Source organism: Pseudophryne corroboree, chromosome 7, assembly GCF_028390025.1.
Source record: "Pseudophryne corroboree isolate aPseCor3 chromosome 7, aPseCor3.hap2, whole genome shotgun sequence".
Classification (NCBI taxonomy): Eukaryota; Metazoa; Chordata; class Amphibia; order Anura; family Myobatrachidae; genus Pseudophryne; species Pseudophryne corroboree.
The window spans coordinates 221,762,734-221,834,822 of NC_086450.1; positions in this window are offsets into that span (position 1 = coordinate 221,762,734).

Genomic DNA, 72,089 nt, shown 5'->3' on the forward strand with positions numbered 1-72,089 from the left:
GTATTAGAGTTTAACCTTAAGACACCGGTCAATCTTAAGGAGAGGATACCGTGGGTACTAAAAACAAAGAATATAAAAATTTAGCATTGTGAATGATTGCAATGTTAAAAATGCAAAAGTTTTCTGTAGCATTAAGAAAAATGCGCAAAACTGCGGCTTTAGAAGCCAAACAGAAATGTAAAGAAGAATCAGGTTCACGTCTTCGTAAGGCGTGCCTGACCATTAATGCAAAAATGCATTCATTATTTAAGTCCCTTAAACAGAAAAATAAACAGAAAAAGTTTGGGGCAGAAGCAAAAAGCCTGGCAGATTGTAAGCAAACTGTCATGACCTCTCAGGAGGAGATAAAAGAAAGTACAAGGGAGAACATTGTAGATGTAGGTGAGACTCAGGACAGCATTGTCCATGTGCAGCACACAGAGTCTGCTATGGTCACACAGACCACCAGCAGAACAGCCTCTTTGGTAAAGGAAGAAAGTAGCAATGTGCAGGATGTGTCTATCATCAGACAGCACATTAATGTAAAGGAGGTAGCAGCAATAGGAGATGTCCCCTATACTGTGTCTAGTAAGGGGGAAGATCAGTGTAATTCAGATTATGAGTATTCTGCTGAATACACTCTCAGAGTTCCCAATGTAAATGAAGAATTTGTTATGCCTTTAGGCAAAGGTGAATTGTCAGCAGACTTAAACACTGATAGCAGCAGTACAGTGCACACAGGGGTGGGGAAGTTCCCCATGGTGAAAACTCCCATGGCAACCAGAGTTGCAAACTTTGAAATGTATTCACCTGGAAACACGTTTAAAGGGAAAATCCATGAAATTAATTCAGGAATGCATGTTTACAAACAAAGTTCCCAAACTTTTGTAACCCCGACACAACACTCAGAGAAATCTAGTGATGGTGCAAATGTTTGCATGCTCTCAGAGAGACCACATGCAGAGTGTCATTCTGCAACCCACACACCAATTAACAATGACAAAAAGGATCACCAGGATGAAAATGTTTTTATGCCCTGGTGCCATAACCATTTTATTACAGGTGTGGAAAGACAGAAAGCCCTGGGACCTGCAATACATATTTGGCAAAGTCTAACAAGTTTCTCTCCCCACAAAAGTAGTTTTTTTCAGAAGCTCCAAGTTTCTTCCAGACTAAGGAGCCACAGCAAGCAGCAAACGCTATGGTTGGGGACAGCCTGGGCCCAGGCTGCATCACAAGGGAGTATGGTCACAAGTGAATACGGTAGTATCATTCCTTTACTTGTTAGATCCAATGTAGCCATTGTTTGCTTTGAAGTTCAAACAGCCACAGTTTCCAAATTAAACCTGCATCATATCTGCAGCGACAATTGTGCTGTCATTGACACACAATGTGACAGGAAAGATTGGCACAGGCCAGAAACAATTGTTTGTTTGTTCCAGAAACAATTGTTTGTTTGTTCTTCAATCTTTAAAGACACATTTGTAAATTCTGTACCTGATAACATGCAGCAGATAGGACAGAATGCATAGCAAGCTATGTTAAATCACTGTATAAATATCTGTGATAGTCATTGTATGTCTTTTTGTTTGATTCATAGTAATCCTGGCAACCTGTATACAGAATGGTGCAAGACTCCAAAAAGACTCCAATTTACAAGAGAAAAGGTCTTCATTAACCCTTTCATCGCTGCTATCCAGCAAAATCTACATAGCATCCCTAAAGACTGATATATGGACAAATCCTCAAGGAGTTTTCCAGTTTCACAAGAAAGGGGAAGGTTTTCATTAACCCTTTCATCACAAGTAATCATTACTTACTACATGTACACTCCCACAACAGTGTACAGCACATCTCATCACTGTGATTATACAGAACTGTCTCATCCCTTCATATACCTTAATCACATATATGTAAACATTTGTCTGAGATATATTTTATATCATTGTATTATATACCTTGTAAATATTTGATTTTTTTTATATTACACAATAGATACTACCTATGCTTCCTTCGTAAAAGCTTCAAAAGTAATTAAATATCTAAAACAGGATGGTATACCACGTTTTAACAAATTGGGACAAGATTATTAAGTGGGATGAATAATTCTCTTAATAAAGACTGTAACAAGTCAAAGGGAATTATTTGTAGCGTAACAGGGTCAACTGTATATGCACATGGCTGCATATAAAATAATATTGGATGGAATTAGAAATATTTAAAGCCATTCCTAAATGATATTTAATATCTGTTTGAAGCAAAGTTATATTCATTTATTGTATTGATAGGCTGTTGCTATAGACATGTCAAATCATTTTATATAGCATTATTAGTTCAAATATAGGTAGGATAGGAAACGCCTTTATATGGGTTAAACTGGTATAGGGTTATTTAAGATTGAGATGTATAAATAGGTTCAAGGTAGAATAAGGAGACTTAAGACTGCATGGTAATTTATTCAGTGAGGAAATACAGAACAGAGTAGGTGTACTACTCACAGCCATTTGTGGTACTATTGCCCGAAGACAATTAAGACCTACTATTAACAAGCAAGGAAAGAAAGAAAGAAAGAAAGAAAGAAAGAAAGAAAGAGAGAAAAAAAGACTGTTTCATATATGCCTGTTCTATTCAAAATCACAACCTGTTTGTGCAAAAGCAATATGGACACTTGTCACAACTGAGGCATTGGAAAAACATTTAAAGGACGCACAAGGCTAAAGACCATTACTGAGGGTCGTCACAAGTACTGAATGTTCAAGACACAGCACTCGACGTACACAGCCCTCTGCCTCAAACAGCGAAATGGCAAGCAAAGGAGCAGCTGCTATGAAGAATTCTACTTCAACTGCCTCCATGATGCAAACGTAATACGTCTCCAATGGCAAGCAAACCACGCAGATGACATTACTCTCCCAGTAAATTGCTACAGCCAAGAACAGCAAAAATGTCCAAACGTACTGATCCAGATACAGAAAAAAAGGTCTACAATTGGGCTATGGTATTTCAAATGTCTGTAGAAATTAGTTTTCCTCATGAATACTGAATAAAAACCTCAGTCTTGTCTGCTTTAGTTAAAAAGTAAAATAAGGTTAGGTAAGCTAAGAGTTTTTTTTTTTAGATTTTTAAAATCATAATGGTTATTATTATTACACTTATGGTATATATTATGGTTACAACAAAAGTTATGTTTTGAAGAAATTTTGAAATGTATTTGGAAGCAATTACGCTAGTTTAATGTGTGGCCAATCAAAATAATTTCTCATGGCCACAAGGGGGCGACTGTTGACATATAGGTAATTGTCCGCACTCAATATAATATTAGGGCAATGGATGTTGTCTGAATCAAAATATAATTCATTATAAATAGGCGATGTAACCATAATGAACAGTATACTGGATATATATAGTAAGGAATAGATATGAAATAAGTTTGAATGTATGAGGTAATGTGTATGCTTTTGTGTGTATAGGCATAGTAGGGAATAATGTAATGCAATGTCTGCATACAGATATATGTCTGTAGCAAATGAATAATTTGATTCTGATAGATAAAATCAGCAAGCCACTTGGTTTAGGTCACTTCAAAGGCACACAGGTAATGGCATGCGCAAGGAAGTGCCTAAGACTACAATCAGGAATCTGCATATCCTGAGCAATGTATGTTATTCGGCCTTCTGCTTTGAGACAATGACTCCTAGGATCAATTGAATTAACGAAGTCTCAAATGTTGATGAACACTAGCAGTATTTACACTCCAAAATAACCAAAGGAAAACCTTGATAGACAAACAAATATCAGACGCTATGACTCCAGAATTCACCCCCTGCTCGTCACTGTTGAACAAATTATCTGATATGTTTTACAACACCTTTGAATATGTAAATTGGGATTGTTAAAGTTGGGATATAAGACAGGGTTTGGAGCAGTCTTTAGTTAGGGCAGAGGGAAAGAGACAAGGAAAGGATCCTAAGACATCAGAAGAAGGTAGCTATGCATTTAACCCTCAATAATTCTTGCAAGTGTACAGTATGTGTGTTAATTGTTTAAGTTTGTAATATTGTTTGTGTTTGTTTAATATGTACTGCAGTCAATAATAATTATAGGATTTATTATCATTGTGTTTTTCATATCTTGTATTTTGTATACCTAGAATAAAGTGTTATTGAAATAGAGCTATTATTCCATGGTTCAAACTCATTTTTTGGAATCTCTAAATCATACAAATCTGCATATATTATATAAGGCTCTGCAAAGTTGGACAATATATTTATACCCCTAAGGTATAGAGCATTGATATATCAAATGAGCCAGAAGGATACATCCCTGCATAAAGTATATTTACCATGTGCACAGATGTATTGCTTGGACAGTAATTGTTTTCAGTAGCTATATTCATACCCACATAGTCAATGAGCCAGGATTATATATCTCTGTAAAGTATAATTACACTTTACCTTGACATATCTCTTGGACAAGTAGATATATAATTCCTAAACCCAAATGAGCCAATCACATGCATATGTATAGGAATGTTCATATAATGTACATTGCTGTGTGATTGGACTAGTGCTAATCTCTGCCCCTTTAGCTATGAGCCAACCTAATTTGTAAGCCTATTATAATATATGTGCAGATGTAAGATACATAAAGCATAAATCAATATATGATATAATAAATATATATTATATAAGATTCCACACATCAATAATTGGCACCCCAGATGGGACCATGGAATAATTTGGTATCTATTTTAAACTAACATAATATCTATTAGGAAGCAGCACCAATGGCTATAAGCCTGCTGGCAAAGTACAAGATCACAGTGGAATAGGTTACAAATGAGAATAAAGAATTTAAAGGCCTAGAATAGAAAATGTGCACAGTGGAAATGAGTATTTCCAAATGAATGTACCAGGTATTAGAGTTTAACCTTAAGACACCGGTCAATCTTAAGGAGAGGATACCGTGGGTACTAAAAACAAAGAATATAAAAATTTAGCATTGTGAATGATTGCAATGTTAAAAATGCAAAAGTTTTCTGTAGCATTAAGAAAAATGCGCAAAACTGCGGCTTTAGAAGCCAAACAGAAATGTAAAGAAGAATCAGGTTCACGTCTTCGTAAGGCGTGCCTGACCATTAATGCAAAAATGCATTCATTATTTAAGTCCCTTAAACAGAAAAATAAACAGAAAAAGTTTGGGGCAGAAGCAAAAAGCCTGGCAGATTGTAAGCAAACTGTCATGACCTCTCAGGAGGAGATAAAAGAAAGTACAAGGGAGAACATTGTAGATGTAGGTGAGACTCAGGACAGCATTGTCCATGTGCAGCACACAGAGTCTGCTATGGTCACACAGACCACCAGCAGAACAGCCTCTTTGGTAAAGGAAGAAAGTAGCAATGTGCAGGATGTGTCTATCATCAGACAGCACATTAATGTAAAGGAGGTAGCAGCAATAGGAGATGTCCCCTATACTGTGTCTAGTAAGGGGGAAGATCAGTGTAATTCAGATTATGAGTATTCTGCTGAATACACTCTCAGAGTTCCCAATGTAAATGAAGAATTTGTTATGCCTTTAGGCAAAGGTGAATTGTCAGCAGACTTAAACACTGATAGCAGCAGTACAGTGCACACAGGGGTGGGGAAGTTCCCCATGGTGAAAACTCCCATGGCAACCAGAGTTGCAAACTTTGAAATGTATTCACCTGGAAACACGTTTAAAGGGAAAATCCATGAAATTAATTCAGGAATGCATGTTTACAAACAAAGTTCCCAAACTTTTGTAACCCCGACACAACACTCAGAGAAATCTAGTGATGGTGCAAATGTTTGCATGCTCTCAGAGAGACCACATGCAGAGTGTCATTCTGCAACCCACACACCAATTAACAATGACAAAAAGGATCACCAGGATGAAAATGTTTTTATGCCCTGGTGCCATAACCATTTTATTACAGGTGTGGAAAGACAGAAAGCCCTGGGACCTGCAATACATATTTGGCAAAGTCTAACAAGTTTCTCTCCCCACAAAAGTAGTTTTTTTCAGAAGCTCCAAGTTTCTTCCAGACTAAGGAGCCACAGCAAGCAGCAAACGCTATGGTTGGGGACAGCCTGGGCCCAGGCTGCATCACAAGGGAGTATGGTCACAAGTGAATACGGTAGTATCATTCCTTTACTTGTTAGATCCAATGTAGCCATTGTTTGCTTTGAAGTTCAAACAGCCACAGTTTCCAAATTAAACCTGCATCATATCTGCAGCGACAATTGTGCTGTCATTGACACACAATGTGACAGGAAAGATTGGCACAGGCCAGAAACAATTGTTTGTTTGTTCCAGAAACAATTGTTTGTTTGTTCTTCAATCTTTAAAGACACATTTGTAAATTCTGTACCTGATAACATGCAGCAGATAGGACAGAATGCATAGCAAGCTATGTTAAATCACTGTATAAATATCTGTGATAGTCATTGTATGTCTTTTTGTTTGATTCATAGTAATCCTGGCAACCTGTATACAGAATGGTGCAAGACTCCAAAAAGACTCCAATTTACAAGAGAAAAGGTCTTCATTAACCCTTTCATCGCTGCTATCCAGCAAAATCTACATAGCATCCCTAAAGACTGATATATGGACAAATCCTCAAGGAGTTTTCCAGTTTCACAAGAAAGGGGAAGGTTTTCATTAACCCTTTCATCACAAGTAATCATTACTTACTACATGTACACTCCCACAACAGTGTACAGCACATCTCATCACTGTGATTATACAGAACTGTCTCATCCCTTCATATACCTTAATCACATATATGTAAACATTTGTCTGAGATATATTTTATATCATTGTATTATATACCTTGTAAATATTTGATTTTTTTTATATTACACAATAGATACTACCTATGCTTCCTTCGTAAAAGCTTCAAAAGTAATTAAATATCTAAAACAGGATGGTATACCACGTTTTAACAAATTGGGACAAGATTATTAAGTGGGATGAATAATTCTCTTAATAAAGACTGTAACAAGTCAAAGGGAATTATTTGTAGCGTAACAGGGTCAACTGTATATGCACATGGCTGCATATAAAATAATATTGGATGGAATTAGAAATATTTAAAGCCATTCCTAAATGATATTTAATATCTGTTTGAAGCAAAGTTATATTCATTTATTGTATTGATAGGCTGTTGCTATAGACATGTCAAATCATTTTATATAGCATTATTAGTTCAAATATAGGTAGGATAGGAAACGCCTTTATATGGGTTAAACTGGTATAGGGTTATTTAAGATTGAGATGTATAAATAGGTTCAAGGTAGAATAAGGAGACTTAAGACTGCATGGTAATTTATTCAGTGAGGAAATACAGAACAGAGTAGGTGTACTACTCACAGCCATTTGTGGTACTATTGCCCGAAGACAATTAAGACCTACTATTAACAAGCAAGGAAAGAAAGAAAGAAAGAAAGAAAGAAAGAAAGAAAGAAAGAAAGAAAGAAAGAGAAAAAAAAGACTGTTTCATATATGCCTGTTCTATTCAAAATCACAACCTGTTTGTGCAAAAGCAATATGGACACTTGTCACAACTGAGGCATTGGAAAAACATTTAAAGGACGCACAAGGCTAAAGACCATTACTGAGGGTCGTCACAAGTACTGAATGTTCAAGACACAGCACTCGACGTACACAGCCCTCTGCCTCAAACAGCGAAATGGCAAGCAAAGGAGCAGCTGCTATGAAGAATTCTACTTCAACTGCCTCCATGATGCAAACGTAATACGTCTCCAATGGCAAGCAAACCACGCAGATGACATTACTCTCCCAGTAAATTGCTACAGCCAAGAACAGCAAAAATGTCCAAACGTACTGATCCAGATACAGAAAAAAAGGTCTACAATTGGGCTATGGTATTTCAAATGTCTGTAGAAATTAGTTTTCCTCATGAATACTGAATAAAAACCTCAGTCTTGTCTGCTTTAGTTAAAAAGTAAAATAAGGTTAGGTAAGCTAAGAGTTTTTTTTTTTAGATTTTTAAAATCATAATGGTTATTATTATTACACTTATGGTATATATTATGGTTACAACAAAAGTTATGTTTTGAAGAAATTTTGAAATGTATTTGGAAGCAATTACGCTAGTTTAATGTGTGGCCAATCAAAATAATTTCTCATGGCCACAAGGGGGCGACTGTTGACATATAGGTAATTGTCCGCACTCAATATAATATTAGGGCAATGGATGTTGTCTGAATCAAAATATAATTCATTATAAATAGGCGATGTAACCATAATGAACAGTATACTGGATATATATAGTAAGGAATAGATATGAAATAAGTTTGAATGTATGAGGTAATGTGTATGCTTTTGTGTGTATAGGCATAGTAGGGAATAATGTAATGCAATGTCTGCATACAGATATATGTCTGTAGCAAATTAATAATTTGATTCTGATAGATAAAATCAGCAAGCCACTTGGTTTAGGTCACTTCAAAGGCACACAGGTAATGGCATGCGCAAGGAAGTGCCTAAGACTACAATCAGGAATCTGCATATCCTGAGCAATGTATGTTATTCGGCCTTCTGCTTTGAGACAATGACTCCTAGGATCAATTGAATTAACGAAGTCTCAAATGTTGATGAACACTAGCAGTATTTACACTCCAAAATAACCAAAGGAAAACCTTGATAGACAAACAAATATCAGACGCTATGACTCCAGAATTCACCCCCTGCTCGTCACTGTTGAACAAATTATCTGATATGTTTTACAACACCTTTGAATATGTAAATTGGGATTGTTAAAGTTGGGATATAAGACAGGGTTTGGAGCAGTCTTTAGTTAGGGCAGAGGGAAAGAGACAAGGAAAGGATCCTAAGACATCAGAAGAAGGTAGCTATGCATTTAACCCTCAATAATTCTTGCAAGTGTACAGTATGTGTGTTAATTGTTTAAGTTTGTAATATTGTTTGTGTTTGTTTAATATGTACTGCAGTCAATAATAATTATAGGATTTATTATCATTGTGTTTTTCATATCTTGTATTTTGTATACCTAGAATAAAGTGTTATTGAAATAGAGCTATTATTCCATGGTTCAAACTCATTTTTTGGAATCTCTAAATCATACAAATCTGCATATATTATATAAGGCATACAGATTGGTAAATGCTCAATTAGCTTAGTGATATCATTCAGGTGCTCGAAAGGAAGGGGTATTTCTGAGCAAGAAAAAAAAGCAATTGTTTCCCCAGCACACTGAATGGATAACAGTAACCAGATATAAATCCCACATGATAATAGAATTCAGAGATCTTCGTTACACATATTTGCGCAAATGTGTGGTTAAGCCGTACTGGGTGTTTTGGGGTGCCACACCCTGCACCTAGATATAGCGCTAGGGACCCCAAATATACAGAGAGGCCTTGATGCGGCTTTGGGGCTTAACCACACATTTGCGCAAATATGTGTAACGAAGATCTCTGACTTCTATTATCATGTGGGATTTATATCTGGTTACTGTTATCCATTCAGTGTGCTGGGGAAACAATTGCTTTTTTTTTCTTGCTATATTATATAAGGCTCTGCAAAGTTGGACAATATATTTATACCCCTAAGGTATAGAGCATTGATATATCAAATGAGCCAGAAGGATACATCCCTGCATAAAGTATATTTACCATGTGCACAGATGTATTGCTTGGACAGTAATTGTTTTCAGTAGCTATATTCATACCCACATAGTCAATGAGCCAGGATTATATATCTCTGTAAAGTATAATTACACTTTACCTTGACATATCTCTTGGACAAGTAGATATATAATTCCTAAACCCAAATGAGCCAATCACATGCATATGTATAGGAATGTTCATATAATGTACATTGCTGTGTGATTGGACTAGTGCTAATCTCTGCCCCTTTAGCTATGAGCCAACCTAATTTGTAAGCCTATTATAATATATTTGCAGATGTAAGATACATAAAGCATAAATCAATATATGATATAATAAATATATATTATATAAGATTCCACACTTCAATACTGGCTATTGCATCTGCTAGAAGAGTGTCGGATTTGGGTGCCTTGTCTTGTAGTTCCCCATATCTGATTTTTCACCGTGAACGGGCGGTTCTTAGGACTCGTCCCGGATATTTACCTAAGGTGGTTTCTTCGGTCCACCTTAATCAGGAGATTGTGGTTCCAGCTTTTGTCTCTCCTGATTTGTCTCCCAAAGAGCGGTCTTTGGATGTGGTACGGGCTCTCCGTATCTATGTGAAGAGAACTGCTTCTATTCGAAAGTCTGATTCTCTCTTTGTTTTGTTTGGATTTCCCAAACGTGGCTGGCCTGCTCACAAGCAGACCCTGGCCAGGTGGATTAGAATGGTGATTGCGCATGCTTATGTGAAGGCTGGTCTGTCAGCTCCTGTTCATATTACGGCCCATTCTACTCGGTCTGTTGGACCTTCTTGGGCGGCCCAACGTGGTGCGACCCTTGATTAATTGTGCAAGGCGGCTATGTGGTTCTCCGGGAACACGTTCATAAGGTTCTATGCCTTCGATACTGCCGCTTCCCAGGATGCTTCCTTTGGACGTCGGGTTCTTGTGCCCGCTACAGTGCATCCCCTCCCATAAGGAACTGCTTTATGACATCCCCATTGTCCAGACTTGTGGAGTCCAGTGTACCCCGCAGCAGAAAATGAGTTTTATGGTAAGAAATTACCCTTGTTAAAACCCTTTCTGTGAGGTACACTGGGCTCCACAAGGTGCCCACCCTGACGCACTTAGCTTCTTTGGGTTGATATGGCATTAGCCGCTGACACTTCTCTTGTCGTGAGTGTGTGGTGTATGTGGCTACTAACCGTTGTCATCACTTTTCCTGCTACTGCATTGGGCTGGTTAACTAAACTGAGCTCCTGTGCTGGGAGGCAGGGTGATATAGGAGGCGGCACTGTGCATTCTGGGAACAGTCAAAGCTTTGAGCCTGTTGGTGCCTTGGATCAAGATCCTTCTCTACACCCCATTGTTCAGACTTGTGGAGCCCAGTGTACCTCGCAGAAAGAGTTTTAACAAGGGTAAGTTCTTACCATAAAACTCGTTTTCCTGCTATCACCAGTCTTCCCCAGGTCCTGGGTGATCCAGATAACATGCCAATGTCTATGTGTAGGGACAAGGAAATGAGTACTTGTATTGTTGAGACAGCTCATGTTGATTTGCAGGTAAGGTGGGACCAAGATGGAATGCAAATGTTTATGTGTCGGGACAGTGAATCCAGGTGTTGAGGAAAATGCTCAAATTGATTTGCAGGTACCGAGGGGCCCTGAAAACATGCAAATGTCTATGTGTAAAGAAGGGGCAATGATTCTTTGTATTGATGAAAATGCTCATGTTGTGTTGCAGGTACCCCAGGATAATGCACCCAGTCAGTATGATAATGGGGATGATATATTGTCTTGTACCTGTGTTACCAGTAATTCTTATGATGCATGTAACAATGTAGTAAATAATGTGTCTGTCAGGGGTGCTGCCAGCATGTTAGGTACCAGGGTAGTGTCAGTGAAGGGGGCTGTGTCGACTACCGAGGAGAATGGAGAAACACACATTGCTGTTCTTCCCCCTCTGACCCCCCTCCCTGCACTCTTGTTGCATGCACATGCAGACACCCAGCAGGGATTCCCATACACTGAGGCTTCAGTGGAAAGCTTACCTCTCCAGGCTGAACAGAGGGCTAGCCCCAATACAACACAAGGGAAGGAAGGGATTGTTTGGGAAAAGTATCTAGGTGTATTTTCCCCGGTATGTATTAATGATTACATTTCTCCCCATTATGGTACCACTAGACCCCCCAAGTTACAGACACCTGGGAATGATGTGGGCACACTGTATACAGATGTGCCTGATGTGATGTGTTCCCTAGCTATAGGTACCCAGCAGAAGGCAATGCAGAAGGGCTGCACATTTTTCCTTGGAGGAATCAGCAGTGGTCCCTTAGTGGTCACAGGGGACCGAAGCATGGAATGGCTATGGAGAGGAGGAATCTATCAGAGTGGGCCATGGACAGATAGGACCTTAAAACCCCAGAGGGCCCATCAACCCTCACTTGTGGCTGAGCCAGTAGAGGAAAGTGGTGAAGCCTGCAATAATTTACACAGTAAGCAACCTGTCCCAGATACCATACCAGGGCCAGTTGCTGTGCGGCAGATGGTAGTACCCCGAACTTCTCGGGAGGGTCTGCTCTGGGATCGCATATTTGAAGTGGGGCAGAAGGCCCTAGCCTTGATTCAGTTGAGGCAGAACAAATGGCGCTTGACTGAAGGAAGGGCAGCAAGGGACATTGCGTACATCTTGTGACACGGCTGAAAGCCTACCAGGACAGGGACACATGCGTGCCAGCAGTTTGCAGCCTCCCAGAACAGGAACAGGAACCCATTACAGGGCCCAACAGCAGCTGCTCCCTCAGATGGGACCCTGGTAGATGCCTTAGGTGTACAAAAGATTGGGGCTACTGAAATAATCCCTGAGGGAGAGGGTCGGCTCAGAGCCCAGGAGATGCTGTGTGAGGATATGACTGTAAGGCTGAATGAGCATGTCTTAGGTGACCCTGCAAGGAAGAAAGGTGTGGCAAGGGTTAATCAATCACTGTTTGAATTCCCATCCCCTGAGCTGGCAGCCCAGGAGAGAGCTGACCCCATTTCTCAAAGTGTGGTGTCAGATTATGCCCTTTCTTCTGATGTCAGTTCCAGGGAACTAGGAATTTATCAAATTTGTTCCCAGGTGCCAGTTATGGAAGAGATAAAAATTAGTCCTGTGGAGACTGGACACTGTGACAAAGGCACTAAATATATTGTGACTCAGGCAATGACCACTGAGACAGTGACATAGGGGACACAGGTTAAGAAGCAGGGTGTTCCCCACACAACACATGTACTTTCCCCAGGGGGAAGACAAGGGAACACACCCCTAGTAACATGTCATGCAGACAAACTGCACCATCAAGCGGTGGCTGCTGTGATAGGTGGAGCCTCAGCTTATGCTCATTATAGTGTGGAGTTGGGTGAGTCCCCAGTGTTTGATGCCCACCCCCTGCCTGGGATGGATGACATATGGGCTCCACCTGTCACGGCAGGATGAGGGACAGCATGTAGTAAATGGCATGGGAGACTCTGGCATGTAAACCTATTGCTCCCATGCCTATTTTTAGGGGGGAGGTGTCATGATCCAGGCTATTTCAAGTAGGAATAGGCTTGTTAATATCAATGTATGTGATATCAAGATATCTGATTGCTGTTTCAATGTATTTTGCATTGAGAAACATGTCTGTGGATGGAACCTGGGGTGAGAGTTAATTGCCTTGTAAAGTTTACTCAGACACATCAGGGGTCCAGAAATAGTAAACAATTCAAAGGTTGTGCTATGTGGAAAGGTGACAAGCTTCAATGCTCTTCCTTAGCTTATCTGTATATTGTGGCAATTTACATTATAAAGCAACAGCATTTCAGAGGCCAGGGTCAGGCCTGGCTTGGGTCATTTCAAACAAGTTGTTACTTTACCAACAGGGGGTATATCCTTATGGGTTAGCAAATATGTTTTGGCTACAAAAGGTGATAAATGTCCCTTTAGCCAGTTGTATATACTGTCCCAGTATAATGGATAAGCCTGCTTCATTCCTTCAAACAAAATGAGAGGGGTAATTAAATAATCCCTGCTCATGTGACCAAGAGTGCCGGTACCAGCCTTATAAGCATCAAACAAGCAATTGAAAGATAAGGCCATCCACCCCTGTTAGTATGGTTAAGAGACCCCACAGTATGAGCTAAGACTCCATTCACTCTGGCTTTGGAAGGGTTAAACAAACTCTCCAGAGGGAGAGGGGCCTGTGAGTGCAGCCTGGGTTTTAAACATGCGGAACACAGGCTGGAAGGTGTTCATTCTGCATGAGGCTATTGAAGGATACAGATGTTCCAATAAGTCAATCAAGGATATGCCTCAATCCGCCATTCCAACTTCAGGTGAAGCTGAGTTATTCCTAATTTTTTATTTTATTTGAAATTGTATTTACGTGTGTGAATATTTACAACTATTATATTCTTGTAACTTTCTTTTTTCTGTAACACTAAGCTTTAAAGTTTATACTTGGATTAAAAATTCTTAATTTTAGTTCTGTTATCTGTGTTCTCTAAACCCAAAACCTCGACCGAGGTCTGGTTACCTACCTTTTTACATATTAATAACTTTGTGTGCGGGGTGAGAGCAGAAGCTCGCCCTGGGCGTGGTCCATCAAAGTCGCTTAGCCTGGAAGATGCAGCAACTGGTACTTCTGCTGGTGGCAGTTTACCGCGTGGATTTACCACACGCTGAGGTAATTAGTAAAGGTGTCACGGGGCAGCGATCTCAGATTGACGTACCTGGAGAATCGCAGCGCGCAGAATTGTGACACCTGGCATGACCACATCTGCTAGGACACGATGGACACCAGGGGTACCACCGGAAACCCCACTGCCAGTTTCAGCATATCCAACCACAGGCCCACTGTCACCAGTACAAATGAAGCATGCGGTACAGGACACATTATACACTATTTACATGATTGCTTTAAATAAATACACACCAACTGAGGATACTCTTAGTGGAGTGCCACATATGTCTTACTTACTGTAACACTTAGCACTTGGAGTGTGGGGGGCATAAACTCCCCAGCTTAAAGGAAGAGACCTTTAAAAAACCTCATGTATTTGAATAAGCTTTGTATGGATATTGCGTTCCTACAGGAAATGTATCTTCTCCAACTGGAGATTGATATTGACTTATCGGCTTCTCTGATTTCCTGTTATATTAATACATGTACAAAGAGTGTTATGGTGAGGAAAAAAATGTAAACTTTTTCCAATGAGAAACCTTGGTTAAATGGGGAGGTTCGTGCCCTGCTTAAAGCTAGGGATAGAGCTTTCAAGGTTGGAGATCAGACCGCTTTGAGATTTGCTAGGGCCCAACTTAGTTTAGGCATTAAAAAAACAAAAATTATCTATTCAAAAAATATTGAAGATCTTAGGAGCCTGAATAAGAATCCAAGGAGTTTGTGGCAGCTGATATATGAAGTGACTGGGTGCAAAGTTAAAAAGAATGATTATGGAGAGGTTAGTAAGGTACTGGCAGAGGATTTAAATTTGTTTTACTTTAGATTTGAAGAGAGTAATAGATTACCCCAGCTACCGCAGATTCCCAGTGACGGGGAAACCCCCCTGTTGCTCAAAGAAGGCGCTGTGGCAAATTGTTTGCATCAGGTAAATCCGGGCAAGTCATCAGAACCTGATGGCATTCAATGGAGGGTCCTCCATGGTTGTGCAGAGCAATTGAGTGGGATACTAACAGTCTTTTTTAACTTGTCACTTATGCACTGGGTAGTGCCAAGGAGTTTTAAGCTGACAAGTATTGTCCCAGTCCCTCAGAAAGGGTTAGCTAAATGTTTTAATGATTACCGGCCTGTAGCATTAACATCTCTCATAATGAAATGCTTTGAGAGACTGGTATTGAGCCATATTAAATCCTTCTTCACTGCTGGGTTCGATCCGTTCCAATTTGCTTACAGACGGAACCGGTGTACTGATGATGCGATTATTATATTGTTGCACTCTATTTTGTCTCATTTGGAAGAGAGGAATGCCTATGCAAAGATATTATTTGTTGATTTTAGTTTGGCCTTTAACACAGTGATTCCAGTGTCTTTGATGAACAAATTATCTGTGTTAGGCCTTGACAGTTTTATTTGTAACTGGATTTTAGAATTTTTGACAAATCGTCCTCAGACGGTCAAAATGGGTAGTGTTAGGTCCGGGGAGGTGCTGATAAACACAGGTGTACCCCAGGGCTGTGTTCTTAGCCCTTTCCTATACTCGTTGTTCACTTATGATTGTGTGTCAGCAGATGCATCTGTCAAAATGATTAAATTTGCAGATGATATTGCTGTAGTAGGTTTAATTATTGAAGATGATGAGTCAGCTTATAGGACGGAAGTTGCGAAGTTAGTTGATTGGAGTAATGAAAATCATTTATTTTTAAATAGCGGGAAGACTAAAGAACTGATTGTGGCTTTTAGGAGAGTACAGCTGCAGAAATCGCCAGTGTTTGTTGGTGATCAGGCAGTAGAAATGGTTGCTTCATTCCGTTTCTTGGGCATTCAGATTTTGTCATGCCTGACATGGTCAGCGCACCTGCAACTGATAGTAAAAAAAGCTCAACAACGACTTTTTTTCCTGCGATGTTTAAGGGCAGCAGGTGTTGGCGTGCAGACCATGTTAAATTTTTATAGGTGCTCGATAGAGAGCATCCTGAGTTACGGTATTGAGACATGGTATGGTGGTTGTACTTTAAAAGATCGGTGTGCATTAGAGAGAATTAGGAAAACTACTAGTAAAATCATTGGTATGCCACTGCCCAGCTTTGACGAGTTGTATAGGTGCAGGGTTTTAAGAAAAGCTAGGAGTATTTTATCGGAAAGTGAGTATCCCTTCAGTGAGTTCTTTGTCAAACTTCCATCCCGAAAGAAGTTTTGTGCTTTATTAGCACGAACCAGTCGTTTTAGGATCAGTTTAATTCCATCTGCAGTACGGATGCTAAATGTATGATCGTATTATTTTTATGTTTTGTATGTTATGATTGTGTCACCTGCCAGAGGCGTCACCGGGTGTGGTGACACCCGGTGCGCGCCCCTGATCTCCTGCCGCGATCATGGCGAGAAAGGGGCATGGCCTTGTAATTAGGGGGCGTGGCTTCGCAGGGATCCCGAAATCATCACTCTGGGGGCGTGCCCAGCATCTCCGGAGATGCTGGGCTTCCCCCAGAGCCAGTCTCCGTCCGCTGTCGGCTCCTCTTCTGTGACAGGAGCCGGGTGCTGTAGGAGACTTTCTCACTGCAGCACCTGGTTCCTGTCAGTGCGGAGGAGCTGACATTTGGTGTCACCCTCCTCCAGGCGTCACACCCGGGTGCGGGCCGCACCCCCCGCACCCGCCTTGTGACGCCACTGTCCCTGCTACTTGATGCTATGTACTATTGTAATTTCGTCTGTCAATTTGCTTTGGCTGATGACAATAAACTGAACTTGAACTTGAGATTGCCAAACTGAACACACTCGTTGGTCAGTTTTCACCTCTGCCGCATACACTTCTAAGGCCCGTGGTGCGGTTGGTTATCCTGATTAAGCAATCATTATCCCACATTACTTATTCTGTACTTGCAGACCCCCAGGGTTGGTATGTTATAGTTGATGTTTCGATCGAAGGCTCTTGTTTATTACTATGCAATTTGTATGCTCCTAACGCACACCCCAAAGCATTTTTCCTAGTTGTTTTACACAAGTTGTATGGTCATGCAGACTCGTTTATCATACTGGGTGGGGATTTCAATGTTGTGTCGTCACCAACTTTAGATAGAAATGTTCTCTAATGGCAAGGAGGCCAATCCCCAAAAATTAGTATCCCCTATCATACCATCAACAGTACCTTTTTTTTTGGTCTGTACCGATTTTTTGGCTCTCCAAACTTCCATTGAAAGTATAGGAAAAGGGGCGTGACCATGCCCCTTTACCTGTGGCCATGCCTCCTTTTCTAATTTGTACTGATTTTTATGTGTAAAATGTTGGAGGGTATGTCATATGCCCTATTTGTCTCGTCAATTAAAGGTGGTGGATGTGTGGAGGGCATGCTATCCCCTTGAATGGGATTATACATGTCTGTCTGCAGCCCATGGCACACTCTCCCACATTGATTACCTGCTGTTTTCCGAGCATATGTTTCCGAAGGTTGTAGATGCTAAGATAGAGGCTATCAGCATTTCTGACCATGCTTTGTGCTGGATAAAATTATCGGTACATACTGACAAGGGTCCCATACGGCAGTGGCATTTCCCAGCACATCTGGAGAACTCCCTGAAATTTCTCAACATGCTGGAAGCAGCATGGTTGGATTATAAACACAGTAATTCCTGCTTTGAGACTGAGAGGCCATTGCTGTTCTGGCAGGCTTCCAAACCTGTAATACGGGGTGGGGGTAATTCTTTCATATTGTGCCCACAGGGATTAGACCTTAGGTGGTTCCTATCTGGAAGCACATGATAACCTGTCAGCTTCTTTTCAACAGTTTAAAGCAGCCCCTAACCCAGTGAACAGAGCAGACTATAATCATAAAAAGGCTGTTTTTGATAATGTTCTGCCCCTTCTGGAAGCTAAACATACTTCTTACAAAAATACCACTTTTTATAGATATGGTAACAAACCAGGCAAGTTAATGTCTTTCTTATTAAAAGGGTGCCACCCTCCTTCAGTGATTAAATCTCTACGTACTGTAACTGGTAATAGGGTTAGGTATAATGCTCCGATTACTGAGATTTTGAGTTCCTTTTACTCACGGTTATATTCCCAGCCCATGTCATTCTGTCCAACAAGGAGGCTTTCTGGTCTCGTCTCACACTGCCCCAGATGTCTGATACTCAGGCATCTTCCTTAATGGCCCCTATCCCTAAGGAGGAAATTGAAAAGGTGGTTAACGATTTGAAAACCGGCAAAGCCGCGGGGCAAGACGGCCTATCCAATGATTATTATAAAATATTATTGCCCCATGTTTGTGAACCTTTACAGGTTCTCTATAACTCTGTACTTTCGGGTCAGTCCTTACTCAGTAATTTTAATTCGGCAATTCTTAGGGTCCTTCCAAAGCCAGGCCTGGATTAAGAACTCCAGGAGTCATATAGACCCATTTCATTGTTCAACACAGACTATAAAATCCTTACCAAGATTATAGCTGACAGGTTGAAGCTTAATTTGCCCTCTATAGTCCACCCAGATAAGTTGGGGTTCATTTGGGGTCGCCAGTCGTTAATATCAGAAAAGTACTAACAGTGATGCAATGGTTGAAATTCTCAACATGCCCCGGTACTAACGTTGTCCTTTCACTTGACCCCGAAAAGGCATTCAATATGGTTACTTGGGACCACTTATTTGCAACTTTACATACATTTGGGGCCCCAACAGCCTTTGTAGACATGTTATCTCGTTTGTATACGGAACAGGCTACTCAGGTACTAGGTAACAGGTATATTTCTTCCCCATTTTATAGTCAAAGAGGAACTCACCAGGGTGGCCCCTTGTCCCCTTTGCTTTTCGCTTTGGCCTTGGAACCCCTGGTGATAGCTCTTCATGACACATCCTCTTTTACAGGAATTTCTGTGAGTAAGTTGGAAGTCAAATTGGCATTATTTGCTGATGATGTGACGTTATTTATTTCTGATCCCTGAAATTCTATAGCGTCTATTGTGTCTATCATTAATTATTTTGGTTCTTTCGCTGGCTATAAGGTGATCTTCACCAAATCAGAACTTATTCCTATCACTGGGGTTGTGTCACCTTTTAAAGCTCACCCAATATTAGCTCAATTTGCTTTAGCTCAAAAGGCTCTTAAGTACTTGGACATTTAAATACCTGTATCATTAGAGATGATATATAGTGGTAATGTTAAACCAGTTCTGGCAGCTCGCCATGGTCTTCTGACTGCTGGGTTCATCTGCCGTTATCATTACTGGGTAGGGCTACTGTCCTTAAATGTATAGCCTTCCCAAAACTTTCTTAGATATTACAAATGTTGCGACTACGCCCTACCAAATAGGATAGACTGTACTGTATGTGAACTCTATGTTTTCAAGATTTTTGTGGGGAGGGAATAAACCAAGAGTTTCATATGCTAAACTCCAGCTGCGGAAATTGGAGGGGGGGCTGGGAATCCCTGAACTAGAGGCATTTAGCAGGGCTGTCTTATTCAGGCATGTCACAGATTGGCTCTATGAGCGCTCTTGTTTTACAAATTATGCATTGGAAGAGGAATTATTTGCCCCTCTTTCCCCCAGTACACTTCTCCACGCCCCAAACCTTAAACTATCGGCTCTACTTAGATCAAATATTTTGTTTTCAGACACTTATGCCACCTGACAGTACACAAATTCCAAACTACACAGGAATCCGAGTTCTTCCAGATTCACTAGATTTTGGGGTAACCCTTGCTTTATTCCTAATTTAGAAAACACGACTTTCAAAAGGTGGAAGGAGATTGGCATTTCCTCTATCAGAGATGTATATGACCCCGGTTGGACTCATTTGATGACCTTTGAGGAATTGAAAGGTAAATTTGGCCTGCCTACTTCCAATTTATATGTACCAAAATGTTTTGCATTTTATTAGTACAATGGTTCCCTCTATGTCCTCAAAGGACATTCCTGATCCAATACACACTCTCCTCACTCTCACTTGTACCTCAATTTACTTATTTTTATGCTCATCTTACAGTATTGCAGAAGGAGAAATTGTGGAAATGCTCTTTCTCCAAATGGAAGGAAGATATCCCGGGTTTCCCGCATCAGGCCACGATCATGAAACCATGCCAGGTAACGTTTAAGTACTTGCATTCGATTCAACTGCAAGAAGTATATTTTAAAGTTTTGCACAGAGCATATATTGCTTTGGCCCAGAGTGCATATGTTCCTGGACGGTACTAGTGAATGCTCAAAATGTCATATATTACACGCATCTTTCTTTCATTGCTTTTGGACATGTGGTAAAATTGATAAATTCTGGAATAAAGTTATAGACTATGTTGACCAGATTTTCTCTTTAAGGCTAACAAAAGATCCAATTGCTTGCCTCTGCTCATGCTTCTCGGGTTGGTTTCTGGGCCCAGACAAAAGACGAGTTAACCCCGTTCTCACGGTCATTCATACTGTGGCAAAAAAGGTAATATTGAATCATTGGATGAAAAAATCGCCCCCTTCGTTAGGTGAACTATAAAACTTACTCTTACGCATTTTTTATTTTGAGCGCCAAGCCACTCTACCGGACATAGAACGGGGTGTAGCTCGTTTTTACATGAAATGGGAACTCTATATTAACAGTCTTGACCCCAAAACGCAGGCACATATTGAGAAGCTTTTTGAAAACACCTCCTGGATCTTATACAAATGTCTTGATTCTCTTTGAATGGTTTAATGTGACGAGGCTATAACTTTCTCTTTATTCTGCACATACTGTATGGTGTCAGTGAGCTTGTAGTGTATACCTTCGTGTTAAGAGAGTGAATTGTCTTGTCTCCCACCCCCCCTTTCGCCCTCCTTGTTGTGTGTCCCCTTTGATATATGTCTGTTGATCTTATTGGTAGCATATTGTTATTTCTTGTTTTCTATGATGCTGTATTCTGCATCCCGCATCATGAATAATGATTTATTCTAGGAAAATAGATATAAAACAGCGCTAATAGCTGGATATGGTATATACTAAATGAACATTTATTTATACATATGAGTAAAATTCCCAAAAAAGTTGCAATATCACAACAATATAATAAAAGAAGAAATTAGGGCAAGCACAGCACAATTAAAGCGGATACTACCACTTGCAGGAGACTGCATTCTAGTTGCATATAATGCCCATGGAGAGAATGCCACAGTCCTGGGGATACACACAACAGTGTGATCTATTGTCCACTGGTAGAGATGACAGAAGACTCTTTTTAGGCTTGATTACAGACCAGATGATAGTCCTATTGAAAGCTCCGGTCTTTAGCAAGCTGTATGTCACAATGTGCTCCCCTTTTATTGTTTTGCGGGGAGCCCACTGTGACATACAGTTTGCTAAAGACCATAGCTTTCAAAAGGACTATGATTTTTTCAAAACATCGGAACATCGGACATGACAATTGGAACATCGCGACCATCTGAAACATTGTGACTATCGCGGCTTTAATTTTGAAATCCGGGACAGCCTCCAGGTACACAAAGGGGATTTAGGGGGGTTGGGTTAATTTACACTTCCCCAGTGGCTGCTATTGTCTGCAGCCGCTGAAAGGGGGGAAGGGAGTCCTGCCATGCTGACCAAACAGCAGTGAGTAGCAGTATGGCAATCAGTAGGGGAGAGTGCAGGGATGCAGAGGGACTGAGAGCAGCAGCGGAGGGAAGTCTCCCTTTCGACGTGATGTGTGGGCACACCGGTCGAATCTCATGTCTCAAGATAGTATGTGCTGCACTTAATATTTATCGAATCACAGTGCGATCGCATGTGTTTTTAAAAACACATGCTATATATCGCACTGCGATGTGTGATGGGCACCCGCCGGTAGCGGCCAGAGGCCGCTCCCACTCGGCGGTGACGTGCCCATCACATGATTAACTTGTGATCTATCGTATGATCGCATGGTAATCACTTTGGCAGTTCAGGTGCTATTTCATCGCACCTGAATTGCCGGTGCGATGCCCCGCGATGTTGCGTCGCGGGGCATCGCACAAGTGTATGGGCACCATAACACTGTTTATCTGACTATTCGCATCCTGTGTAGCCAGGTCAGATAAGACACTTGCTGGTATGGTAGCATCTGATGCGACCATGCCTGGCAAGTGGTTAAGGACTGTGGACCTGATTTTGATTTGGAAGTAAAGCAAAACAAGAAACTAACTTTGCATCAGAAAAAAACAATGTTGCAATGCAAAGGGAACAAATACATTTATGTTTTTTCTGCTTTTACATGTAGATAACAAATGTTAACTTTATTTTTACACTACAATTTAGATTTCAGTTTGGACACACCTCTCCCAAATCTAAATCTCTCTGCACATTTTATTATATATCTGAACATGTTGAAGTTCATCGCAAGTAAAGATTAAACATCACTGACTGCAGATTGCTGAAAATCCAGACGCAATATATGTCTCAGCAAATTCTATGCAGCATCCCTGACTGTACTAATTAACACATCAGTAAAAGTCACACAAGTACTGAATGCTGACATGTCCACAAATGGGCCATTAATCTCTCTGTGTGGGCAGATGTCATATGATTCCCTTCATCCTGTTTTTAATGCTAATACTGTATGCGCTAGATCTTCTCAGATTAGACAGTTTCTAAGTAGAAGAGATATGATGAGATCAATGTTTCCATATGCAGTATATAATAAAACAAAATATTAGAAATACATGGACATACTTTTTGATTTTGTTCTCCTCACATAATTTAAAACCATATACATAATATCTGACTGATGAGGTTCTCTCAGATTAACACCTGTTACTGCTGAGGTACATATTGCAATATTTATTGGGATTAACTGTCCACAAGCATTGTGATCTTGCTGTTGAATTGCATTGATGGCTGAGCAACAGAATCACTGTAATGTGTGGCCCTATCGGACAATTTGGGCCTGATTCAAATGTGGTTGGATTTACCATTGCTGCTGCTTCATTAGTGGTGCTTGCGTATGGTAATGCAGCAGGAGGCGTCTGATAGAAGTAGATGCCTCCTGCATGCATGTGCGATCTAGTACTGTATCTTGCGAGTGACTCGTACAGTCACGCAGGCTGGCCACTGCAGCTCCTTCTAAGAGGATTGGAAATCTCCTTCAGAAGATGGAGACACTGGCCTTGGCACTCCCATAAAACTGAGGTGACACGCCTCTATTTTGTGAAACAGCTGTCATCGCCGCCCCCCCAAATGGCTGCAGACTGTCAATCACTTGACATCTGCAGCCGCACTGCGTCTAACAACACAGGATTCATACTGCACATGAGCATTAAGTACCAAACATCCGTACTCTGTCTCAGTGCCCTCACTTGTGTCAGGACCTGAATCAAGCCCTAAGAATGGCTGTCCGGGCAAATTACTTGACCTACTGTGGCATCAGTGGGGCCACTCAGGTTTTTAGCAGTCACCTTCCTAGAATAATTACCTTTTTATTAGACAATCAACATTGGGCATCACAGTTATTAAGGGGCTTTATGAGTAGAGATATAGCTGTAGGGCCTTATTCAGCAATGATTTGTAGTTGTGCATGCAAAAATTATTCAGAAACCTTTTAGCTGCACAAAGAATGTATATACAAAGATGCTGTTGCGATATGGCAGATGATATAAAAAATAGGATGGCATAGTGATGGGTGCTTCTCGGCGGTGATTGGGAGGTGGCTAGAAGTTAAAGCGAAAAGAGTAAGTCTCATGGGCGTGTCATGGCAGTGTCACAGGCATGTCAATGGAAGTGACTGTGTTCCCAAATGCACAGCCACAGCCACAGAGGTCATCTTGAGATGGAGAAACTGCACCTGCCATAGGGCTGGTGCAAGTGTCGATGGTACACACAATACTGCACCAATGGGGCATCTTAAGAATTATCTGTATTATTAAAGATGGCAGAGACACTGACGATGGCTGCACATGCAGATGCAGGCTTCTACACTGGGAGAAGGCTGATACTAGCATTTATATATTATGTCAGTTTCTATAACAGACACAAGAGCAGACATCTAGCCTTGAATCGGGCCCATAAGCAGTGGCAGCTGCCTGAAAAGGGGCCGTGGCCTAGAGCAAGCCCCCATTTATACTATTCCAGGGGCATGTCCAGCATATACAGGGATGATTGTCTGCCCCTGGAGACTCTAACTGCATTGTCACCTCCTCCTCAGTGACAGGAGCTGGGCGATGCATGACAATGTCATAGTGCAGCACCCAGGCCCAGTCACTGCGGTGGAGCTGGAATTTTGTTGTCACCCCCTGGAAGGGTAACACACAGGTGTGGCCAGCACCCCCCTAATGATGTCTTGGCCCAAAGGAGCCTATTTATCAACAAATACAGAATACCCATTTTCTTTGGGTAACCTTTAAATATTAAGCACCATCTGGCAGAAATGTCTGCTGTGGTCCATCGGTTTTTAAAAGCTTAATTGCTAAATTTCCCAAGCTACAGAAAGTAAAACATTCTAGAGCTTGGCATTAGCAGTTATAGCCTATCAGCTCACTCCACAGTAGTTACCGGGAGGGGTTCTGTAGGATCCTTCACTGGCAATGGGTGCTCACACATGTATGGACATCAGAATGCACAGTAGAGTGGCAGGGGGTCCCGAAATAGAAGTTAAGTGATCACAGGGACATGCTTCTGTCTGACCTCCTGTCTCTGTATGTGATTTTTATGTGTACTGTGTTTGTACTGTGTGGGTTTAATGCAAGGTCTAAGGTGGTCATTCCGAGTTGTTCGCTCTGTAAATTTCTTCGCATTGCAGCGATTTTCCGCTTATTGCGCATGCGCAATGTTCGCACTGCGACTGCGCCAAGTAAATTTGCTATGCAGTTAGGAATTTTACTCACGGCATTACAAGGTTTTTTCTTCGTTCTGGTGATCGTAATGTGATTGACAGGAAGTGGGTGTTTCTGGGCGGAAACTGGCCGTTTTATGGGAGTGTGTGAAAAAACGCTACCGTTTCTGGGAAAAACGCGGGAGTGGCTGGAGAAACGGAGGAGTGTCTGGGCGAACGCTGGGTGTGTTTGTGACGTCAAACCAGGAACGACAAGTACTGAACTGATCGCACTGGAAGAGTAAGTCTCGAGCTACTCAGAAACTGCACAGAGAAGTCTTTTCGCAATATTGCGTATCTTTCGTTCGCAATTTTGCTAAGCTGAGATTCACTCCCAGTAGGCGGCGGCTTAGCGTGTGCAAAGCTGCTAAAAGCAGCTTGCGAGCGAACAACTCGGAATGAGGGCCTAAGTAATAATCATCGAAACTATAAAGACAGTAATAGAGTAAATGGGAGATGTGAGTATTGTTTACAGGCAGTGGAATTCATTTGTAAATGACACATTGGACGAGCACTGCAAAAGAGGTACACTGGGCAAGTTGTAAATGAGCAGCTAAATGTAAGTGTAAATTAGCACTGTGCATTGGCCGAGTTTGGCTGTGAAGAAATATGAAGTGTATTATCTTTGTCACTCTTTGTCAGAGGTGAATGAAGATTTTACCTACAGCACATGGCCAATGTACTCTAGTTACACCTGATGTCTACTGATGTCAGAGACTGACATAGATTTGGATACATCTGTCTTACATCTGTTTATCGCAGAATTCACACCACTCATGTATTGTTCTTAAATGACTGAAAAATGCAAATTTGTGCTTTTATGAAACTAAATTAAATCTATAGTCATCTGTCTTCCAAGTGAAGTTATTTTTACTTTTATTTCACACTGTGATTAAGTGTTAAAAGGAAATGGAGATTCTGCTGAAATTTATCTTTAATCAACACATTTATAAAAGCTCACAGGGCTTGTCCAGAGAACTGATTCCACCTGGTTGCATTAATCTTACAAACGTACAGATGAATCGAAGCAGAGGGCTCAGTCATCATGTTTTTAGACCTGGATGGCTTGAAGGGAAGGAAGTCAGTCTACAGTTATGATCACTGTTTGATCGTAATTGCATCAGACAGGTATGACAAGAGCTTGTTTAAAGTTCACATCCCATTAGATTTTACCCAGGGACATTATGCACAGACTCCTTAAAGACTGACAGATGAAAATTTAAGACAGGATTGTATATTGAACCTGCAATCCTCAGCAGAGACTTACTTAATGCTTGTTCTTCAAACAGAACGAGCTCTATGCAATGAGTCTAATTTCCTGTGATGTATCAGTTATATAAAGACAAATTCATCAGTTGCAGTTGGAGGCTCTTAAAGTAAAGCCACTTACCTGCAACTGGTGTACTGACTGTGTCTTTGTAGTGGTGAGGGCACCAACATTAGTTTTTTTATTTGAACATTGATTATTGTCCATACAATATTCAGTCAGTTTGAAAGCTTTACATGTCATTTAACTGAACTCGGATAGGGAATTATTAACAGTAGGATAAGGATATTGCTCATGAACATTTTGTTTAGTACTTTCCACGCTAGTTTGATATATACTGGATATATATATATATACTGTATATAAATATTAGTGATGAACAGTTCTGGTTCTGAACTTGAGGGATCCAAGTACACTACAAGCCAAGGCTTGGGTGTTCAGGCCAGATTCGAATTGAGGCAAAACGTCATCCTCCCAGCATCGGATTCTCGTGGGTTATGGATTTGTATAAGACACCATGGCTGGGATTCGTCAACATTTCACTCTCAGGAACACAGTTGAATGCTGCGCTGTACTCAGCTGTATTGGCTGTGCTGAGATTCCAGACCCACAAGTGGCTGTGCTCTCTAAAGTGGCTGTGTATGGCGGCATGCTGCATGCTGCTGTATGCTGTGCTGTACTCTGCTGTGTTGGCTTTGCTGTATCCAGAAAATCTAGACTCACAAGTGACTGTGCTCTATATACTGACTGTGTTTAGGGGCATGCTGCATGCTGCTGTATTGGTTGTGCTATGTAAAGAGATTCCAGACTCACAAGTGGCTGTGCTCTGTATAGTAAATGCGTATAGGGGCACACTGCTGTATGCTGTGCTGTACTCTGCTGTTAATTGTACTGTTTGGTGTGCTTTACCTTAATTTGTTCACATGCATCTGTAAGTCCTTTGACTCCATGCAGTTTGAACTGAGCTCCAAGTTCAAAAACAGAAAAATTAAATAAACAAATATAGTTAATTTCTATTGTTTGCATTATTTTGTCCCCCCTCCTCCACTCCATTCCAAATTCACAATATGCCTCACGGCAAAAGGTGATAGGGAGAGGATAGCAGAAGTTAACACAGAGAGGCAAACTGTGACAGCAGAAGGAGAGAGAGGCAGAGGGTGACAGCAGAATGTAGAGGGTGACAGCAGAAGGTATAGGGTGACAGGGAGAGGCAGTGAGTGACCAGCGGAGGCAGTGGCTGACAGGGAGTTTGTAACACGGTCAGGCAGACTCTGACAGTGCCAGCTACAGTACATCGGTTGTGAGCTGCCTTTAATTGATAAATAGCAGTGAATCAGAAAAAAACTGTACAGCTGTCTGTTAATTAGAGGAAGTAAATGGCTGTGATCATTGATAGGTGGCAGCACTCCTCTATCAGTCCAGCACACATAAGGTTACCCCCGGCTCCCTGAGGTAAGAAGCAGTCCCTGAGGCACTGGGACCCACATCCAAAAATGGTCTGTAAGGAGGCGAGGCAGGGTATAACTCATTGCTGGTCTGAGCAGCAGTGGACCCCTCAGGAGCCCTGGTGCAATGCACCTTTTGCACCAATGGTACTTCCGCCTCTGAGCTAGATAACTCATGCATGTACATTATTACACTACCCACGGGCAGTTGTTTGTGCTTGTCCCCAGGAGAAATAATTGCCAGTTATCAGTAGAATTTTATTCTGTGTACTTTGTTACTGTCATGTTGTGTTGCTCTAAGTGTAGAACAATGCATAATACGCCAGCACTGTGTAATTCATAAAATGCTAATAATTTTGTCGGCTTGTCCTACATATTGTTGTACTATAGGTTTAGATGGATTTTAACAAACTACATTGATATCCAATTAAAGAAGCGTATCCAATTAAATCACATACTTCTTAGGAAAGTTTACCTTTGTCATAGTTCAAATTAAAATTAAATTAAAAGTTAATGATATCTGCAAAATGCCACTGTTATGATTTAAATAAACTGAACATGTCTACAGTCTTGTAGAATTTTTATTTTATTTTTACTTAATTTTATATTAGTCCAAAAAAATTACCATTTAAATGCAGAGCAATATACCTACTAAATAACATAACAGTAATTTGTACCATTATGTACAACATGGAAAAATCAGATTACATGTTATTTCATTGTGGAACATTTTCTACATTCTGCAATGTACAGTATTATTGTAGGGCTGCTTAAAGAACTTGATGGCATGAACAACAGGCATAGCCAAAGAACATAAAGTATATTTCATTAGCAGCCAAACTCACAATGACAAGATTCATACAACCAATGAAAGAACCTTACAGGTTTGTCCTGAGTAGCCCAGAAACTGCAATATTAGCTACAATGATAAATAGATATGCTCCCAAGAATTGCTGCATTTAATGAGATCCTATAAATGTGCTTTTGAAAGGTTGTTCCCGTTGGTTGGCAGAATTCTCAAGGCTATCTGAAATTTCAACTGTGTGAGGAGACTTCAGTCATATCAGCTCATTACAGCCATGTTACTGGTTAACCCGTTGAGTGAAAAGACTGGTCCGTGCTTTTAGTCAATAAGTCATAGTTGACATTAAAGCTTGGCTTGATAATGATCTGGTATATCAACTAATGTTTAAAAGTTAAATGCAAAGAACTCTGATCACTGACTAACCGGCGCAAACAGTGCAAAACAAACATACACAATTACAGTATATCAAACTAAGTTGGTGGGTCCTGGTATGCTAGACTACCTCAGTCTGCATGCTCCAGCTCGGCTCTGCCCCATCCCTGACCTTTTTGGTCACTTCTCTGCTTTCCAGTCCCTCCTCCCCCACATTTTCCTATAATTGTCCTTGCAGTTGGTCCTCTTCTTCTAAGGCTGTCCCATCTCTCTCGCAGTGGCTTTGGGACCATTGGGGCTCATGTATTGAAGAGATGGGCCAATAATTAATTATGTAGATGTCTTTAAGTCTCATTAAGGTGCAAACAACTATAGTCACTGTTTTAGTTCTAAATGTGCTTTTTTTTTTACCCACTGATGAACTGTGCAATAGTGAAAACATTAGAAAACACATGTGTCGTGTTTTTACATTTAATTTATTAAATGCGTACACAATTTTCATATAAAGTTTAACTGAACAAAAGAAGGTCCATTTGCTAATATACAGTATATATGTTTTGGTTTTGGATTTGGCAAAACCCCCTCAAGTGTTTTGGTTTGGATTCGGTTTTTTGGTTTGGTTTGGTTTTGGATTCGATAAAAATAAATAAACATTGATTAAAAAGACAATAAAAATCAATAAAACAGTGAAATCATATAATTTAGACATGTTTTCATGCAATCCAAAACCTGAGTTCAGTTTTTAAATCCAAGTTCTGTAACTGACTGATCTGAACTGACTCGGTTGCACTCGGAACTCCAATGTGATTCCTAACAGCAACTTGAATAGACTCAGAACCCCCAAAGTTTGGGTGTGTTCGTATTTCAGGAAACAGACCAGAACATCGGCATCAAATCACCCTAACACTTTGAACCACTTTATAAAAGCCGTGAGTTCCTTTCACCAACATCTAATTACAAGCCTTTATCATTGAAACACTTGTGATTGGCTAGCGGTGAAGGGGAGTTACAGGGTCTCACTCTTTGATCACTCTGGCTATTCATGTTGGTCACTTTTTTCAGGGGATTATCAGGTATTTCTTTTCCCTGTAGGTGTAGCAAATCTGTGCTGCAGTGAAATGTAGAATGAGATTAATTTTGCTGATATTCCATACACTTATACAATTAAAATAATTGACATTTACATATATATATATATATATATATATATATATATATATACAGAAAGATAAAAAGATTGAGTGAAAGAGAGAGAGAGAGAGAGATAGATAGAAAGAAAGAGAGAGAGAGAGAGAGAGAATAATTAACACATATAAGTCACATTTCGGTGTAAACTCTGTTTCTGACACACTACAAATAGTTACTAGGAAAATCATTTTTTTACAGTACAACTTCCGTCTGTTTATTTTATAATTCCCTTGTCTTTAACCTTGGCTTGTATATTCAGTTGTGGTATTCATTTGATGTGATGTACAGGTATCTGACATCAGCAGAATAATATTTTAATGTATCAATGTGCCAGTCAACACATATTCCTTGCAACAATGAATAAGAATCTGGAGAAATAAAATCATTGCCCACATAACACTGGAAATGACTAAACTGTATATTTTGGCACAAGGCAATTTGATACGAGAAGCGCACTCAAGGTGAAACACTACCGCAGTCTTTTTAGTAAGTGCTAATAATAATGTACAGCGGTGTAGGCCACCTAAGGCTTATTTATGAACATAAACACTGGGTATATTTTGAAGAGTTCAGTATTTTTCATTATGCAGCTTTATGACAATCATCTTCATAAAATAAGCATACTCATTTTTATACCTTCTCTAGAAATAAAAGAAAAATCTCACTATAATGTGTGGATAATATTTATATAGTATAAATACATCTGCTTAAATAAACCTTGCATTTAAACATAGTCTTGAGGGCCCTACACACTTGCCGATGTGTGCGGCAGATATAAACAATCTCGTTCAGTAATGAAAGAGAAATTGTTCATATCTTTCAGTATGTAGGCACCAACGATGAACACGCAGCCCAGCGGTCGTTCATCGTTGGTGCCGGCTGGTTTATGCCTGCAAGCCAATATGGACAATATCGTCCATATTAGCATGCAGGGCTATGGGGCCGGGTTCCATCAGGGCTATGGGACCAGGTTCCATCAGGGAGTGAAGAAACTTCACTCTCCCTGTTGGGACCTTCAAAGCAGCAGATATTTTTCTGTACCCTTCCCCAGATTCGTGCCTCGAGACAATCCTTGGAGGTTAAAAGACAATTCCTTTGACTTCATGCTTGGTTTGTGCTCAGACATATACTGACAATTGTGGGACCTTATATAGACAGGTTTGTGCCTTTCCAAATCATGTCCAATAAACTGAATTTACAACAGGTGGACTCCAATTAAGCTGTAGGAACATCTCAATGATGATCAGTGGAAACAGGATGCACCTGAGCTAATTTTTGAGCCTCACGGCAAAGGCTGTGAATACTCATGTACATGTGATTTGTTAGATTTTGTTTTTTTTTAAAAATTGCAAAAATCAGCAAAAAACTTTTTTCACGTTGTCATTATGAGGTATTGTGTGTAGAATTTGGAGGGAAAAAAAATGTTTATTCCACTTAGGAATAAGGCTGTAACATAACAAAATGTGGAAAAAGTGAAGCACTGTGAATACTTTCCAGATGCACTGTAGATTGTGAGCTCCTCTGGGGCAGTGACTGATGTGAAGATCCAGATAGCCCCTGTGCTGTGGAATACGCACTATATAAATAACTAATAATAAATATTTCCATTTCACACAGTCAAGAGTACAGTTAATTATGTGACAGGAATCACATAGACCGGAAAAACTTCACCAGTTTCTTTATTTCTTTGTTACGCAGGACAACACTGGGATCTTTCAGCATAGCAGTGCAGGTTTATATCAGTACAGGCACATAGCAGTACAGGATCCCATCAGTACAAGTTCATAGCAATACAGGTTCTTCTTAGTACAGGTCCAGTGGCCCTAACATCACTGCACCCCCTTCTGGATGCTAGTCACCATCAGAAGCATTGTTCCCTTGTGCCTGGAACCCGTTTAACACACTCTTACAGGTGCCTGTAATCAACTGCTTCTTAACCATGTACAACAGTAACACATGACTTGGATTCTCATAAGGCACAATTCTAAATCCATGTCAGATCTGTGCTTCCTCTGCCACAGTTATTATATATAACTGTGACAACAAAGGTCAATTGATTCTGCTGTTTAGAGCAGGTGAGATACGACTGTGGAACCTTGAGTGTAAATTTTCCTGGTGAAAATGACACATTTCACAGCCAAATGTGGAATGTCATTTTCCACTGAAAGTGTTTTATTTTTGTACTTCTCAGAACTTAGTTTATTTCTATTTATTTGTTTTATATTTAAAACTGGTGCAATCAGGTGTTACAACAGTTTCATGTAAAACAACATGTTATTGTGCAGAAGCCCCTGTTCTCTGAGGGTGCACTCATTCAGGGCTGTAGCAGGACTAACTTCCAATCTATGCCAGTCCACCCCTGAATATATGACTTAATGACAAAGACTACAGTATATACAATAAAAGACAGCACTCTATTGCAATACACTAGAGAGGATCACATACCTACACATATCTCAGGTGGTATCATGTCAGAATGTCAACAACTTTAAATATGAATTCAAAGACATTGCCCAGCTGAAAAAATGCTTGGAAATTTATCTCCATGTCATGTAACTAAGATGTAACTAAGACTTTGTGCACCCAAACCAACATTTTGATGGGGCTACAGTTTCAGTATTTCTATAGAGACACCTCTCTCCACAGTGGTTGTTCAAGATATGCCCCACAGAAGTACCCTAATTGATTTTATACCCATGTGAAAAGGAATTTTAAAACAGTACCCAACAGTGCGCAGAGGCAACTAGTCAGTGCAGTATCTTAAAAAGGGGCTTTTCCAACCCCAAAGGGTGAATAATGAAAACAAAAGGAAAAAGATACTACTTCACCAGCGCCTGCCCCGTTTATAGCGGAGCAATCCACCTCTTAATCTCCGTTGATTTCTCCTAATTAGGAGTATTCATATCAATAGGTGACCGGAAAAAGAGGAGAATACAGAGAATAGTGTGATACCATAAAAACAAATATTTAATATCATTAACCTTCTAAAAAACACACAAAATATAATTCCAATATGGAAGATGCTGGTGTATTGACACAACATGTGTCACAATGGACAAAGACATTCACAGAAATGAATCCACCCTCATGAGAAAACAGAAGCAATGGCTGATTACCGATTCCTGGAGAACTGATTTGCGTCAGTTCTAAAGCGCATTGTGACACATGTTGTGTCAATACACCAGCATCTTCCATATTGGAATTATATTTTGTGTGTTTTTTTATTTTTTAGAAGGTTGATGATATTAAATATTTGTTTTTATGGTATCACACTATTCTCTGCATTCTCCTCTTTTTCCGGTCACCTTTTGATATGAATACTCCTAATTAGGAGAAATCAACGGAGAGTAAGAGGTGGATTGCTCCGCTATAAACGGGGCAGGCGCTGGTGAAGTAGTATCTTTTTCCTTTTGTTTTCATGATTTTATACACAGTAAGTGTGCACTGATTTCCAAAATGTTACACAGAGCTCCAGTTCACATTATGCCACTCAGTATCCTTAGTACACATTGGGGCAGATGTATTGAGCTTGGAGAAGAGATAAAGAAGTGATAAAGCAGTGATAAGTGCAAGATGATAACGCACCAGCCAGTCAGATCCTAACTGTCATTTTTAAAATCCATAATGATTGGCTGGAGCGCTATAACTAGAGATGAGCGGGTTCGGTTCCTCGATATCCGAACCCCTCCGAACTTCACGTGGTTTACACGAATCCGAGCCAGCCTTGGATCTTCCCGCCTTGCTCGGTTAACACAAATGCGCCCGAACGTCATCATCCCGCTGTCGTATTATCGCGAGATTCTTATTGCATATAAAGAGCCGCGTGTCACCGCCATTTTCACTCGTGCATTGGAGATGATAGCGAGAGGACGTGGCTGCGTTCTCTCAGTTTCTGTGTTCAGTGTGCTGCAAAAATCTGTGCTCAGTGTGCTGCAAATATCTGTGCTCAGTGTGCTGCAAATATCTACGTTCTCTGCCTGAAAACGCTCCATATTTGTGCTCCATTGTAGTTGTGCGCAGTATATAGTAGGAGGACAGTGCAGAATTTTGCTGACCACCAGTATATACAGTGCCGTTTCTAGCGGCGGGCGAGCCGTGCAACCGCACGGGGCGCCCGCCGCGGCACTTTGTGACATCTCCTCTCCTCCCTCTCTCTCCCCCCGAGCGCTCCTGCTCGGGGGGCGGGGCTTCGCGGAATGACGCGTTTGCGTTGTGACGTCACGACGCAAACGCGTCATTCCGCGAAGCCCCGCCCCCCGAGCAGGAGCGCTCGGGGGGAGAGAGAAGGAGGAGAGGAGATAAGCATCGAAGGAGGAGGCGGCCGGCGCGAGGGACGTGAGTCGCGGGACCCGAAGAGCGGGAAGATGTAAGTATTTTTTTTCTCTCTTTCTCTCTTTCTCTCTCTCTCTCTCTCTCTCTCTCTCTCTCTCTCTCTCTCTCTCCCTTCCTCCCCCCCCCCACTTGACACCCACCTGCCTGCCGGCTGCGCACTATGTAAAATGGGGATACCTGCCACACTATGTAAAATGGGGATACCTTCTGCACTGTGTAAAATGGGGATACCTTCTGCACTGTGTAAAATGGGGATACCTGCCGCTCTGTGTAAAATGGGGGCACCTGCCGCACTGTGTAAAATGGGGATACCTTCCGCACTGTGTAAAATGGGGATACCTGCCACACTGTGTAAAATGGGGATACCTGCCACACTGTGTAAAATGGGGATACCTGCCTGCCGCACTGTGTAAAATGGGGATACCTGCCTGCCGCACTGTGTAAAATGGGGGCACGTGCCTGCGTACTGTGTAAAATGGGGACACCTGCCTGCGTACTCTGTAAAATGGGGATATCTGCCTGCGTACTGTGTAAAATGGGGATATCTGCCTACCGTACTCTGTAAAATGGGGACACCTGCCTGCCGCACTTTGTAAAATGGGGACACCTGCCTGCCGCACTTTGTAAAATGGGGACACCTGCCTGCAGCGCTTTGCAAAATGGGGACACCTGCCTGCCGCGCTGTGTAATATGGGGACACTTGCCTGGTGTAATGTGTAAAAAGGGGACTTTTTTATTTTTATTTTTTCCCCCTGTGGTGGGTGTGATGATATCAGACGAGGCCACGCCCACTTTAATGAGACCACGCCCATTTTAATCAGGCCACACACCCTTGTCGGGAGCGCGTGCGCATGCTTTTTCTTTTTCTGGCTATATGGGGGGGGGGCACACAATTTTTTTTTATAGCAAGGGGGGGGGGGCGCATTTTGAAATCTCGCACTGGGAGCCAAATTGTCTAGAAACGGCCCTGAGTATATATATATATATATATATATATATATATATATAGCAGTACGGTACAGTAGTCCATTGCTCTACCTCTGTGTCATCAAGTATGCTATCCATATCTGTGCTGCATTGTAGTTGTGCGCAGTATATAGTAGGAGGACAGTGCAAAATTTTGCTGACCACCAGTATATATATATATATATATATATATAGCAGTACGGTACAGTAGTCCATTGCTCTACCTCTGTGTCGTCAAGTATACTATCCATATCTGTGCTGTATTGTAGTTGTGCACAGAATATAGTAGGAGGACAGTGCAGAATTTTGCTAACCACCAGTATATTATAAGGGCACGGTCGTGCCCTTATATTAAGGCTGAATCGAACAAACGGAATTCTCCCATAGGGAATTTCTGAGATGGGGGCATAGTGTTTGAGGGGCTACAACTCAAAAGTGACTGGACGTACTGAGCTGAAATTTGGCATGGGCGCGTAGAATCGTCACCCGGTGCTGCACGTCAAATTTCAGGACAAAATAATAAAAAGTGAGGAATTGGGAGTAACCTAAAGTTCCAACTGTCAGTTTTTTTCTGCGATTTCCTCTGTGGCTTTTTGACAACGTTTTCCCATAGAGTGAATAAGAATTTTTTTGGGAAGGCATAACTCAGGATAGAGGACAAATTAAGACATGGGGTTTGTTTTATTAGATAGATCTTGCCCCAGTGTAGTGCCTTTTGGGGTTGTGGTTTTTCAGAAAGTTATAAAAAAAATTTAATTAAGTAAAATATGCCCCATTATAAAGATAGGGCTTTTCAATTTGTTGCGGCTGCGCAGTGGCCGCCAGCAGGGGGTGAACACAGATGAGCTTCACTGGCTTGTACTGGCAGTTGGGCACGAGGAGCGAGCGGGAAGCAGTGTCTCGTGCATGACAAGGACAGCTGCAGGCGGCGGGAGGACGAGAAGGAGGGAGCGTCTACAAGATCCGGAGGAGATCGCGGGACGTGAGCGACGGAGGGAGCCTTACTGGGGGAGGAGAACGACGGAGCAGTCACACCGGAAGAAGCCGGAGGAAGCCGGGTCCCCTTCAGGAGTGTCAGCGGGAGGAGATAGCCGCAGGTCCACTTACCTCAGCGGGAGCGTCGGCAGGATGTATGCCATCATTTCTTATTTTTCTTCTACTTCTCCCGCCCTCCCTGCTGTGTCCGTCCAGCCCCCCGCCCTCCCTGCTGTGTCCGTCCATCCCCCCCCCGCCCTCCCTGCTGTGTCCGTCCATCCCCCCCCGCCCTCCCTGCTGTGTCCGTCCATCACCCTCCCCGCCCTCCCTGCTGTGTCCGTCCATCCCCCCCCGCCCTCCCTGCTGTGTCCGTCCATCCCCCCCGCCCTCCCTGCTGTGTCCGTCCATCCCCCCCGCCCTCCCTGCTGTGTCCGTCCATCCCCCCCCCGCCCTCCCTGCTGTGTCCGTCCATCCCCCCCGCCCTCCCTGCTGTGTCCGTCCATCCCCCCCCGCCCTCCCTGCTGTGTCCGTCCATCCCCCCCGCCCTCCCTGCTGTGTCCGTCCATCCCCCCCGCCCTCCCTGCTGTGTCTGTCCAACCCCCCCCGCCCTCCCTGCTGTGTCCGTCCATCCATCCTGCCCTCCCTGCTGTGTCCGTCCATCCCCCCCCGCCCTCCCTGCTGTGTCCGTCCATCCCCCCCCGACCTCCCTGCTGTGTCCGTCCATACCCCCGCCCTCCCTGCTGTGTCTGTCAACCCCCCCCCCCCTCCCTGCTGTGTCCGTCCACCCCCCCCGCCCTCCCTGCTGTGTCCGTCCATCCACCCCCGCCCTCCCTGCTGTGTCCGTCCATCCCCCCCCTGCCCTCCCTGCTTGCTGTGTCCGTCCATCCCCCCCGCCCTCCCTGCTGTGTCCGTCCATCCCCCCGTCCTCCCTGCTGTGTCCGTCCATCCCCCCCGCCCTCCCTGCTGTGTCCGTCCATCCCCCCCCGCCCTCCCTGCTGTGTCCGTCCATCCCCCCCCGCCCTCCCTGCTGTGTCCGTCCATCCCCCCCCGCCCTCCCTGCTGTGTCCGTCCATCCCCCCCGCCCTCCCTGCTGTGTCTGTCCATATCCCCCGCCCTCCCTGCTGTGTCCGTCCATCCTGCCCTCCCTGCTGTGTCCGTCCATCCCCCCCGCCCTCCCTGCTGTGTCTGTCCATCCCCCCCGCCCTCCCTGCTGTGTCCGTCCATCCCCCCCCGCCCTCCCTGCTGTGTCCGTCCATCCCCCCCGCCCTCCCTGCTGTGTCCGTCCATCCTGCCCTCCCTGCTGTGTCCGTCCACCCCCCCGCCCTCCCTGCTGTGTCTGTCCATCCCCCCCCGCCCTCCCTGCTGTGTCCGTCCATCCCCCCCGCCCTCCCTGCTGTGTCCGTCCATCCCCCCCGCCCTCCCTGCTGTGTCCGTCCATCCCCCCCCGCCCTCCCTGCTGTGTCCGTCCATCCATCCCCCCGCCCTCCCTGCTGTGTCCGTCCATCCCCCCCTCACGCCCTCCCTGCCGTGTGTCTGTCCACCCCCCCGTCCTCCCCGCCGTGTGTCCGTCCATCCCCCCCCGCCCTCCCCGCCGTGTGTCCGTCCATCCCTCCCGCCGTGTGTCCGACCATCCCCCCCCGCACTCCCTGCTGTGTCCGTCCATCCATCCCCCCGCCCTCCCTGCTGTGTCCGTCCATCCCCCCCTCACGCCCTCCCTGCCGTGTGTCTGTCCACCCCCCCGTCCTCCCCGCCGTGTGTCCGTCCATCCCCCCCCGCCCTCCCCGCCGTGTGTCCGTCCATCCCTCCCGCCGTGTGTCCGTCCATCCCCCCCGCCCTCCCCGCCGTGTGTCCATCCATCCCTCCCCGCCGTGTGTCCGTCCATCCCCCCCGCCCTCCCCGCCGTGTGTCCGTCCATCCCCCCCCGCCGTCCCCAGACGCAGCACCTGACACTCACACGGACCTGACACACAAGCACACACTCACATGCAGCACCTGACACAGACACGCAGCACCTGACACACACACACAGACGCGCAGCGCCTAACACACACAGACGCGCAGCGCCTGACACACACAGACACGCAGCGCCTGACATACACAGACACGCAGCACCTGACACACACGCAGCGCCTGACACACACAGACACGCAGCACCTGACACACACGCAGCGCCTGACACACGCAGCACCTAACACACACGCAGCACCTGACACACACACTCACACGCACCTGACACACACTCACACGCACCTGACACACACACGCAGCACCTGACACACACACGCAGCACCTGACACACACGCAGCACCTGACACACACACACACACACACACACGCAGCACCTGACACACACACGCAGCACTTGACACACACACGCAGCACCTGACACACACACTCACGCACCTGACACACACACTCACGCACCTGACACATGCACTCACACGCAGCACCTGACACACACGCAGCACCTGATGCAGAAACGCAGCACCTGACACACACACACATGCAGCACCTGACACACACACGCAGCACCTGACACACGCAGCACCTGACACACGCAGACACGCAGCACCTGACACACGCAGACACGCAGCACCTGACACACGCAGACACGCAGCACCTGACACACGCAGCACCTGACACACGCAGACACGCAGCACTTGACACACACACACACACACACAGCACCTGACTCACACACACACACACAGCACCTGACACACACACACACACACACAGCACCTGACACGCAGACATGCAGCGCCTGACACACACACGCAGACATGCAGCGCCTGACAGACACACGCAGATATGCAGCACCTGACACACCCACACACATACAGACATGCAGCACCTGACACACACACACACACACACACGCAGCACCTGACACACACACACACAGACGCAGCACCTGACACTTACACGGACCTGACACACACGCACACACTCACACGCAGCACCTGACACACACACACACGCAGCACCTGACACACAGACACGCAGCACCTGACACACACACACAGACGCGCAGCGCCTGACACACACAGACACGCAGCACCTGACACACACACACAGATGCGCAGCGCCTGACACACACAGACGCGCAGCGCCTGACACACACAGACGCGCAGCGCCTGACACACACAGACACGCAGCGCCTGACACACACAGACACGCAGCGCCTGACACACACAGACACGCAGCGCCTGACAGACACGCAGCGCCTGACGCTCACACGCACTCACGCGCAGCGCCTGACGCTCACACGCACTCCCACGCAGCGCCTGACGCTGACACGCACTCCCACGCAGCGCCTGACGCTGACACGCACTCCCACGCAGCGCCTGACACGCACACGCACTCACACGCATCGCCTGACACGCACTCACACGCAGCGTCTGACACGCACACGCACTTACACGCATACGCACTGACACGCAGCGCCTGACACGCACTCACACGCAGCGCCTGACACGCACACGCACTCACACGCAGCGCCTGACACGCACACGTAGCGCCTGACACGCACACGCAGCGCCTGACACACACACGCACATACTAGTGATGAGTGGGTTTGGTTCGTCGGAATCCGGACCCCCCGAACTTCACCCATTTTACACGAGGCAGGTTCGAACCTTCCCGCCTTGCTCGGCTAACCCGAGCGCGCCCGAACGTCATCATCCCGCTGTCGTATTCTCACGAGATTCGGATGTCTGCATTCGTGGAAAGGGGTCCCATGTGTAAACATGGGACCCCTTTCAGTCCGTCTGGTCCGGGTGTTCGGTTTGTTGTTTTGCTAAGTACGTGGATTTAATCTGGAACCTGGATCAGGTGAGTATAATTATCTTTCTCTAACGTCCTAGTGGATGCTGGGGACTCCATCAGGACCATGGGGGTTAGCGGCTCCGCAGGAGACAGGGCACAAAAAGTAAGCTTTTAGGATCACATGGTGTGTACTGGCTCCTCCCCCTATGACCCTCCTCCAAGCCTCAGTTAGGTTTTTGTGCCCGTCCGAGCAGGGTGCAATCTAGGTGGCTCTCTTAAAGAGTTGCTTAGAAAAAGTTTTTAGGTTCTTTATTTTCAGTGAGTCCTGCTGGCAACAGGCTCACTGCTACGAGGGACTTAGGGGAGAGAAGTGAACTCACCTGCGTGCAGGATGGATTGGCTTCTTAGGCTACTGGACACCATTAGCTCCAGAGGGAGTCGGAACACAGGTCTCGCCCTGGGGTTCGTCCCGGAGCCGCGCCGCCGACCCCCCTTGCAGATGCTGAAGATTGAAGAGGTCCGGAACCAGGCGGCAGAAGACTTTCAGTCTTCATCAGGTAGCGCACAGCACTGCAGCTGTGCGCCATTGTTGTCAGCACACTTCACACAGCGGTCACGGAGGGTGCAGGGCGCGGGGGGGGGGGGGCGCCCTGGGCAGCAATGTATAATACCTGTATGGCGAAAAATACATCACATATAGCCCTTGAGGCTATATGGATGTATTTAACCCCTGCCAGATATCACAAACTCCGGAGAAGAAGCCCGCCGAAAAGGGGGCGGGGCCTATTCTCCTCAGCACACAGCGCCATTTTCCCTCACAGAAATGCTGGTGGGAAGGCTCCCATGCTCTCCCCTGCACTGCACTACAGAAACAGGGTTAAAACAGAGAGGGGGGGCACTGATTTGGCGATATGAATATATATTAAATGCTATAAGGGAGGAACACTTATATAAAGGTTGTCCCTGTATAATTATAGCGTTTTGGTGTGTGCTGGCAAACTCTCCCTCTGTCTCCCCAAAGGGCTAGTGGGTCCTGTCCTCTATCAGAGCATTCCCTATGTGTGTACTGTATGTCGGTACGTGTGTGTCGACATGTATGAGGAAAATGTTGGTGAGGAGGCGGAGCAAATTGCCTGTAATGGTGATGTCACTCTCTAGGGAGTCGACACCGGAATGGATGGCTTATTTATGGAATTACGTGATAATGTCAACACGCTGCAAGCCGGTTGACGACATGAGACGGCCGGCGATCAAATTAGTACCTGTCCAGGCGTCTCAAACACCGTCAGGGGCTGTAAAACGCCCATTTACCTCAGTCGGTCGACACAGACCCAGACACGGACACTGATTTCAGTGTCGACGGTGAAGAAACAAACGTATTTTCCTTTAGGGCCACACGTTAAGGGCAATGAAGGAGGTGTTACATATTTCTGATACTACAAGTACCACAAAAAAGGGTATTATGTGGGATGTGAAAAAACTACCTGTAGTTTTTCCTGAATCAGATAAATTAAATGAAGTGTGTGATGATGCGTGGGTTTCCCCCGATAGAAAATTATTGGCGGTATACCCTTTCCCGCCAGAAGTTAGGGCGCGTTGGGAAACACCCCTTAGGGTGGATAAGGCGCTCACATGCTTATCAGAACAAGTGGCGGTACCATCTACAGATAGGGCCGTACTTAAGGAGCCAGCTGATAGGAGGCTGGAAAATATCCTAAAAAGTATACACACACATGCTGTTGTTATACTGCGACCAGCGATCGCCTCAGCCTGGATGTGCAGAGCTGAGGTGGCTTGGTCGGATTCCCTGACTAAAAATATTGATACCCTTGACAGGGACAGTATTTTATTGACTATAGAGCATTTAAAGGATGCATTTCTATATATGCGAGATGCGCAGAGGGATATTTGCACTCTGGCATCAAGAGTAAATGCGATGTCCATATCTGCAAGAAGATGTTTATGGACACGACAGTGGTCAGGTGATGCAGATTCCAAACGGCACAAAGATGTATTGCCGTATAAAGGGGAGGAGTTATTTGGGGTCGGTCCATGGGACCTGGTGGCCACGGCAACTGCTGGAAAATCCACCGGTTTTTACCCTAAGTCACATCTCTGCAGAAAAAGACACCGTCTTTTCAGCCTCAGTCCTTTCGTCCCTATAAGAGTCATATCTGCCCAGGGATAGAGGAAAGGGAAGAAGACTGCAGCAGGCAGCCCATTCCCAGGAACAGAAGCCCTCCACCGCTTCTACCAAGTTCTCAGCATGACGCTAGGACCGTACAGGACCCCTGGATCCTACAAGTAGTATCCAAGGGGTACAGATTGGAATGTCGAGACGTTTCCCCCTCGCAGGTTCCTGTAGTCTGCTGTACCAATGTCTCCCTCCGACAGGGAGGCAGTATTGAAAACAATTCACAAGCTGTATTCCCAGCAGGTGATAATAAAATTACCCCTCCTACAACAGGGAAAGGGGTATTATTCCACACTATATTGTGGTACTGAAGCCAGAAGGCTAGGTGAGACCTATTCTAAATCTGAAATATTTGAACACTTACAAAGGTTCAAATCCAGATGGAGTCACTCAGAGCAGTGATAGCGAACCGGGAAGAAGGGGACTATATGGTGTCCCGGGACATCAGGGATACTTACCTCCATGTCCCAAAATTTGCCTTTCTCACCAAGGGTATCTCAGGTTCGTGGTACAGAACTGTCACTATCAGTTTCAGACGATGCCGTTGGATTGTCCAAGGCACCCCGGGTCCTTACCAAGGTAATGACCGAAATGAGGATTCGTCTTCAAAGAAAATGGACGACCTCCTGATAAGAACAAGGTCCAGAGAACAGTTGGAGGTCGGAGTAGCACTATCTCAAGTAGTTCTACGACAACACGGGTGGATTCTAGAGATGAGCGGGTTCGGTTTCTCTGAATCCGAACCCACACGAACTTCATGTTTTTTTTCACGGGTCCGAGCGACTCGGATCTTCCCGCCTTGCTCGGTTAACCCGAGCGCGCCCGAACGTCATCATGACGCTGTCGGATTCTCACGAGACTCGGATTCTATATAAGGAGCCGCGCGTCGCCGCCATTTTCACACGTGCATTGAGATTGATAGGGAGAGGACGTGGCTGGCGTCCTCTCCATTTAGATTAGGAGAGAGAGAGAGAGATTGACCTGAGGCTGATACTGTAGAAGAGAGTGCAGAGTTTAGTGACTGACCACAGTGACCACCAGCAGTGCAGTTGTTTTATTTAATATATCCGTTCTCTGCCTGAAAAAAACGGTACACACAGTGACTCAGTCACATACCATATCTGTGTGCACTGCTCAGCCCAGTGTGCTGCATGCCTGCATCATCTATGTATATATTATATATCTGACTGTGCTCAGCTCACACAGCTTATAATTGTGGGGGAGACTGGGGAGCACTGCAGTGCCAGTTATAGGTTATAGCAGGAGCCAGGAGTACAAGACAGTCACATACCATATCTGTCTGCACTGCTCAGCCCAGTGTGCTGCATCATCTATGTATATATTATATATCTGACTGTGCTCAGCTCACACAGCTTATAATTGTGGGGGAGACTGGGGAGCACTGCAGTGCCAGTTATAGGTTATAGCAGGAGCCAGGAGTACATATTATATTAAAATTAAACAGTGCACACTTTTGCTGCAGGAGTGCCACTGCCAGTGTGACTGACCAGTGACCTGACCACACTGACCACCAGTATAGTTAGTAGTATACTATATTGTGATTGCCTGAAAAAGTTAAACACTCGTCGTGTGACTTCACTTGTGTGGTGTTTTTTTTTTATTCTATAAAAAACTCATTCTGCTGACAGACAGTGTCCAGCAGGTCCGTCATTATATAATATATATACCTGTCCGGCTGCAGTAGTGATATATATATATTTTTTATATCATTATTTATCATCCAGTCGCAGCAGACACAGTACGGTAGTTCACGGCTGTAGCTACCTCTGTGTCGGCACTCGGCAGTCCATCCATAATTGCATACCACCTACCCGTGGTTTTTTTTTCTTTCTTCTTTATACATACATACTACTACATCTCTTTATCAACCAGTCTATATTAGCAGCAGACACAGTACAGTACGGTAGTTCACGGCTGTGGCTACCTCTGTGTCGGCACTCGGCAGTCCGTCCATAATTGTATACCACCTAACCGTGGTTTTTTTTTCTTTCTTCTTTATACATACATACTACGACATCTCTTTATCAACCAGTCTATATTAGCAGCAGATACAGTACAGTACGGTAGTTCACGGCTGTGGCTACCTCTGTGTCGGCACTCGGCAGTCCGTCCATAATTGTATACCACCTAACCGTGGTTTTTTTTTCTTTCTTCTTCATACATACATACTACGACATCTCTTTATCAACCAGTCTATATTAGCAGCAGACACAGTACAGTACGGTAGTTCACGGCTGTGGCTACCTCTGTGTCGGCACTCGGCAGTCCGTCCATAATTGTATACCACCTAACCGTGGTTTTTTTTCTTTCTTCTTTATACATACATACTACGACATCTCTTTATCAACCAGTCTATATTAGCAGCAGACACAGTACAGTACGGTAGTTCACGGCTGTGGCTACCTCTGTGTCGGCACTCGGCAGTCCGTCCATAATTGTATACCACCTAACCGTGGTTTTTTTTTCTTTCTTCTTCATACATACATACTACGACATCTCTTTATCAACCAGTCTATATTAGCAGCAGACACAGTACAGTACGGTAGTTCACGGCTGTGGCTACCTCTGTGTCGGCACTCGGCAGTCCGTCCATAATTGTATACCACCTACCCGTGGTTTTTTTTTCTTTCTTCTTCATACATACATACTACGACATCTCTTTATCAACCAGTCTATATTAACAGCAGACACAGTACAGTACGGTAGTTCACGGCTGTGGCTACCTCTGTGTCGGCACTCGGCAGTCCGTCCATAATTGTATACCACCTAACCGTGGTTTTTTTTTCTTTCTTCTTCATACATACATACTACGACATCTCTTTATCAACCAGTCTATATTAGCAGCAGACACAGTACGGTAGTTCACGGCTGTAGCTACCTCTGTGTCGGCACTCGGCAGTCCGTCCATAATTGTATACTAGTATCCATCCATCTCCATTGTTTACCTGAGGTGCCTTTTAGTTGTGCCTATTAAAATATGGAGAACAAAAATGTTGAGGTTCCAAAATTAGGGAAAGATCAAGATCCACTTCCACCTCGTGCTGAAGCTGCTGCCACTAGTCATGGCCGAGACGATGAAATGCCAGCAACGTCGTCTGCCAAGGCCGATGCCCAATGTCATAGTACAGAGCATGTCAAATCCAAAACACCAAATATCAGTAAAAAAAGGACTCCAAAACCTAAAATAAAATTGTCGGAGGAGAAGCGTAAACTTGCCAATATGCCATTTACCACACGGAGTGGCAAGGAACGGCTGAGGCCCTGGCCTATGTTCATGGCTAGTGGTTCAGCTTCACATGAGGATGGAGGCACTCAGCCTCTCGCTAGAAAAATGAAAAGACTCAAGCTGGCAAAAGCAGTAGCACCGCAAAGAACTGTGCGTTCTTCGAAATCCCAAATCCACAAGGAGAGTCCAATTGTGTCGGTTGCGATGCCTGACCTTCCCAACACTGGACGTGAAGAGCATGCGCCTTCCACCATTTGCACGCCCCCTGCAAGTGCTGGAAGGAGCACCCGCAGTCCAGTTCCTGATAGTCAGATTGAAGATGTCAGTGTTGAAGTACACCAGGATGAGGAGGATATGGGTGTTGCTGGCGCTGGGGAGGAAATTGACCAGGAGGATTCTGATGGTGAGGTGGTTTGTTTAAGTCAGGCACCCGGGGAGACACCTGTTGTCCGTGGGAGGAATATGGCCGTTGACATGCCTGGTGAAAATACCAAAAAAATCAGCTCTTCGATGTGGAACTATTTCAACAGAAATGCGGACAACAGGTGTCAAGCCGTGTGTTCCCTTTGTCAAGCTGTAATAAGTAGGGGTAAGGACGTTAACCACCTCGGAACATCCTCCCTTATACGTCACCTGCAGCGCATTCATAATAAGTCAGTGACAAGTTCAAAAACTTTGGGTGACAGCGGAAGCAGTCCACTGACCAGTAAATCCCTTCCTCTTGTAACCAAGCTCACGCAAACCACCCCACCAACTCCCTCAGTGTTAATTTCCTCCTTCCCCAGGAATGCCAATAGTCCTGCAGGCAATGTCACTGGCAATTCTGACGAGTCCTCTCCTGCCTGGGATTCCTCCGATGCATCCTTGCGTGTAACGCCTACTGCTGCTGGCGCTGCTGTTGTTGCTGCTGGGAGTCGATGGTCATCCCAGAGGGGAAGTCGTAAGCCCACTTGTACTACTTCCAGTAAGCAATTGACTGTTCAACAGTCCTTTGCGAGGAAGATGAAATATCACAGCAGTCATCCTGCTGCAAAGCGGATAACTGAGGCCTTGACAACTATGTTGGTGTTAGACGTGCGTCCGGTATCCGCCGTTAGTACACAGGGAACTAGACAATTTATTGAGGCAGTGTGCCCCCGTTACCAAATACCATCTAGGTTCCACTTCTCTAGGCAGGCGATACCGAGAATGTACACGGACGTCAGAAAAAGACTCACCAGTGTCCTAAAAAATGCAGTTGTACCCAATGTCCACTTAACCACGGACATGTGGACAAGTGGAGCAGGGCAGGGTCAGGACTATATGACTGTGACAGCCCACTGGGTAGATGTATGGACTCCCGCCGCAAGAACAGCAGCGGCGGCACCAGTAGCAGCATCTCGCAAACGCCAACTCTTTCCTAGGCAGGCTACGCTTTGTATCACCGGTTTCCAGAATACGCACACAGCTGAAAACCTCTTACGGCAACTGAGGAAGATCATCGCGGAATGGCTTACCCCAATTGGACTCTCCTGTGGATTTGTGGCATCGGACAATGCCAGCAATATTGTGTGTGCATTAAATATGGGCAAATTCCAGCACGTCCCATGTTTTGCACATACCTTGAATTTGGTGGTGCAGAATTATTTAAAAAACGACAGGGGCGTGCAAGAGATGCTGTCGGTGGCCAGAAAAATTGCGGGACACTTTCGGCGTACAGGCACCACGTACAGAAGACTGGAGCACCACCAAAAACTACTGAACCTGCCCTGCCATCATCTGAAGCAAGAAGTGGTAACGAGGTGGAATTCAACCCTCTATATGCTTCAGAGGTTGGAGGAGCAGCAAAAGGCCATTCAAGCCTATACAATTGAGCACGATATAGGAGGTGGAATGCACCTGTCTCAAGCGCAGTGGAGAATGATTTCAACGTTGTGCAAGGTTCTGATGCCCTTTGAACTTGCCACACGTGAAGTCAGTTCAGACACTGCCAGCCTGAGTCAGGTCATTCCCCTCATCAGGCTTTTGCAGAAGAAGCTGGAGACATTGAAGGAGGAGCTAACACGGAGCGATTCCGCTATTCATGTGGGACTTGTGGATGGAGCCCTTAATTCGCTTAACAAGGATTCACGGGTGGTCAATCTCTTGAAATCAGAGCACTACATTTTGGCCACCGTGCTCGATCCTAGATTTAAAGCCTACCTTGGATCTCTCTTTCCGGCAGACACAAGTCTGCTGGGGTTGAAAGACCTGCTGGTGAGAAAATTGTCAAGTCAAGCGGAACGCGACCTGTCAACATCTCCTCCTTCACATTCTCCCGCAACTGGGGGTGCGAGGAAAAGGCTCAGAATTCCGAGCCCACCCGCTGGCGGTGATGCAGGGCAGTCTGGAGCGACTGCTGATGCTGACATCTGGTCCGGACTGAAGGACCTGACAACGATTACGGACATGTCGTCTACTGTCACTGCATATGATTCTCTCACCATTGAAAGAATGGTGGAGGATTATATGAGTGACCGCATCCAAGTAGGCACGTCACACAGTCCATACTTATACTGGCAGGAAAAAGAGGCAATTTGGAGGCCATTGCACAAACTGGCTTTATTCTACCTAAGTTTCCCTCCCACAAGTGTGTACTCCGAAAGAGTGTTTAGTGCCGCCGCTCACCTTGTCAGCAATCGGCGTACGAGGTTACATCCAGAAAATGTGGAGAAGATGATGTTCATTAAAATGAATTATAATCAATTCCTCCGCGGAGACATTGACCAGCAGCAATTGCCTCCACAAAGTACACAGGGAGCTGAGATGGTGGATTCCAGTGGGGACGAATTGATAATCTGTGAGGAGGGGGATGTACACGGTGATATATCGGAGGGTGATGATGAGGTGGACATCTTGCCTCTGTAGAGCCAGTTTGTGCAAGGAGAGATTAATTGCTTCTTTTTTGGGGGGGGTCCAAACCAACTCGTCATATCAGTCACAGTCGTGTGGCAGACCCTGTCACTGAAATGATGGGTTGGTTAAAGTGTGCATGTCCTGTTTTGTTTATACAACATAAGGGTGGGTGGGAGGGCCCAAGGACAATTCCATCTTGCACCTCTTTTTTCTTTTATTTTTCTTTGCGTCATGTGCTGTTTGGGGAGGGTTTTTTGGAAGGGACATCCTGCGTGACACTGCAGTGCCACTCCTAAATGGGCCCGGTGTTTGTGTCGGCCACTAGGGTCGCTAATCTTACTCACACAGTCAGCTACCTCATTGCGCCTCTTTTTTTCTTTGCGTCATGTGCTGATTGGGGAGGGTTTTTTGGAAGGGACATCCTGCGTGACACTGCAGTGCCACTCCTAAATGGGCCCGGTGTTTGTGTCGGCCACTAGGGTCGCTAATCTTACTCACACAGTCAGCTACCTCATTGCGCCTCTTTTTTTCTTTGCGTCATGTGCTGATTGGGGAGGGTTTTTTGGAAGGGACATCCTGCGTGACACTGCAGTGCCACTCCTAAATGGGCCCGGTGTTTGTGTCGGCCACTAGGGTCGCTAATCTTACTCACACAGTCAGCTACCTCATTGCGCCTCTTTTTTTCTTTGCGTCATGTGCTGATTGGGGAGGGTTTTTTGGAAGGGACATCCTGCGTGACACTGCAGTGCCACTCCTAAATGGGCCCGGTGTTTGTGTCGGCCACTAGGGTCGCTAATCTTACTCACACAGTCAGCTACCTCATTGCGCCTCTTTTTTTCTTTGCGTCATGTGCTGATTGGGGAGGGTTTTTTGGAAGGGACATCCTGCGTGACACTGCAGTGCCACTCCTAAATGGGCCCGGTGTTTGTGTCGGCCACTAGGGTCGCTTATCTTACTCACACAGTCAGCTACCTCATTGCGCCTCTTTTTTTCTTTGCGTCATGTGCTGATTGGGGAGGGTTTTTTGGAAGGGACATCCTGCGTGACACTGCAGTGCCACTCCTAGATGGGCCAGGTGTTTGTGTCGGCCACTAGTGTCGCTTAGCTTAGTCATCCAGCGACCTTGGTGCAAATTTTAGGACTAAAAATAATATTGTGAGGTGTGAGGTATTCAGAATAGACTGAAAATGAGTGGAAATTATGATTTTTGAGGTTAATAATAATATGGGATCAAAATGACCCCCAAATTCTATGATTTAAGCTGTTTTTTAGTGTTTTTTTAAAAAAACACCCGAATCCAAAACACACCCGAATCCGACAAAAAAAATTCGGTGAGGTTTTGCCAAAATGCGGTCGAACCCAAAACACGGCCGCGGAACCGAATCCAAAACCAAAACACAAAACCCGAAAAATTTCAGGCGCTCATCTCTAGTGGATTCTAAATATTCCAAAACCGCAGTTGTTCCGACGACACGTCTGCTGGTCCTAGGGATGATTCTGGACACAGTCCAGAAAAAGGTGTTTCTCCCAGAGAAGAAAGCCAGGGAGTTATCCGAGCTAATCGGGATCCTCCTAAAACCAGGAAAAGTGTCAGTGCATCATTGCACAAGAGTCCTGGTAAAAATGGTGGCTTATTACGAAGCGATTCCATTCGGCAGATTTCACGCAAGAACTCTTCAGTGGGATCTGCTGGACAAATGGTCCGGATCGCATCTTCAGATGCATCAGCGGATAACCCTATATCCAAGGACAAGGGTGTCTCTCCTGTGGTGATTACAGAGTGCTCATCTTCTAGAGGGCCGTAGATTCGGCATTCAGGATTGGATGCTGGTGACCACGGAGGCCAGCCTGAGAGGCTGGGGAGCAGTCACACAGGGAAAAAATTTCCAGGGAGTGTGATCAAGTCTGGAGAATTCTCTCCACATAAATATACTGGAGCTAAGAGCAAATTTATAATGCTCTAAACTTAGCAAGACCTCTGCTTCAAGGTCAGCCGGTATTGATCCAGTGGGATAACATCACGGCAGTCGCCCACGTAAACAGAAAGGGCGGAACAAGAAGCAGGAGGGCAGTGGCAAAACTGCAAGGATTTTTCGCTAGGCGGAAAATCATGTGATAGCACTGTCAGCAGTGTTCATTCCGAGAGTGGACGACTGGGAAGCAGACTTCCTTTAGCAGGCACGACCTCCACCCGGGAGAGTGGGAACTTCATAGGGAAGTTTTCCGCATGATTGTGAACCGTTGGGAAAGACCAAAGGTGGACATGATGGCGTCCCGCCCGAACAAAAATCGGGACAGGTATTGCGCCAGGTCACGAGACCTTCAGGCGATAGCTGTGGATGTCCTGGTAACACCGTGGGTGTAACAGTCGGTGTATGTGTTCCCTCCTCTGCTTCTCATAACCAAGGTATTGAGAATTATAAGACGTAGAGGAGTAAGAACTATACTCGTGGCTCCGGATTGGCCAAGAGGGGCTTGGTACCCGGAACTTCAAGAGATGCTCATAGAGGACTAATGGCCTCAGGAGCTAAGAAGGGACTTGCTTCAGCAAGTACCATGTCTGTTCCAAGACTTACCGCGGCTGCGTTTGATGGCATGGCGGTTGAACGCCGGATTCTAAGGGAAAAGGCATTCCGGAAGAGGTCATACCTACCCTGGTCAAAGCCAGGAAGGAGGTGACCGCACAACGTTATCACCACATGTGGTGAAAATATGTTGCGTGGGTGAGGCCAGGAAGGCCCCACGAAGAAATTTCAACTAGGTCGATTTCTGCACTTCCTGAAAACAGGAGTGTCTATGAGCCTCAAATTGGGGTCCATTAAGGTTCAAGTTTCGGCCCTGTAGATTTTCTTCCAGAAAGAATTGGCTTCAGTTCCTGAAGTCCAGACATTTGTCAAGGGAGTATTGCATATACAGCCCCTTTTGTGCCTCCAGTGGCACCGTGGGATCTCAAAGTAGTGTTGGGATTCCTCAAATCATATTGGTTTGAACCGCTCAAATCTGTGGATTTGAAATATCTCACATGGAAAGTGACCATGCTGTTGGCCCTGGCCTCGGCCAGGCGATTGTCAGAATTGGCGGCTTTGTCTTACAAAAGCCCATATTTGATTTTCCATTCGGACGGGGCAGAACTGGGACTCGTCCCCAGTTTCTTCCTAAGGTGGTGTCAGCGTTTCACCTGAAACAACCTATTGTGGTGCCTGCGGCTACTAGGGACTTGGAGGCCTCCAAGTTGCTAGACGTTGTCAGGGCCCTGAAAATATATATATATATATATATATATATATATAATTCCAGGACGGCTGGAGTCAGAAAGTCTGACTTGCTGTTTATATTGTATGCACCCAAAAAGCTGGGTGCTCCTGCTTCTAAGCAGACTATTGCTCGTTGGATTTGTAGTACAATTCAACTTGCACATTCTGTGGCAGGCCTGCCACAGCCAAAATCTGTAAATGCCCATTCCACAAGGAAGGTGGGCTCATCTTGGGCGGCTGCCCGAGGGGTCTCGGCTTTACAACTTTGCCGAGCAGCTACGTGGTCAGGCGGGAACACGTTTGTAAAATTCTACAAATTTGATACCCTGGCTGAGGAGGACCTGGAGTTCTCTCATTCGGTGCTGCAGAGTCATCCGCACTCTCCCGCCCGTTTGGGAGCTTTGGTATAATCCCCATGGTCCTGACGGAGTCCCCAGCATCCACTAGGACGTTAGAGAAAATAAGATTTTACTTACCGATAAATCTATTTCTCATAGTCCGTAGTGGATGCTGGGCGCCCATCCCAAGTGCGGATTGTCTGCATTACTTGTACATAATTATTGTTACAAAAATCGGGTTATTATTGTTGTGGGCCATCTTTTCAGAGGCTCCTTCGTTGTTATCATACTGTTAACTGGGTTCAAATCACAGGTTGTACGGTGTGATTGGTGTGGCTGGTATGAGTCTTACCCGGGATTCAAGATCCTTCCTTATTGTGTACGCTCGTCCGGGCACAGTACCTAACTGAGGCTTGGAGGAGGGTCATAGGGGGAGGAGCCAGTACACACCATGTGATCCTAAAAGCTTACTTTTTGTGCCCTGTCTCCTGCGGAGCCGCTAATCCCCATGGTCCTGACGGAGTCCCCAGCATCCACTACGGACTATGAGAAATAGATTTATCGGTAAGTAAAATCTTATTTTTATTTTCAGGTACCCGTGGATTCTACTTGGAGAAGAGGACTGACTGCTTCGTGTCAACATAGGTAAGTATGTGTGTGTCGGCAGGTGTGAAATAAAGTTATACTTTCACAGTGTCTGTGTCCTGTTTTTATTTGGGTATTTTTTTTCCAGTAGAACTACAGGTACCAGCGGGCCCGTTTTCCTCCCGCATGCTGGTACTTGTGGTTCTCCAAGTACCAGCTTGCGGAGAGGCTTGCTGGGATTTGTAGTACTACTGGAAAAAACAATATTCTTTCAATTTTCTCAAGGCTATCAGCCTCCCATCCGCAGCCCTTGGATGGGGGGGACAGCCTCGGGCTTTACCCCTGGCCCTTGGGTGGCAGGGGGGGGGGGGGGCCTTGATTGAAGGGGTCTCCACTCCCCCAGGGTACCCCGGCCAGGGGTGACTAGTTGGATATTTAATGCCACGGCCGCAGGGCACTGTATAAAAGTGACCCCCGGCTGTGGCATTATCTGTCCAGCTAGTAGAGCCCGATGCTGGTGTAAAAAATACGGGGGACCCCTACTCTTTTTGTCCCCCGTTTTTTTTGCACCAGCACCAGGCGCAGAGCCCGGTGCTGGTTTTAAAAATACGGGGGATCCCCTGTCTGTTTCTTCCCTGGATTTTTAGAACCAGGACCGGCTCGAAGAGCCCGAGGCTGGTTATGCTTTGGAGGGGGGACCCCACGCAATTTTTTTTTTTTCCGGGTTTTTTACATTCCATTTAAAAAAAAAATAATCTTTTAAAAAATATATAAATAATACTTGTGCCTCCAAAAAAGACAAACCAAGTACCTAATCCCTTCTAATATAGATATGCTATTACCAAAAAAAAAACCTTTTATTTATTAGATTCCGCCTGCAAAGTGTGGCGGATTGAAAATGACGAATTTACTGTTTAAAAGCACTGTTGTCGAATTTACAAACTTCAATTGAATATACTTTTGTCGAATTGCCGCATTTGTACCATTGCAGAAAAGTCGAATTTTTCAAATGTCGAATTTTTCAAAAAATCAAATTTTGAAAGCCTGTAAGAATAGGCCCGCCCCCTTCACATCAGCCGTCCCCTTCTACCCCTGTACCTTGCTCTCTCCTGTCTGTGCTCTCTCCCGTCTGTAGGACTAGGCCCCGCCCCCTTCTTACCCTCCAGTGACTGCTCTCTCCTGACAAGTGGACCAGGCTTGCCCCCTACACGCTGCTGGTGTCTTCATTGTTACTTGGTCTGGAGCTCCGTTGGGGAGAGAACTCACGTGAGCTCATTAAGAATGAGGAACTGGGATGTTTTAATTTTATTGTGAGTAGTGTAGTGTGGTGATGTAGTATGTTGTATGGGGGGTATAGTGTAATTATGAAGTGCAGCATATGGGAGGGCTATAGCATAGTGATGTAGTGTGGCATATGGGGGGTGGTAGCGCATAGGCGTGCGTACAGGGGGTGCCTGGTGCGCACAGGCACTCCCTAATGTCCAGCACCGCTGCACGCCACGCTTGCTGTAGCACAGTGATCGCTGAGTGTGTGATCGGTGGAGCCTAGACTGCAGCTCATTTCCGTACCTCCCACCACCGCTGCGCCCGCCCCCCCTCTGCCTGCTGCTAATACTATGCTGAGTGCATTTGTCGGCGGCCTCACTGGGGGGACTGGCGTCACCTTGCAATGTGACGTGGTGATGTCCGCCCATGCTCTCCTCCCGCCCACCTGTGCTTTCCTCCCGCTGCGGTCTCTCAGTCCTAGTGTGCTGCGGCCGCCACACCACTGGGGACTGGGAGCCGCCGGCAGACACATTCTGCTGAGACTTACTTGTCAGTGCGGGTTCCGGACGGCAGGCGGCGGGTGGGAGGGCAGACGGGGAGCAGGTGTCACAAGGAGTGTGTGGGTAACTAAATCGCAATACTTCCGCTCAACGTGGCACTGCTGGTCCTTCATCTCCCATGTCTCTTCACCAGGTGGCGGGCGGCCCGGAAATTAAGTGATGTGTTGTGCAGCAGTCAGTGTGAAGTGACTATGAGTAACACTGGTGGTGCTGATGATGCTGCTGCAGAATCGGGAAGCAATTAATTCATAAATATAATGTACTGTATCAATGTATTATACATACATAAACATGTACATACGGGTATTTGTGTATACATGTATATACATGAGTGTGTGTGTGTGTGTGTGTATATATATATATATGTATATGACTTGGGGTTTGTTTTATTAGATAGAGCATGTCCCAGTGAAGTGCCTTTTGGGGTTGTGGTTTTTCAGAAAGTTACAGGTTTTTTTTAATTAAGAGAAATATGCCCCATTATAGAGATCGGGCATTTCAATTTGTTGCGTCTGCACAGTGGCCGCCAGCAGGGGGTGTACTAGAGTGCCTTCACTTGAGAGCCGCAATATGGCCGCCTTCTCCCCGGTTATTCTGTTAATAGGAAAATAACCTCACAGGTTCACATAGGGCAGAGTTGCCACTACTAGTGCAGGGCTGTAACGTACAGTACAAAGGAAAAGCCATATACTAAAGCGGCACGGTGACCTCACCCCTCTCAGAGACACCAGGGCGCAGCACACTGTACGGGGTACACTTGGTACACACACCTGTTAGCTCAGGGCAGCACTATAGGACCCTCCTGTAATGCTGTGCTGGCGGCGTGTAGTGATCAGGGCACTGGGAGACGTGCTGGCTGGTCTCCGTCTCTGCTGCCTATAGAACTTCCACCTCTGTTATATATCAGGGCTGCTCTCCTGTGTGTTCTCTTCCTCTCCTACCTCACACTGGAACTGGCCGCCCAGAGAACGAGAGGGCAGCGGCTGACATCAGAGAGGGTGCAGCAATCTGTGTGGGCAGAGCCCCTCACAGCAAGGTGTCCTTATGCTGTGCCCCGTGTAATCACTGTGATCCATGCAGACTCTCACCCTGGTATGCTCTCTATTTATTATTTATTTTTTTACACTGCGGCATGCTCGAGGGAAGGGAGCAGGCACCCAGCCCCCCACCCCACCCCACCGCCACTACTCCTCCGCCAGCATCACTGCAGAGCCGGTCAGTGTTCCGGCGGCAATGAGCAGTAGGCAGCCACCAGCAACAACAGCCAGGAAGCTGTTACTCCCGGCAGCAGTAGCGTCAAGCTGCAATTCAGCCAGCGGCACGATGATCTGGGAGACAGTGGCAGCACAGGGAAGCAGTACCCCCTCCAATCGCAGCACCAACCTGGAGACTGAGGCAGCAACCCACCCCCAGCAGCAGCACCACCCTGATGATAGGTAAGATACATTTTGGTGTCACAAGAAGGTGGCCGGAGTAGTGGCTGGCTGTGGTCACACCCCGGGCAAAAGTGATAGTGATTTCAGTGTTCCCTTGCGCGGGGATTGGATGTGTAGATGTATGGAGGCTATGTTTGTATAGATGTCAGCGGCAGTGTGCGGATGTATGAGAGCGGCAGTGTGCGGATGTATGAGAGCGGCAATGTACGGCTGTATGACTGCGTCGGTGTGCGGCTGTATGAGTGCGATGGTGTGCGGCTGTAAGAGTGCGATGGTGTGCGGCTGTAAGAGTGCGATGGTGTGCGGCTGTAAGAGTGCGATGGCGTGCTGCTGTAAGAGTGCGATGGTGTGCGGCTGTAAGAGTGCGATGGTGTGCGGCTGTAAGAGTGCGATGGTGCGCGGCTGTAAGAGTGCGATAGTGTGCGGCTGTAAGAGTGCGATGGTGTGCGGCTGTAAGAGTGCGGCAGTGTGCGGCTGTAAGAGTGCGGCAGTGTGCGGATGTATGAGAGCGGGGTTGTACGGATGTATGAGAGCGGCAGTGTATGGATGTATGAGAGCAGCAGTGTAGAGTTGTGTGAGAGCGGCAGTGTGCGGATGTATGAGAGTGGCGGTGTACGGATGTATGAGAGCAGCAGTAATGGATGGCAGCGTCATAGGGAGGGATGTCGGAATGCTGTTAGGGTTCCTAATACAAAATGGAATCCGTATAGTGGGCGGGGCTGGCACCATGGCACCACGTTGGGCTTGATGGGCAGGTAGTGCGGCAAGCACACCCAAATTGGCGTCTGACGTCGCCCGCAGTCCACACTGTTGTGAGGAGTCAGAGTTAATTTTGACTGTGTAGTGTACTCACAGAGGACCTACCGCCCGTCCCCTCCTCGCATCTGAGCAGCAGGTCAGGCTCTTATTTTCTTTTTAATCAGGAGAGGCCGAGTGAACTGTGAGCAGGGGGGCAGAGCTACATGGGACCCAGAAGGGCTGCTGTGCTGTCAGAGAGGGAGAGGAAGAGAGAGATGAAGCTACTGCAGATCCCCAGCTGATTGTGAGGTGCCGGGTTGAAGGGTGATGTGATCACCCTTCTCCCTTGCTGCCGCTGGGGACCGCATCTAGGCTTCCTCCATCGAGGGCATGCAGCGCAGCAGTGGGCAGCGTGTAATGAGTTTGTCTGACTCATTATACTGCTGCCTGTTGTGGAAACCTCCGTCCTTACGGACTGGTGTACATGCCCAGCACAGAGGTGACAGTGTTGGTGGAAGTGCTGCCCAGCTCTGACCCTGCAGGCCTCCGTGATCTGGCTGCGGCCGCTGCTGCTGCGGCCTGAAACCCCTGCCGGTCCCCTCCATAGACTTCCGCCTGGCCAGCGCTGAGGTACTAGGGGTAGCCCAGCTGCGGGAAGGGTATGTCTCTGGATTTCTCTCCGGCAGGGGAAGGTGACAGCGGCGGAGGAAGTGCTGCCCACCTCAGACACTACAGGCCTCCCCGATCCAGCTGCGGCCACAGCTGATGCTGCCAGAACCCCCTGCTGGTCTCCTTTGTTGACTGCCGCATGGCCAGTGCTGAAGTACTGGGGGTAAGCCAGCTACAGGAAGAGTGTCTCTGCCTCGGGCTCTCTCTCTCTGGCAGGGGAATGAAGGGCTGATTCTCTGGCACAACAGGGAGGGCTGGGCTGCAGGAACACAGCCCTGGAAGAAACAGGAGGCCGAACTCATGACCAAAAAGTGAGCAGTGCAGTGATCAGCCCCCTGGTCTTTCCCTCTCTCTGGGTAGAGCTGTATTCTACAGAGAGAGCTGGGATGGGATGAAGGGGAACGGCACTTGACATACACATACACGCGCAACACCTGACACACACACACATACACGTGCGGCACCTGACACACACACGTAGCATCAGACACAATAAAATAAACATGCAGCACCTGACCCACACATACACGCGCAACACCTGACACACACACATATACACGTGCGGCACCTGACACACACACGTAGCATCAGACACAATAAAATAAACATGCAGCACCTGACACATACATATACACGCACACCATCAGACACACACATACACAGGCAGCACCTTACTCACACACACATAGATACGTGTAGCACCTGACGCACACACATGTACACGTGTAGCACCTGACGCACACACATGTACACGCGCAGCACCTGACACACACTCATGTACACACGCAGCACCTGACGCACACTCATGTACACGCGCAGCACCTAATGCACACTCATGTACACATGCAGCACCCGACGCACACTCATGTACACGCGCAGCACCTAATGCACACTCATGTACACGTGCAGCACCTGACGCACACTCATGTACACGCGCAGCACCTGACACAGACATACGTATTCATGCACAGCACCAGACATACACTTGTACACACGCGGAGCACCTGATACTCACACACATATACACCCGCAACACCTGACACACACACACGTGCGGCAGTTGATGCATACACACGCACCACCAGACACACTCATATATACACGCAGCACCTGACACACACATACACACACACACACACACACACACACAGGAGCTGATACACAGGCAGCACCTGACGCACACACACATATACACGCACAGCACCTGACACCACGCACTCACACGTACAATCAATGCATTTCACGTCTACCTCCAGCCTCAGTCACAGGCTGCTGCCGCCTACCCCCCTCCCTGCATCAGCTGCAAAGGCAGCAAAATATTTTGACCAAAGTCTAAAGGCCCATACACATTAAACGATGTCGCTCTGTGAGCGACATCGTCTAATGTTTCCCCCTCCCGGGCCGGCCGGCGGCCGACTGTACACACTGAGCGATATGACCGCTCATATCGCTCAGTGACGTCACGCCCCCGCCAGCCCTGCATGAAGGTCGTGGACGACAGTCCACATCCTTCATGCATGACCTACCGACAGCGACGATTGTTGCCGACCCGCGGGGCCGCGCATCGTTCATCGCCGGCGGCATACACACTTAACGATAAAACGAGCGATGTCGCTCAAGGAGGGGGAAAATGAGCGACGTTTCTCATTAAATCGTTAAGTGTGTATGGACCTTAAACAATTCGGTTTGGTTAATAAAATAATTTTGCACAGAACAGTGATGTTATACGAACATTTTCATTAAACATTTAAAAAATCAAATGTTTATTCTTACATTGAAATTTTACATTTCTGAATAAAAAAAATAAATTAAAAAAAAGCGATGAAATTCAATAGACAAAAAACCTTACGGTTTCACATGTCCCATTAAGGCTTCTTAGACATGATCGAAATTTCAGAAACCTGTTGTAACTCTTCCACTCAAACTCCAAAAAGCAATGAAATTCCGATCATTAAGGCTGACGCCTTAATGGACGTGTTCCTTGCGCAATACAGATATGGTATGCCATCACAGCCTGTGGGTAAGTGCAGATTCAGCACTCTCACAGAGTGAGATTGCTGTCACTCACACAATGGTGGAGCTGCTAATTCACAGATTTGTGTGCTCATTGGAATACACACATGCAGTCTATGCAACTGAAGGTCTGAGCGGAAGACAAAGCTGCTCAGATGAGGTAAGAGTGTTGTTGATTGGAGGGAGGAGAGCGGTGTGGATGGGGGAACAGAAGTGTGTGGATAGAGGGAACACTAAGCAGCACTGATGGGGGGTGACAAAGAAACACAGGGGGTAATTCAGACCGCAGCAGCAGCAATCGCAGTCTGAATTAGTTTGTGAGGTGCGCACGTGCAATGGCCGCACTGCGCGTGCGTACCCCAGGAGCCCAGTGAGATGCTATCAGCATCTCACTGGCTGCGATCACCCTGCCTGATTGATAGGCAGAGGTGGTTGCGGGGAAGGAGGGGGGCGTGCAAACAGCGTTAGCATGCCATTGGCAGTGCATGGTCTGCACAACAGAGGCGTTTCCGGACCACTGGGGGGTGGGCTGTAGCGGTTATACCCCTGCCAAGAGCGCAGGATCCACGAAATTTACCTTCAGGATGTCAGCTACATGAATGGGGTAAGAGTGGTGTGGATAGGGGGTAGATTAAGCAGCAAGTATGGGAAGGGAGACAGAGCGGTGCAGATGGGGGAAATGGTGCAGATGGGTTGAAAACACTGGCATGAATGGGTAGAAAACTGGTGCAGATGGGAGAGAAGATAGTGTGCCATGTACTGAAGGAGGCAGAGTGACGTTGAAGAAGGAAACACTGAGCAGCACAGAGAGAAGGAAACGGTGGTACAGACAAGGCACAGATGGGGAAAGGCAGATGGTACAGATAAGTTAGTACAGACTAGCACAGATGGGAGAACACAGCAGTAGGGATTGGGGAAGACAGGGCAGCATGGGGGTGTATAGGGGAAGTAAGTGTAGATGCATAGACCGTAGATAGGGTATTATAGTTTTAGCAATTAACCAAGATGTTTGAGGGAGCTAAATGTGTATACTAAGTGAGATGGATGTATGGAGTTAGAAGGATGTTGTAACAAGGTGGGATTGTTGTGGTGACCGAATGGGATGGTTGTGGGCACTGTGTGGGATGGGAGCACCACAAAACTGTTCAGACCTTCAGTTGCATAGACTGCATGTGTGTATTCCAATGAGCACACAAATCTGTGAATTAGCAGCTCCACCATTGTGTGAGTGACAGCAATCTCACTCTGTGAGAGTGCTGAATCTGCACTTACCCACAGGCTGTGATGGCATACCATATCTGTATTGCGCAAGGAACACGTCCATTAAGGCGTCAGCCTTAATGATCGGAATTTCATTGCTTTTTGGAGTTTGAGTGGAAGAGTTACAACAGGTTTCTGAAATTTCGATCATGTCTAAGAAGCCTTAATGGGACATGTGAAACCGTAAGGTTTTTTGTCTATTGAATATATATATATATATATATATATATATATAGCAGTAAGGTACAGTAGTCCATTGCTCTACCTCTGTGTCGTCAAGTATACTATCCATATCTGTGCTGCATTTTAGTTGTGCACAGTATATAGAAGGAGGACAGTTTAGAATTTTGCTGACCACCAGTATATATATATATATATATATATATATATATATATATAGCAGTATGGTACAGTAGTCCATTGCTCTACCTCTCTGTCGTCAAGTATACTATCCATATGTGTGCTGTATTGTAGTTGTGTGCAGTATATAGTAGGAGGACAGTGCAGAATTTTGATGACCACCAGTATATATATATATATATATATATATAGAGGATACAAAGGCTGCGGCACTCAGGGTCTTAGATTCAAAAAGCTTGTATTGATGCTCAGTTACATAGCGCACCCGCGCCCCACCGGGTGCGCAATGTAACTGAGCATCAATACAAGCTTTTTGAATCTAAGACCCTAAGTGCCGCAGCCTTTGTATCCTCTATTCAGCATTTATTCTGAGGGCACCGGGGCACGTAATCAGCAGAGGGAGTGCCGGGCTTTAGGACAGTATATATATATATATATATGTATAGCAGTACGGTACAGTAGGCCATTGCTATTGATATATTACTGGCATATAATTCCACACATTAAAAGATGGAGAACAAAAATGTGGGGGGTAAAATAGGGAAAGATCAAGATCCACTTCCACCTCGTGCTGAAGCTACTGCCACTAGTCATGGCCGAGACGATGAAATGCCATAATCGTCATCTGCCAAGGCCGATGCCCAATGTCATAGTAGAGAGCATGTAAAATCCAAAAAACAAAAGTTCAGTAAAATGACCCAAAAATCTAAATTAAAAGGAGAAGCGTAAACTTGCCAATATGCCACTTACGACATGGAGTGGCAAGGAACGGCTGAGGCCCTGGCCTATGTTCATGGCTAGTGGGTCAGCTTCACATGAGGATGGAAGCACTCATCCTCCCGCTAGAAAAATGAAAAGACTTAAGCCGGCAAAAGCACAGCAAAGAACTGTGCGTTCTTCTAAATCACAAATCCCCAAGGAGAGTCCAATTGTGTCGGTTGCGATGCCTGACCTTCCCAACACTGGACGGGGAGAGGTGGCGCCTTCCACCATTTGCACGCCCCCTGCAAGTGCTGGAAGGAGCACCCACAGTCCAGTTCCTGATATTTAAATTGAAGATGTAACTGTTGAAGTACATCAGGATGAGGATATGGGTGTTGCTGGCGCTGAGGAGGAAATTGACAAGGAGGAATCTGATGGTGAGGTGGTTTGTTTAAGTCAGGCACCTGGGGAGACACCTGTTGTCCGTGGGATGAATATGGCCATTGACATGCATGGTCAAATTACAAAAAAAATCACCTCTTCGGTGTGGAATTTTTTAAACAGAAATGCGGACAACAGGTGTCAAGTCATGTGTTGCCTTTGTCACGCTGTAATAAGTAGGGGTAAGGACGTTAACCACCTACGAACATCCTCCCTTAAACATCACCTGGAGAGCATTCATCAGAAGTCATTGACAAGTTCAAAAACTTTGGGTGACAGCGGAAGCAGTCCACTGACAACTAAATCCCTTCTTCCTCTTGTACACAAGCTCCTGCAAACCACACCACCAGCTCCCTCAGTGTCAATTTCCCCCTTAGACAGGAACGCCAATAGTCCTGCAGGCCATGTCACTGGCAAGTCTGACGAGTCCTCTCCTGACTGGGATTCCTCTGATGGATCCTTATGTGTAACGCCTACTGCTGCTGGCGCTGCTGTTGTTGCTGCTGGGAGTCGATCGTCATCCCAGAGGGGAACTCGGAAGACCACTTGTACTACTTCCAGTAAGCAATTGACTGTCAAACAGTGCTTTGCAAGGAAGATGAAATATCACAGCAGTCATCCTGTTGCAAAGCGGATAACTCAGGCCTTGGCAGCTGTGTTGGTGTTAGACGTGCGTCCGGTATCCGCCGTTAGTTCACAGGCAATTAGAGAATTTCTTGAGGTACTGTGTCCCCGGTACCAAATACCATCTAGGTTCCACTTCTCTAGGCAGGCGATACCGAGAATGTACACAGACGTCAGAAAAAGACTCACCAGTGTTCTAAAAAATGCAGTTGTACTTAGTGTCCACTTAACCACGGACATGTGGACAAGTGGAGCAGGGCAGACTCAGGACTATATGACTGTGACAGCCAACTGGGTAGATGTATTGCCTCCCGCAGCAAAAACAGCAGCGGCGGTACCAGTAGCAGCATCTTGCAAATGCCAACTCGTGCCTAGGCAGGCTACGCTTTGTATCACCGCTTTTCATAAGAGGCACACAGCTGACAACCTCTTACGGAAACTGAGGAACATCATCGCAGATTGGCTTACCCCAATTGGACTCTCCTGGTGATTTGTGACATCGGACAAGGCCACTAATATTGTGCGTGCATTACAATTGGGCAAATTCCAGCACGTCCCATGTTTTGCACATACATTGAATTTGGTGGTGCAGAATTATTTAAAAAAATTACAGGGGAGTGCAAGAGATGCTATCGGTGGCCAGAAGAATTGCGGGCCACTTTCGGCATTCAGCCACCGCGTGCCGAAGACTGGAGCACCAGCAAACACTCCTGAACCTGCCCCGCCATCAGCTGAAGCAAGAGGTGGTAATGAGGTGGAATTCAACCCTCTATATGCTTCAGGGGATGGAGGAGCAGCAAAAGGCCATTCAAGCCTATACATCTGCCTACGATATAGGCAAAGGAGGGGCAATGCACCTGACTCAAGTGCAGTGGAGAATGATTTCAACGTTGTGCAAGGTTCTGCAACCCTTTGAACTTGCCACACATGAAGTCAGTTCAGACACTGCCAGCCTGAGTCAGGTCATTCCCCACATCAGGCTTTTGCAGAAGCAGCTGGGGAGGTTGAAGGAGGAGCTAAAACGGGGCGATTCCGCTAGGCATGTGGGACTTGTGGATGGAGCCCTTCATTCGCTTAACCAGGATTCACGGGTGGTCAATCTGTTGAAATCAGAGCACTATATTTTGGCCACCGTGCTCGATCCTAGGTTTAAAGCCTACGTTGTATCTCTCTTTCTGGCAGACACAAGTCTGCAGATGTTCAAAGACCTGCTGGTGAGACACTTGTCAAGTCAAGCGGAACGTGACCCGCCAACAGCTCCTCCTTCATTTTCTCCCGCCACTGGAGCTGCCAGGAAAAGGATCAGATTTCCAAAACCACCCGCTGGCGGTGATGCAGGGCAGTCAGGAGCAAGTGCTGACATCTGGTCCGGACTGAAGGACCTGCCACGATTACTGACATTTTGTCTGCTGTCACTGCATATGATTCTGTCACCATTGAAAGAATGGTGGAGGATTATATGAGTGACCGCATCCAAGTAGGCACGTCAGACAGTCCGTATGTATACTGGCAGGAAAAATAGGCAATTTGGAGGCCCTTGCACAAACTGGCTTTATTTTACCTAAGTAGCCCCCTCTCCAGTGTGTACTCCGAAAGAGTGTTTAGTGCAGCCGGTAACCTTGTCAGCAATCGGCGTAAGAGGTTACTGTGGAGAAGATGATGTTCATCAAAATAAATTATAATCAATTCCTCTGTGGAGACATTCACCAGCAATTGCCTCCAGAAAGTACACAGGGACCTGAGATGGTGGATTCCAGTGGGGACAAATTAATACTCTGTGAGGAGGGGGATGTACACAGTGAAAAGGGTGATGAATCGGAGGATGAGGATGAGGTGGACATCTTGCCTCTGTAGAGCCAGTTTGTGCAAGGAGAGATTGATTGCTTCTTTTTTGGTGGAGTCCCAAACCAACCAGTCATTTCAGCCACAGTCGTGTGGCAGACCCTGTCTCTGAAATGATGGGTTTGTTAAAGTGTGCATGTCCTGTTTATACAACATAAGGGTGGGTGGAAGGGCCCAAGGACAATTCCATCTTGCACCTTTTTTTTTTAATTTATCTTTGCATCATGTGATGTTTGGGGCTAATTTTTTTAAGTGCCATCCTGTCTGACACTGCAGTGCCACTCCTAGATGGGCCAGGTGTTTGTTCCGGCCACTTGGGTTTCTTAGCTTAGTCATCCAGCGACCTTGGTGCAAATTTTAGGACTAAAAATAATATTGTGAGGTGTGAGGTGTTCAGAATAGACTGGAAATGAGTGGAAATTGTGGTTATTGAGGTCAATAATACTATGGGATCAAAACTACCCCCAAATTCTATGATTTAAGCTATTTTTGAGGGTTTTTTGTAAAAAAACCACCTGAATTCGACAAAAAATTTTCAGGGAGGTTTTGCCAAAACGCGTCCGAATCCAAAACACGGCCGCGGAACCGAATCCAAAACCAAAACACAAAACCCGAAAAATTTCCGGTGCACATCTCTAGTTATAACCTTGCACTTATCACTGCTTTATCACTTCTTTATCACTTCTCCAGCTTAATACATCTGCCCCAGTATGCCATAAAGGGGTCTATTCATGAAGCAGTGAAAAGTGTGGAGAAGTGAGCCAGTGGAGAAGTTGCCCATAGTAACCAATCAGCATTGATGTAACATTTATAATTTGCATACTATACAATTGTACGGAGCAGCTGAGACTCAGACATGCGGGGGGACGCCCAGCACAGGGCTAGTCCGCCCCGCATGTCAGTGCCACCCCCCCTTCCCACAGAAGTGCAAAAGTATCACACAGCAGCGATGTTTCTGCATTTCAGGAGTTACTCCCGGCCAGCGCAGCGCCTGCGGCTGGGAGAACCTCTTCGCTGCCCCGGGTCGCAGCGGCTGCATGTGATGTCACGCAGCGCCGCGGCCCGCCCCCCAATGTTCCGGCCACGCCTGCGTTGGCCAGACCACGCCCCCTAAACGGTGGCTTAACGTCGCCCTCCAGCCCCCTCCTGCCCAGCGACCACCTCCGCCTGTCAATCAGGCAGAGGCAATCGCTACAGTACAACGGCACGCCGGCGCATGTGCAGATCCGACCCAATCGCTGAGCTGCGATAAACTGCAACGAGCCATCAGGTCGGCATGACCCCACTGACAATGCATTTTATCACAGCGACACCACTTCTATCTATCCTAAACATACCCCTAAGTAACTGAATAAAACTGAAAAATACAGTAAATACATAGACAAAAAATATTTTTTTAAGATGACCAAAATCAAAGGCAGCTAAGTAGCAATTATAGAAGCTGATAAAAATGTGTTAAGTACTTTAATCAGTGGAAGTTTAAATTACAGCACTGTAAACAGAAAAGCATCAATACTGCTATTGAGTACACTTGTGTGGATTGAGAAGATTATTAATGACTATTAAACATGAAAGCTCTATGCTGAAATTATAGCAAAGCAGTGAATAAATTGAGAAAAATGCAACCAAATATTTAAATTCACAACCATCAGAAGTGACTACTGTATTTGAGTATATGTGTATTACACAGAATGCACATGGATATAGATGTGCAGGCACAGGTGTCGTTTATGTTTTTGCTGGTGGGTGCTCGGCGGGAGGTGGCAGCGGGAATGAACCGGCGGCTGCAGCAGTGACTAATGCCCATTACACATTATGACACACACCATAATGCCCATTACGCAATATGCCACACCGTAATGCCCATTATGCCTTATGCCACACACTGTAACGTCAATTACATACTATGCCACACACAGTTATGACACCCTGACACCATTTTATGCCCCACACACAAAAATGCCTTTTGGGCCCGCCATCGGGGGGGGGGGTGCTGCAGCCACAGCAGTACCGGGCACTGCCTCTCTGACAGAGAGGAGAGGGCACGGGCCGCTCATGCTGCCGTCGACCTAGGCTCCTCTAATATCTTTAATAACTGTCTCCTCTGAGGCGGTGGCCATTTTGGCAGGGACTTTTCAATAGAAGCTTGCATCGTACTCTCCCCTCTTGTGACAGTGCCATATCTCGGTCATGAAAATGGGGTGGAACTACACTAAATGGAAGGGGCGGAGCTACACGGGACTAGGCTGCTACCACATCTGCTACAGCTCCGGACAGCCTGTGATAGGTAAGTTGAGGCAGAGTGGGTGGGAGAGAGAAAGTGTGTGTGTGTGTGTTTATGTGCGTGTGTATATATATTTTTATGTTTTTTTAATATATATATTTTTATTTAGTATTATTGTTTTGTTGTTTTTTTTTTGTTTTGTTTTTTTTGGGGGGGCGGGGGGTCTGCATATTTTGTGAGTCCAGGGCCCCTGAATTTCTGATGGTACCCCTGATGCCCCTTACAAATGATGCCACACAGTAAGGCTTCTAATTACTTTTAAATTGCCTGCATGTTGTCAGATATCTCATGCTTGTTGCCAAGGGTTTCATGCACATTGCGAGGGGTTTTATGCACGTTGCCAGGTGTGTCATTTGTCTTGACAGGGGTCTCCTTTGTGTGGCCAAGGGTCTCCTTTGTATTGCCAGGGGTCTTCTTCCCATTGTCAGGGGTGTCATGCGCGTTGCCAGGGGTTTTATGCGCATTGCCAGGTGTGTCTTGCGTCTTGCCAGGGGTCTCTTTTGCATTGCCACTGGTCTCCTGCGCGTTGCCAGTGGTTCAGTAAAGTATGGGAGGGTGGCTGCGGGCATCACTAAATATACTGCTAGCCTCCGCAGCCCCAACAGTGTATTGAGACCTGCTGGGCGCTGCAGAAGTGCTTCTGTACATTGCAGTGTAAAATAATACCTTAAATGCCCGCCGTCGGGAGACAGGCTCTAGAGGTAAAAATGTGACCTCTAGCGTCTGTCTCCACTTTGGTGGCGGCCATTTTTGGTGGGGTATTTTACACTGCACTGTACGAAAGCGCTTCCGCAGCCCCCAGCGCATCTCAATTCACTGTGGGGGCTACGGGTGGCGGCTAGCGGTAACTACTGGGGAAGCGGCTGGTTCCGTGGGTGCTCCCCGTTCTCCGTGGGTGCTTGGGCCCGGGATCACCCACGAAATCAGCACCTATGTGTGCAGGAAATTCTTTTGCAAAGATTTATGGCAGGTAAGCAAACTGCATAATGGCTATTGCCCCTGTGACTAGTGGTTCACTTTACCCTGCCTTGAATGCACATTGGGCCTGATACAGGTTAGATCGCAATACGTGATCCAACCGCAAAAACTATGATGAGAATGCCTTGCTCATGTGCAGGACCTGTCCTGCGCATGTGACCGCACTTTCTGTGGTGATCCACTGAAAATGCGATTGCCTCTGCCTGTCAATAAGGCTGAGGTGTTTGTGAGGTGGGGGGTGGTGACAATGCTTTGTTTCCAAGGCGAAAATGGAGCATTGCGGGGGCCGGCATATCAATGGGATGTGGTGGCATGAATGTTGGGCATGATGGGCGCATGATTGGGGCGGCTGCATGATATCACAGGCAGCCGCTGCGATAATGAAAATGGTGGCGAGCCTCCTGTGGGCACAGCCAGGCTGCGCCAACAGGAGGCTACCCTATTTGTAGTGATTGCAGCGGCTTCCTGTGATGTCATGCAGCTGCCACAATCATGCCCCAAGGGGGGGGGGGGGCGGTGGTTAGCATGCTTGGAGACCTTGCCCTGCGATGGGCGGCCCCCAGCATGCAATCCAATCAGGTCCATTGTTTCAAAAAGGGTATCCACTATTGGTCGACATGCATTAGGTTGACATGGTTTCTATGCTTGTGTTGACCTATTTTGGGTGTTGACTTAGTTACTGTCAACCAATAGTGGTCGACCTAGACACTGTGGACCTAAGTGTGGTCAATGCTATGAACCACACCCTCAAAAAGTATGGACTTTGGTTAGGATACTTTCTTTATCAGGTTTGATTGGGGTTCCACAGTGAACATTGTGGGTTGTAGGTGGTGGATGAGGGTCCGAGTACCAAACACTTAAAGCTTTCAGCGTATCCCAGAATGCTTGGCTCTTCTCCCCTGTAACCTCGCCTATTTATTAAGACCCTTTTTAATACCTGGGGTAGAAGACCAGCATAGGGGAGGCGGTGCTTGACCTGTAGTCCCTCTCCAAGCTCTGGGCACCAGTCTACTAAAGATTTCCTGCCCTTGAGGTGCCTCACTCTCCCTCCTACCCTCAGAGACCAGGGTAGCCATTTTACAGCAGTCAGCAAGCAGGTCTCCAGGAATGCTGGGTTCATTATCCCTGTAAAAATGTCTGCAGCACACCAGGTTTTTACAATCAGTTATATCCTACCTGCTTCAAAACAAGCTGAGTAGTTGATTGAAGTGTTCATTGCAGTGATATTGTACATGTATCTGCATTGTATGTGAGTGACTGTGTGCTAGTTCTGCTGTCTGACTTTACTCTCAGCTGTACCATATATACCTATCTCTGTTTATTTCTATACCCTGTGCACAGGTGCTTTCAGTGCTATTTCTCACAACACATACTCGGCTGTGTTCAGTCACATACTACACTCTGACTATCTATATATTGTAAGGGCGCCTATATTGTTTTACTAACATGTCCAACAAAAAGGAACACAAGCAAGCAAAATCCCCTGAGTTGTAGTGTTTGCCTGGCAGGGTTATCTGCGGAGGATGTTATACACGATGGCCTCTGTGCTAACTGTTATACACCTCCTAGTCAGTCCACACCTCCTGCTCCTATGCAGGATCCTCCCTGGGTGGCTTTCTCTAAACTATTAGGTACTCTGATGGACTGACTTACACCCAGCATGGGCCCCCCTATGTCACCACCCACCCAATATAGTACCAATAGTGAATCCAACTTTCATGGATACCTTGTCTACTCAGGTTCAACAGCTAACGCAAACTTAGTCTAGACAAAAGGTCCTGACAGGGCATAAACATGCAACTGGTTCCTCTACCACTGATGCCACTGGTTCCCCTCGTTTTTGCAGGATGCCAGCTGAACTTGGATGTTATTTTAAAGAGGCAATAATGTACAAGGTATGGTTTAGCCATGTACATGATTGTCCCTAAAAAACTGCCCAAGTTTTGTCGGCATCCTGCACAGCCACTGAACTCGTACTACATTCATCCTGGCCCTAGTGCGCGCTTCCTTGGTGCTGGCCTCATGTGGTCATCTAGTACTCGCAGACCGTGAGATTTCTCTCCTCTCCAGCTGAAGGGGATCGGGAGTGGATTGCTGCAGGGAAGTGGGTCATGGTGATACACTGGTCAGTGGCGCCCCCCTCTACTGGGTCTGCCACAGCCCCGAGTGCACATGCCCTACTCACCTCATGCTAGTTACGCCACTGTAGCCCGGAGCACAAGCCAGAGGTAGGCAACAGCATTGTACCAAATGGCAGTGCCTGGGAGAGGGGCGGGGACGCACTTCTAGTGACACTCCCACAAGTACACTCCCATGTGGTCAACTTGTACTCATGGGGGTAAATTCACTAAGATGGGAGTCCTATTTTAGATGGGATGTTGCCCATAGCAACCAATCAGCTTCTACTTCTCATTTATGTAGCACCTTCTAGAAGATAATACCTGGAATCTGATTGGTTGCTATGGGCAACATCCCATCTTAAATAGAACTCCCATCTTAGTAAATTTTAACCCATGGTCTGCAAAGTTTCTCTTATCTCCAGCTGGAGGGGATTGCGGGTGGTTTGCTGCTGGGTAGTGGGTCATGGTGGTGGACTAGTGGGCGGTGCTCCCCTCGGGGGCACGTGCCCAAATCATCTGCTAGCTACCACACTGATTTTAGGAGGGGTGTGATTTGACTAGTCAACACTCAGAAGGTTGAAATTCAGAATGTCAGCATAAGAATATTGACAGGTTCTGTTCTGAATGTAGACAGTTGGAATGTCAACATGGAAGTTAGGTGAACAACAAGTATGTCGACAAATACATAGGTCAACATGGTTAAAATGTCAACATGTTCAGAATGTTGAGATTTAGTCTTACAGGTACTTGGAGGAGGCTAAGGGCTGGGTTTTATGCCCAAGCTGCCTCATGAGCAGAGAGAACACTCCCTTCTGTTTATTGGGAAATCCCTTCTATTCATTGCAAAAAATATTACATTTTGTTAAGCTTCTTCGGCTAGATGCACATGAACAGTGCATCATACTGTAAATTCCGATGGTGGGTTATTTTGTTTCTGTGCAGGGTAAATACTGGCTGCTTTATATTTACATTGTAATTTAGATTTCAGTTTGAACACACCACCCCACCCAAATCAAACTCTCCCTGCACATGTTATATTTGCCCCTTCCCCCCGAAGTGCAAATGATTTTGTCCATTAGAGAACATTTTTGTTGCTGTGATCAGGGTCTGATTTAGGCCCAGAATCTCTGACATGCAGAGGGGATGCCAAGCATGTCAGGCCTAATTCAGACCCGATCGCTGTAATGGCTGTGATCGCAGTCTGAAGCCCTTTGTGTACTGCGAAAGCATCTCACTGCTGTGATTGCCTCTGCCTGATTGACAGGCAGAGACGGTCATGGTGCAGGAGGGGACCGGCCAGTGGCATTAGAACGCCGTTGGGGAGGAATGGTCCGGACAACGCAGGCATGTCCGAAGCGTTGCTGGGGCAGGCCATGGCAGATGCATGACATCACACGCAGCAGCCACAACCCAATACATAGGCTGTGTAGGCAGGGAGCTTAACGCTGGGTGTGAAAGCATCACTGCTGTGCAAAGCTTTTGCACCACTGTGAGGGGGGAAGGGGGGTATAGCTTATCATGCAGGGCGCCACCCTGCATTTCAGAGATTCTGATTGTAGATGTGCTAATTTTAGTACTCCTACGACCTGCTCTGAATTGGGCCTGTCATGCTCTACCACCCCTTCCCCACCCGCAGAGGTGCTACCCGCCATGTGTTGGGTTGCAGCAGCTTTGTGTGGCATCATGCAGCCGCCATGGCCTGCCCCAGCAATGGTTCGGACAGTGCCGTAACTAGACAGTTTAGCGCTGTGTGCAAGAAACAGCATTGGAACCCCCCATATATAAAATAAAGCCAGTGTGTGCCTTAGGCACTCACCAAATATATAGGGGTGTAGCTTCATGGGGAAGGGGCGTGGCCACAGAGCTCCCTTTTACACATTAGGCATGCATAGTCCCCTTTTTACACATTATGACAGGCAGAGTCCCCCTTTTTTACACATTGCAGCAGCAGAGTCCCCCTTTTTACACTTTAGGCAGCAGTTCCCCCTTTTACATATTATGGCAGCAGTCTCCCATTTTTACACATAAGGCAGGGTCCCCCTTTTTACACATTATGGCAGGCAG